Source organism: Solanum dulcamara, chromosome 7 (genome assembly GCF_947179165.1).
Source record: "Solanum dulcamara chromosome 7, daSolDulc1.2, whole genome shotgun sequence".
NCBI lineage: Eukaryota > Viridiplantae > Streptophyta > Magnoliopsida > Solanales > Solanaceae > Solanum > Solanum dulcamara.
Genome location: NC_077243.1, coordinates 72,981,307 through 73,053,395, shown reverse-complemented (window position 1 = coordinate 73,053,395; position 72,089 = coordinate 72,981,307). Strand labels below are relative to the sequence as shown.

The 72,089-nt window shown below is 33.9% G+C and overlaps 2 protein-coding genes across 2 annotated transcripts; both read left to right on the top strand.

Annotated features, from left to right (window-relative positions):
• The first annotated feature begins 35,705 nt into the window (after nt 1–35,705).
• LOC129894860 (uncharacterized) lies at nt 35,706–36,815 on the top strand. Its single transcript, XM_055970474.1, has 2 exons — nt 35,706–36,097; nt 36,206–36,815. Exons 1-2 carry the CDS (start codon nt 35,706–35,708, stop codon nt 36,813–36,815), a joined length of 1,002 nt encoding a protein of 333 aa, XP_055826449.1.
• Nucleotides 36,816–40,417: 3,602 nt separating this feature from the next.
• LOC129894231 (alternative NAD(P)H-ubiquinone oxidoreductase C1, chloroplastic/mitochondrial) lies at nt 40,418–60,245 on the top strand. Its single transcript, XM_055969815.1, has 11 exons — nt 40,418–40,547; nt 40,620–40,810; nt 43,267–43,362; nt 45,138–45,204; nt 45,308–45,479; nt 49,722–49,815; nt 49,928–50,140; nt 51,798–52,190; nt 52,298–52,374; nt 59,763–59,866; nt 59,969–60,245. The coding sequence occupies exons 1-11, from the start codon at nt 40,448–40,450 to the stop codon at nt 60,106–60,108; spliced, it is 1,647 nt and encodes a 548-aa protein (XP_055825790.1). The 5' UTR covers nt 40,418–40,447; the 3' UTR covers nt 60,109–60,245.
• The last annotated feature ends 11,844 nt before the right edge of the window (nt 60,246–72,089 follow it).

The window sequence follows — 72,089 nt, the reverse complement described above, 5'->3', positions numbered from 1 at the left end:
ATCAAGTTGACTGATCCAAGACTGGTGGAACAAGAATTCATTGATGTGTTCTCCTCTTTAATGAGGGATTGTGCCACAGAGCTCCCTTATGCCAATACTGAGATTATTAGGCAAGGGCCATGACTTTTAATCCAACAACAAAGGAAACTTATCTAGATAGTAAGAATGACTGGGATAATTGCAGTAATCAAAGACATGATAAATGACAAGGTTCCTGGAGTAAATGAATTTCTTATTGATTTTTTCATAAAATACTGGGATGTTCAATTGATTGATATTATTGTAGCTGTTACAACATTTTTCAGCACTGGGGAGATATCTCCCATGATCAATATAACTACCATAATATTGATTTCCAAAGTTCCTGCTCCTACAAAGGTGGATGATTATAGGTCCATAGCTTGCTGCACAACTATATATAAGGTGATTTCTAAAGTTTTTTATAGAAGAATTAAATTGGTAATAGATGGTCTCATTGGAAAAGTCCAGTTAACTTTTATTGATGGGGGAAGCATAGTAGATAATATCATTTTTATCCATGAGTTATTCAAAGGCTATGCTAGAAAGGGAGTTTCTCTGAGATGTATACTTAAAGTAGACCTCAGAAAAGCTTAAGATACACTTGAATGGATTTTCCTTAGACAGATGCTTTTAGATTTGGGATTTCCTGTGAAATTTCTTGAATGGGTGATGGATGGTGTTTCCACTATTTTCTATTCATTAAACATAAATGGGGGTTACACTATTCCTTTTAAAGGGAAGAGAGGGATCAGACAGGGGAATCCAAAGTCCCCATATCTTTTTTTATTATTGTGGAGTACTTGGGGAGAGAACTAATGTAGCTACAAAGTAATGGAGATTTTAATTTTTACCTCAGGTACTGGAAATTAGGCAGTACTCACATATGTTTTGCAGATGACTTGCTCATGTTCTGTAAAGCATATGTGAGATCTGTCACCTTAATAAATAAAGCCTTCCTTAGATTCTCTAAATCTTCTAGGCTTTAAGCAAATATGGATAAAAGTGTCATTTATATGGCAGGCATCTTCAGCCATGCTAGACAGGATATTATTGATAATTTGGGGTTCAATATAGGCACACTCCTATTCAACTATTTGGGTGTACCATTAGATTCAAAGAAGTTGTCCATTCACCATTACTTGCCTCCTATAGAGAAAATCACAGCAAGAATTACTTGTTGGAGTGCAAAGATTCTTTTCTTTGCATGGAGGGAACAGTCGATCAAGTCAGTACTCTTTGGTATTTAGTTTATTGGGCCCAAATTTTTTTCCCAAAGAAAGTCATAAAACTTGTGGAGACTATCTTGAGAACCTTTCTATGGAGTGGCAATGCAATGGTCTTTAGAAAAGCTTTGGTGTCATGGGAAAAGGTCTGTAGACCCAAGGTAGCAGGGGAGCTGAATATTTTAAATCTAAACTTATGGAACAAGGTAGCAATCCTGAAACTATTGTGGGATGTAGCTAGGAAAAAGGACTACCTGTGAATCCTATGGGTACATAGCTTTTATATAAAAAGACATAATCTATAACTATTTCCTACACCCAAGAATGCTTCCTGGGTGGTGAGGAAACTACTAGATATTAAAGGTCTCAACATGCAGCAGTAGAGTCCAAATGGAGATCTTACCAATAGGTTGCAAGCCATGAAAGGGCCAAAGGAATTTTCTATTAAAAGGATGTATATAACTATAATCCCTCAGCATCCTAGAGTTGAATGAAAGTTCATTAATCTGCAAAGAATCATACATCCAAGGCATAGATTTCATTTCTGATTAGTTGTGCAACAAAGACTCGCTATTGTGGAAAGGTTGCTGAAATTTGGCTTTCAAGTACCAACTAATTGTGTGTTTTATGGACAAGCAGTAGAGACTTTTAAGTATTTATTTTGTGATTGTAGTGTCACTAAACAACTATGGATTAGAATATGCCATGCCACTGTCTAAGGTATAAAAGGTTAATTGACAACTGGGAATGTGAGCTACAATAGGCCTGTCAGAGATCTAAAAGGAATCATGACATTAATGACATTGTTTGTAGTGTGTTTGCTATGGTTATAGCATTGATATGAAGGGAGAAGAATGCAATTAGATTCCAACAAGCACAATTTGAGGCTGATCGTATATATAGGGAAATTGTACTACACATTCACCTTCAAGGGAACAAGATAGACAAATGGAAGAAAGCATTACAACAATTCAACTCCTTCTTCTAGTGCTTAAATGTTTGACTTTTGAATATGTATTTTGCTACTTATTCTGTTAAATTAGTAGTACTATTGAAGATGTAGTAAGGAGAAGATCTAATAGAATAGGATATATTTAGTCCTTTTTTCAGGTAGATAGTGGATAGTCCATGCCTACTTTGACCTCATTGTAAATACTCTTGATATTAATGAAAGTTAAACTATTCACCAAAAAAAAGACTATTTTTATATAATGTAGTGGTATCATTAAGATTTTATTGTTCACAAATTCCTCATTAGCTACTGATACTCTGACAATATATATACTCTCTTGATATCACTAAGATTTCTCTCATGCATATATATATACACTCTCTTGGTATTGTCAAGGTTAATAATACTAAGAGAGTATATTCTTATATTGTAGTGGTATCATTAAGATTTCATTGTTCACAAACTACTCATTAGTCACTAATACTATGATAGTATATATATATATATATATATATACATTCTCTTAAATCAGGCATAAAATCCTTAATAGTACCAAAAGAGTATATGCATCCTGTAGTGGTAAGGTTTCATTGTTCACAAACTACTCATTAGCTAGTGATAATATGACAATATATATATATATATATATATACTGTTGTAATATTATCAAGTTTTCATTATTCATAAATTACTCATTAGTCAGTGATTCTATGACAGTATATATACTCTCTCGATTTCATTAAGGTTTTACACATGGTTCATGTGTAGGTATACTATTATTTTTCTACAAGATACATGTCGTTAGACTCTTAAAGCAAGAAGTATACAAAAATCAAGATTCTTTTGAGTGAAAAATTTCGATGATGTCCACACCTGCCAGAACATGAAAGATCTTATGTAGAGAAAAATGTCATCACAATATTTGTTATCAGTATGCTATAAGACAAGCTGAATAATAAAAGAATAATCTACATACTAACAAATATACAAATATATTTCAAAGAAACAAATGGTATCAGCTTGACCTACATGCAAGCATGACGAGCAAAGGAATAAACAATTGAACTGTTGAGAGGCAATCCAAAAGATTCATATGCACAATTACTAACATCCCAATATATGTTAGAAAACTCAAATGCAGGGACAGTTACAAGGCTAGACACTAATGATGATTATTTTTTTGTATCATTTCATAGCATTAAATATAGTAAGTCAAGAGTGGATCGATTGCAAACCTACATTAGTGGTGGATGAAACCTTTCTAAAAGTAATATACAGAGGTACTGTAATATCCCTGAAGTCCCTAGACTAAGCTAACTCTAATACGATCTAAAAGTCTCACTAGGTGGGGACCACGAGATGAACCATCGCTCGTTTTGCGCTTCACGGTCTGTGGAGAGGTCCAGTGAAAGGGATAGGAGTTAGGGAAAATTCCACGAAGGGGACCATAACTCGTGGTGACCACCACAAATCGTAGTCCCTTCCTTGGAGCTGACCCCCTAAAACTCCTAAGTCTGGACATGACTACGGGTTATTTTCATGACCCATAGTGGTCTTTACGGACCGTCAATTGGTTCTTGAAAGCCCAATCCTCATAGCCTTGACATAGGTCAACTTCACGTGGAATTTCACGGCCCGTAGTAACCACCATGGATAGTGGTGTCCTCCGTAAAATTTAACCCCTACCAACATGAGGTACCCTCATGACCAAGGCCATGCACCACGGATCGTGGTGAGCTTCACGGGCCGTGGTGTCCATCTATGAAGGGTGCTCGACTTAGTTTAATGAAGTGTATTTTGGTATTTTCTCACCTTTTTCCAACTGAACCCTACACGTTTAGAGACCCAAAATCAGTCCCTTAACTTACCTAATAGGTTTTGTCCTCTTATCCACACTTAGAACTTTTGAGAGAGCTATTGGAGAAAAGAAAAAAAGCTAGGGTTCAAGGGTTTTCACACTTAGAACTTTTGAGAGATCGAAGAGAATAAAGAAAGGTAGGGTTCAAGGTTTTCAAGAAATTCATTAAAGCCTCGATTGTTCCTTCAATTTTCAGGTAAGTAAGGCTAATCACAATGCTGGATTGAGTTCGTTCTCGTACCCAACATATTTATTTCAATAGAACTGAGATTGAGTTTGAGTTCTAATCATATTTGATTGAGTTTTTGAATTATGTTTGGTAAACTTCATTTGGGAGAATGCAGAAAGGATGCCAATGGGTGCTAAAAATATAGCAAGATAGGCCATTTTCAAAGAGAGTATCTGATGTCGTGAGATAGAGCCCAATCTTTTACTGTGGCACCCCCAGTTTGAGGTATTCAAAGTGGTACCACTTTGGGTACAGGTGGAGGTTCAAATCATTTGTATGCTATGGCTAGTCGCCAGGATTAAGAGAACTTGCTAGATATTATTACTGGTATGTTTTGATTCTTTACTTTCGACATTTATACTTGGTTGATCTGGGTGCCACGTTGTCTTTTATGATCCCTTATGTGGCTAATAAGTTTGAGATCTTTCCTGAGCATCTTCTTGAGCCTATCAATGGTTCTAGTCCTGTTAGTGAGTCTATACTAGCTGAGAGAGTCTATAGAGATTGTCTTGTGTCCATCTATCATATAGAAACCATGGCAGATTTAGTACAGTTAGACATGGTTGATTTTGATGTTATTCTTGGCATGGACTAGCTATATGCTTGTTATTCCTCGGTTGATTATAGAACTCGAGTTGTCGAGTTTCAGTTTTCGAATGAACCTATCATAGAATGAAAAGGTAGTCTAGCAGTGCCTAGGGTTAAATTTATTTCATACCTTAGAGTAAGAAAGTTAATATCCAAGGGTTGTATTTACCATATTGTTCGAGTTAAAGATGATAGTGTGGAGACTCTATCCCTTGAGTCTGTTCTTGTTGTTAATGAGTTTCTCGAGGTGTTTCCTAATGATCTGTCTGGAGTTCCTCTTGAAAAGAAGATCGACTTTGAGATTGATGTTCTTCCTAATACGTAGCCTATATCTATTCCTCCATATAGAAAGGCTCCCACTGATTTGAAAGAGTTGAAGGAGTACTTGAAAGATCTCTTAGATTGAGAATTCATTAGGATGAGTATCTCATCTTGGGTGCTCCTGTCCTTTTCATGTGAAAGAAAGATGGTTCCCTTCGAATATGTATTAACTATCGTCAGTTTAATAAGGTCACCATTAAGAACAAGTACCCTTTCCCCAAGATAGATGATCTGTTTGACTAGCTTTAAGGTGCTACTTGTTTCTCAAAGATATATCTCAGATCAGGTTATCATCATTTGAAGGTGAGAGAGTGTGGCATTCCAAAGATAACTTTTTGAACCCGATATATACGGTCACTTTGAGTTTTTTATCATGTCCTTTGGTTTGACTAATGCTCCTGCAGTATTCATGGACTTGATGAATCAGGTGTTGAAGCAGTATTTGGACATATTTGTGATCATGTTTATCGACGACATATTGATATACACCAAAAGTGAGGAGAAGTATGTCAATCATCTCAGTTTGTCCTTCAGACTCTGAAGAATAGAGAGTTGTATGCTAAGTTTTTGAAATGTGAATTCTGGCTTACTTTTATGGCATTTTTAGGTCATGTTGTATACGGCGAAGATATTCGAGTCGATTCACAGAAGATTAAGGCTGTGAAGAACTGGCCAAGCCCCACCTCTCTAACTGACATAAGGAGTTTCTTGGGTTTAGCTGGCTACTACCGCAGGTTTATTGAGGGGTTTTCATCTATATCATCTCTATTGACTAAGTTTAATCATAAGAAGGTGAAGTTACAATGGTCAGATGCTATTGAGAAAGGTTTTTAAGAGCTGAAAATGAGATTGACTACTAGTCCAGTTTTGTCCTTACCTGAGGGAACAAATGGTTTTGTTATCTATTATGATATGTCCAGAGATGGATTCAGTTGTGTAATGATGTAGAAAGTTAAGGTTATTGCTTATACTAACTTAAGATTCATGAGAGTAACTACCCGACTCACGACCTTGAGTTGGCAGCCATCGTATTATCTCTCAAGATATGGCATTACTACCTTTATGGTATGTGTGTAGATGTGTTTACTGATCATAAGAGTTTACAGTATGTGTTTAGTCAATAAGAGTTGAACCTGAGGCAGAGGAGATGGCTCGAGTTGCTCAAGAATTATGAAAAGAGTATTCTCAACCACCTAGGTAAAGCTAATGTGGTTGCTGATATTCTTAGCAGGTTATCTATGAGGAGTACAACCCATGTGGAGGAAGGAAAGAAGGAGTTGGCTAAAGAGGTGCATAGACTTGCACGGTTGGGAGTCTAGCTTATTGACTCAAGTGAGGGTGGTGCTATTATTCAGAATGGAGATGAATGATCTCTAGTTGCTGAGGTGAGGGAAAAGCTAGACCAAGATCCTATCCTATTCCAGTTGAAAGGTGATGTTCATAAGAAGAAGGTTATGGCTTTCACCAAATGGGGAGATAGAGTGTTGAGATATCAAGGCAGATTATATGTCCCATGTGTTGATGGCATTCGAGAGAGGATCATGATAGAGGCCCACAGCTCTAGGTATTCCATCCATCCAGGTTCTACAAAGATGTAACACGACTTGAGAGAAGTGTATTGGTGGAATGGAATGAAGAGATAGATATCAGAGTTTGTATCCAAGTGCCTGAATTGCCAACAAGTAAAAGTTGAGCATCAAAGGCCTTGTGGTGTATCTCAGAACAATGAGATTCCAGAATAAAAGTGGGATATGATCAACATGGACTTCATTACAAGTTTACCACTATCTCGCAGACAACATAATTCGATTTGGGTGATTATGGACAAGATGACCAAATCAACCCACTTCTTGCCCGTTAAGACTACGGACTCAATAGAAGACTATGCAAGAATGTCTATTTGAGAGATAGTCAGATTGAACGGAGTTCCCTTATCCATCATCTCAGGAAGAGGAACCTAATTCATGGAACAATTCTAGAAGTCATTTCAGAAAGGTTTGGGTTCGAAGGTGAATCGTAGCACTGCTTTTCATCCGTAGACAGATGGTCAGGCAGAGCACACTATTTATACCCTTGAGGATATGTTGAGAGACTATGTTATCAATTTCAAATGTAGTTGGGATGACCATTTTCCGCTCATTGAGTTTTCTTACAATAATAATTTCCATTCGAGTATCCAGATGGCACCGTATGAGGCTCTTTATGGAAGGAGGTGTAGATCACCGATTGTTTGGTGAAGCTGAGTTGATAGGCTAGAATTGGTTCATCAAGCCATGGAGAAGGTAAAGATCATCCACCAAAGGCTAGATACTACCCAAAGTCGAAAAAATCTTATACTAATGTTAGGAGAAGAGACTTGGAGTTCGAGGTGAATGATTGAGTGTATCTAAAAGTTTCACCCACGAAGGGAGTTATGAGGTTTTATAAGAAAGGGAAGTGGAGTCTTCATTACCAGATTATGAAAAGAGTGGGTAATGTAGCCTATGAGTTAGAGCTTCCGCCAGAGTTAGATATGGTCCATCTTATATTCCATATCTCCATGCTTAAGAAGTACTTGGGAGATCCTTCACTCACTGTGCCTACTAAAAGCATTAGGGTTAAAGTGAGTTTGACTTATGAGGAGAGTCTAGTTCAGATTCTTGATTGTTAGGTTCGCAAATTGAGGACCAAGGAGGTCTTTTTAGTCAAGGTTCTATGGAGAAATCAGTTTGTTGAGGAGGCTACATGGGAAGCTGAAGAGCATATGAAGGCTAAATTCCCTCATCTATTCGTGCCTTCTAATGATGACATAGATGGTAATGTTCCTTTTCCCTATCTTTGAGTTGATGTTCATTCTGAGTTGAGTATATGATGTGTATCTTTGAGTCCGAGTAGTGATTGCTTGATTGTTTAAGTATTTGAATATCTGAGTTCTTAATTTGCATTTATGCCTAGAGTGGATTCCTAGCTTGGTCATCATTCAGGGATGAATGATTTCAAGGGGGATATATTGTAACACCCCTGAAGTCCCTAGCCTAAGCTAACTCTAAAACGATTTGAAAATCTCACCAGGCGTGGACCACGAGATGAACCATAACCCGTTTTAAACTTTAATGTCTGTGGAGAGGTCCCGTGAAAGGGGCAGGAGTTAGGGGAATAGTCAACAAAGGGAACCATGGCTCATGGTGACCACTACGGACCGTAGTCCCTTCTGTGGAACTGAACCCCAAAAACTCCCAAGTTTGGAGATGACCACGAGTGATGTTCACGACTCATATGGTCTTCACGGATCGTTAATTGGTCCGTAAAAGCCCAATCTTTAGAGCCTTAGGATGGGTCAACTTCACAAGGGCTTTCACAGCCCATAGAGACCACTACGGACCGTGGTGGCCTCTGTGAAGCCTCCGCCCAACATGAGTTACCCTCAGGACCATGTCCACGCACCACAGACTGTGGTGAGCTTCACGGGCCGTGGTGGTCAGCCATGAAGGGTGCCCGACTCAGTTTAATAAAGGGCATTTTGGTCTTTTTCTACCTTTTTTCAATTAAACCCTGCACGTTTAAGTACCCAAAATCAGTCCCTTAACTTACCCAATTGGGTTATTCCTCTCATTTACACCTAGAACTTTTGAGAAAGTGATTCGAGAGAAGAAAGAAAGTTGGGGTTTTCAAGCAATTCCTTCAAGCCTCAATTTTTTCTTCTATTTTCTGGTATGTAAGGCTAATCACAGTGGTGGACTGAGTTTGTCCTCGTTCCCAACATATTTTTTTCATCATAATTGAGATTAAGTTTGAGTTCTAATCATGTTTGACTGAGTTCTTGAATTATTTATGCAATTTCTTATCGAGTTTATATATATATATATATATATGTATATATATATTGTTCAGTCTTATGGTTTGAGTTCTTAATTGATTGTTCATGATTTTCTTCCCACGAACCCCAGCTGATTTGATGATTGTTGCATTATATGCATTTATTTTGAGATGAGGAGAATTATTTTTCATGCATTTAATGAATTATAATTTTAAAACGAGTTTATGCATATTTGATTGAGGTTTGAAAGAGCATGAGTATTGAGTCTAAATGAGTTGAGTATTGAATTAAATGATTGATTTAAGATAGAGTCTTAAGGAGTTATGAATGAGTCGAAAGCATGTTTTAAATGAAAGAGTTTGATGATTGAGATGATTTAAATTTGATGAGTCCAATGAGACTAAATGAGTTAATTTTATCATAATGATTGATTGAGTATATGATCACATTGAGTCTTTTGGGAATAGTATTGAGCATCGATTTAAGTAAGAGTAAATAATAACACGAACTCCATAAACTATGTAGCCAGCGTAGGATAGAGGTCATGCCTCTCAAGTCCCAAAATGATGGAATTTGATTGATTGTGGATCCATTAAGGTTGATCGCCCCTTACCCTAGAAAGTATTGGAAGGCTGCGACAATAGAAGTGTAAAGCATTATATGATCACTATCTCATAGGTGATGGTTATCGGTTAGAGAAACTCCCTTAAAATGAATGATTTGAATTGGTTGAGTTTCACATCATGGAGTCTTCTTTCAAAGCTTGTTCATTCATAAATTTGCATATTATTTTGAGTATGACTTGAGTTACCTTTGAGTTGAGTTTCTTGAGTTGAGTTTTCTTGATGTTAAGTTGTTGAATTGTGTTTCCTTTAGCTATTTTACATATTCGTACATTCCATGTACTAATGTCATTTTGACTGTATCATTTTATGATGCAGCTACAGGTGTTAAAGATCATCAACAGACGCTCCATTGAAAATCTATTTCCCTTTCTGATGGTGGTGAGACATCTTTGCTTTCGGAGGAATCACATTTATTTTAATTATTACTTATGAGTAGTTTTCTTTGAGGTAGATGTGACCTTATTTCGACACCTTCTTAATAGTTGATAGAGGCTTAATAGACAGAGTCAGAGTTGAGTCAAATTGGTACTTTCAGAGTTTGTTTTAAATCTTACTTTTAAGTATTGAGTTATGAGATTGAGCTACTTTATACTTTGAGTATCTTGAGACTTTTATTTATCAGATTGTCTTGGCTTTTAAATTACCCCTTAATGAGTTGTAGAGATGTTAGCCTACTCGAGTGTCATTATTTGATTTTCTTAAGTCTTCCGCAAAGCGTTTGAGCGAATGATTGGACCAAGTGGTTCACTTGGGCCAACAATGGTCTCCGAATGCCTTCCACCCTAGGGTACCTTCTCGGGGCATGACAGGTACAATGCTTACAACTGTAACACAAGATGGGCAAGATGATAAATATTGACACCTTCTGTTTACTGTTTTTCCACTCTAAGATACCTGTCGACTATATATACGCTAACACAGTATTATGATATACAAACTTAATTTTTTCTTCCTGTAAATATTTTTTTCATTTATTATAGTCGTTTTGCTAAAATTAACACAATTGCTTCACATAGGATAAATTATACCCATTGCCTATGATATTGTTGACTCGAAAAACAATGCATTTTAGGAATGATTCTTTGAACGTTTAAAAAAGATATATCCACAAAGGGATGGGATATGCATTGTCTCAGATAGACATGACAGTATAGCTAAAACAGTTGCAACTGTGTATCCAGCAGTTCCTCATTGTTTTTGTATGTGTTCATATGTGGAACAACATGAATGGAAAATTCAAAAAGAATGCACAAGATATCATGGACATCTACTACGCATTGTCAAGAGCATACAATATTAAGAAATTCAACAGTCTTATGAAAGAATTAGATATTGTTGATCCTAGGTAAAATCTTACTTGAAAAATGTTGGATACCTTAAATGTGCACAATCACAAAATACAACAAATCGAACAACAGCAATGATATCAAATATAGTTGAATCAGCAAATGCATCAAACAAGTACGCAAGAGAGCTCCCAGATATAGATTTGCTAGACTTTATGACAAACATGGTCCAGAAGTGGAATAACATAAACAGTAATGCTGTCAAATTTGAAAACAAAATATTAACAAACAAGTATAAAGTCTTGTTGAAAGATGCAAAAATTGAATCACATACAATAACGGTAAGATATTGTAAACGATCTACATATACTGTAAATCTTGGTTATTGTTACAATTTCAGTCAACTAGAAAATTCTATTTTTTTCTGTCATAAATATAGGTCACCCTTTCTACTCAATTTGTTCATTTAGTAAGAGATGGTCAGATGAAACACATTGTCTCCCTTCGTGAAAAGATTTGCACATGTCAAAAGTTTCAAGTAGATAAATTTTCATGTGCTCATGCAATAGAAGTGGTGAGAAAATTTCATCTTGACAAATAGACATATTCTCCCCCTTACCACACTACAAATTTCTTTAAAAAAGCATATGAGGCACCAATGCATTATTTACCTGATAAAATCATGTGTAAAATTCCTGATAATGTATCATCACAGAAAGTGCTGCCACTGAATATCAAAATTCCACTAGGAAGGCCAAGAAAATAAAGAGGGAAAAAAATATTTGAACCATACTTTGCTGAAATAAAAATAACATGTAGTCGATGTAGAAGTCAAAGACACATCCAAAGGACCTTTAAAAGGAATCTAGAGAAAAATTGAACTAATGCTCATTTTCTTTTAGCCAAACATTACAAATTCCTTGTTATATACTTCTATGTAACAGAGTTAAAAGCTGAAAGTCAATGACTACAATTAATAATAAAACTAGAAGCCGAAAGTTATAAGTTGGGGGCTTTTGACTTTTTATTTTTTATTTATTCAACCTAAAAAGTGTTTAAAAGAACTTTTTGTGATGCCCAAACACTTTCAAAATTAAAAAAATAAAAATCAAAAGCCACTTAAAATAAGTCAATTCAAACACCCACTAATACTTGACACTTACATCTTGTCCCGTTGCCACAAATGCTTTTTAGTCTATAGTTAGAGAAATAAGTGTGAGATTTAGCACATCTTTAGTTATATCACTCTTTGAATATAATAAATTCAATGTTTTAAGAAATAATTATAGTTAATAATAAAGATAAATTAGATGTCTTTAGCTAACATAATTTGTGATGCAGATTCTTGATGCAATAATTAAAAATCTCAGCCCCACAGTACATGTTCAGAGAACAGAATAGGATAGCAGATGCGCTAGCTAAGAAAAGAACCAGACTAGAAAATTTAGATGCTCCAATTGTTTTAAAAGTTCCCCCGTCCCCTACCCCTAAATGCCTCAGAAGTTTTACAAGCAAATGGAATATTTTATTTAGGAGCATATTTTGTTGTAATGATGATACTATTGGTCATACCATAGCCCATCTTTCTATTTTAAGGAATGCCCCAACAAGTATTGTAATGAATACTTAAAAAGGCTATAAAATCCCTATTAACCAAAAAAAAAAAAAAAGGCAAATTAGAAACAAAATGATAAAAACATTTCTTGGTTTTTCAAACTGGACAACCAACATTGAAATAGTGGACAGAGAGAGTAATTAATCATTCCCTCCATTTTCTTTTAATTTACTTGTCAAAACTTCTTTTTTGAGAGTGGTAATAACCCTTATCACGCTCGAAAAGTTTGAAAGATATTTATTATCTAAACCATCTAAAAGAAGGGAAATTTTAGAACTCAAATATAACATAACTAGAAATTCTAATCTAATAAAACACATACAAATTGTCTAAAGTTTACCCCGCTAATAAATTATCAAAGAAATAGAAAGCTAACCAAATATAAAATAGCATAATATATATTAGAAATTACCAATTATATAGCTAGACCAAATTAATCGAAGAGAGATTATAAAAAGCAAACGTAATGTCTGGAGAAAAAGAACAAAGGACTCATGGTGAAGAATGGAAGCTACAAATCCCATCGGATTTCAGGTTTCGTCCAACTGATTTAGAGATGTTGTAACATTATCTTCTTCGCCATGTGACTGGACAATTTATCCTTTCCCGAAATAATATGTTACCTTGACATCGTCAACCTAGATATGAATTAAGCATTGAAACCCCAGACCAAAACTTGTATACAATGAAAAGGCACATACACTTGTACAACTAAGTAATACATTCATTGCATGCAAGTTGATCACAAGTTATTACTTCAATTCATGTTCTTTTGTTGTCCCTAATCATATATCATGCATGCAATACTAACGAAATAGTTAACATGTACATAAACACAAATGGAAAAACACAATCATCAACTACCTCAAAATAAGCATTGAAAATTTTGAAGAACTAGAGTTTTCCCTTTTTCCAATGTATTGGCTCGTTCTTGATCTAAAACAAACAAATAATATAGATAATCAATGAACAGTATCCTACATTATTCGAATTATATCAAAATCCCAACCCTTGATAAATTACATGATTATCTCACCCAAGCCACCATTAATTATAAGTCATAACCTTCCCCAAAGAGAATTCACATTGATTCTAAGGTCTAAAAATTGAATTATAAGTTAGATGAATGTAATGACCCGTTAGGTAATTTTGGGAACGAGTCCTCCTCCTTTCATAGAAGACTCTTTCTGTAAATTTAAGTTGAAAATTTTAGACCGTTCGGTAACTTTGGTTAATTAGTTGAGGGATAATTTTAGAGAATTAATTTAATTGATAGGCTAAAGTGTTAATTTATTTAATACCCTATACCACTTTTCTTGTATTTATTAAAATAGGTTAATAGGGTTTGTAAATTTTAATACATAATTAGTTTGTAAAATGAAAAAAAATAAACGAAAAGACAAATAAATAAATTTATATATGTATAATCTGATGGATTAATGCCATCAGATTTAATGAGAAAGAAAGAACAGCGACGACGAAAGAAAGAAAAGAAAGGGGAAAAGAAAAAAATAGAGATTTTCATTCAAAAGCGTCAAGGTAATTATTCTTATCCTTTCCATTAAATTTTCATGTGATTATGAACACATTTTTAGGGTATATTAGTGGAGAAACAACGCTGAAATAAAAAAAATATGACCCGACGGTTCTTCACATAAAATCTTGATTTGGGGTCGAATAACGATTTGTTTTAGCTAAAATTTGACATGTGAGTTTATTTTATCATGAGTGAACATGATCGGAAAGAAATTTTCATATTTGACTTTAATGACTCGGGATGACTTTTTGACCCAATTTTTGATTCAAAAATAAATATAGCAATATGGGTGTCATTGGATTCGTATTCTTATGAATATTATGTATTTGAACAAATTTTAATCGTTAGGAAGCGTTATGAAAGGCTCAAGTTTTAAAGTAATTATTCAATTTAATTGAGGTTTAACCCTAGTTTTGAAATTCAAAAAATATGAGAGTTGACATATTAAGTGGCATCAAGATTAGGAACGTGTTTATAGATTTGCTTAAATTTTTGAGTCTAGGCTAGATATATGATAATAAGGGTGTTGTTAGTTTCGAAAATCTTATTGTGATTATTTATTTGACTAGATTACATTGATTTGTAGGCCCAACAAAAAGGGAAGACTCAAGTCCCGGAGTGATGCTTGATTAATTGAGGCAAGTGAATTTCTAAACCTCAATTTAAGCTTGTAGATGCTTGTATTTCCATGTTATGTGTACTGGAGAGTAATGAGAATTGGACTGGGTTATTGACTGTCTGATTGGCCTTTTAAAAATAGAGATGAGGGGGTATAAAATGGTGATCTAATGACATGTATTGGTGAAATTGATATGTTGTGATTATCGATTTATTTTGGACATGTGAAATGACTATGTTGATGTGAGATAGAAAAAATTATTGTTGTTGTCATGTTATTATCCTGAATTATAAGAACATGAATTGATTGCATTGGTTCTGACATATTATGTTGAGACTGAAAATGATATGAAATAAAGGGGCCGGGCCACACGCTCTGTGGAAGGTATTATGAAACAAAGGGGTCGGACCACACGCTCCGTGGCAGGATATATATATTAAAGGGATGGGTCATATGCTCCGTGGCAGGTTACATGGATAGAAATGTCTCTCATGGGTTCTGGACTGTAATTCAGCGGATGTGTACCAATAGGACAGACATGCATCATCTCATTGCATTACATCATATTTTGTTGATATTTGTGAATTCGTGTTTACCCCTTTATTGCTCTGTATATGCTGAACTTGACTTGATATAATTCATTGATGAGACTATTGACGAGTATTCATGGACTGTATTATTGTTATTATTGTACAAATATAGAGTTGGGCTGGTTTTGTGCAGGTTGTAGTTAAGGAGGTTCGGTTGAGAGGACATGAATACTTATATCTATTGAGCTTTGCTTAGTTTTAGTTATCCACTTGATGAGTACCGTGTTGTTTGGTACTCACTCCTTGCTTTTACACTTGTGTAGGTTGTGATCCCGGACCTGTTTGATCTCCTACTATTTTCTACCACATCCAAGGCTATCATTATGAGTGTTGAGTTAGCTGTTACATCCATCTAGCGGACACATCTTACTCTTTTATTATGTTTTAGTCCTATTCAAGAGACAAAGACATTGTGATTGTATTTTTTTTGTACTTCGATAATGTATTAGTGGCTTGTATACGAGACAACCAATCTTGGGGAATTTGAGATTATTTGTTTTTATTTGAATTAGTTAAACCTCGCTTTATCTCAATTACTTTTGCATTCACTTTCTGTTGAGTTTTAGGCTGACTTATCTCGGTGGGTTGAGATGAGTGTCATCACACCCGTATATGAGTCATGATAATGAATGATTAACTTATATTTACCGAAGAGTTTGGCGGAAAACTAAAAACGAAATAACCCTAAATCACCTGAATGGTATTGAATGGTGACGACATAATCTTTGAGTAGCTACATTCATCTTTGCTACCTCAGATTCAATTTTTTTGAGTAAACACATGTTGTAGATTGCGATGCTCAGTGAACACTTCACACTTGACACCGTAGAGATAGTGTCGCCAGATATTGAGAGTAAACATTACTGTTGCCAACTCCAAGTCATGTGTTGGGTAGTTGCACTCATGAATTTTCAACTGCCATGAGGCATAGGCTATGACACTCTTGTCCTGCATCAACATAACACGCAATCCCAAATGTAAAGTATCATAATAAACAATAAAGTCCTTACCTTAAATCGGCAACGTCAGAATAGGTATTGTAGTCAAAAGGGTCATAAGTTTTTGGAAGCTCTTTTCACACTTATCAGACCACTCAAAAGGTACCTTGTTCTATGTAAACCTTGTCAGGTGCATAGCAATAGAAACAAAATTATTTACAAACCATCGATAATAGTTGGCAACCCCACAAAACTACTAACTTCAATCACAGAACAAGGTTGAACCCAATTCTTAACTGCCTCAATTTTTTGATAATATACCATAACCCCTTCTTTTGAAGCCACATGCCTTAGAAAGGCAACCGACGACAACCAGAATTCTCACTTAAAAATTTAGCATACGATTTCTGTTTCTATAGGATGCCTAGAACAACACAAAGATTATCTGCATGTTCTTCCCTACTCTTTGAATAGACCAGGATGTCACAATAAATACAATCATGAAAGAATTCAATAATGGTTTGAAAACCTCATTCACCAAACTCATAAATGTTGCAGGCACATTAGTCAGCGCAAACGACATTATTAAGAACTCATAATGCCATATCGAATTCTGACTGTTGTTTTAGGTACATCCTCATGCCTAACCTTTAGCTGGTGATAGTTTGACTTTAGATCATTTTTTTAGAAGACTCAAGCACACAATATCTGGTCAAATAGGTCATCTATATGGGGCAAAAGATACTTATTCTTGATGGTGACCCTATTCATATATCAGTAATCTATACATATTATCATGCTACGATCCTTTTTGTTCACAAATAAAATGGTATCACCCTAAGGACAAACACTATGACAGATAACAACCTTATCAGGAAGCTCTTGGATATGAATTTTAAGTTTCCTTAGCTCTATCGGAACTATGTGATGGGGAGGAATAGATATTGGGAGAATGTAGGACTCCAAATCAATACAAGAGTCTATATTCTTATCCGGAGGCATACCGAGTAAATTAGCAGGAAACACTTCCTTACACTCTAAAACTACAGGAATAGACTCAATGGAGGGAAACTTTGTATCAATATCTCAAATATGAGCCAAATAGGCCAAACAATCTTAGCCTACTAGCTTCATAGCTCGGATGAAGGATATGATATTGGTTGGCTTAGGCTTGTACACTCTTTCACACTCTAACATTTCCCTTTTTGAAATCTCTAGAGCCACAATGTTAGAATTATAGTTAAGCATATCATAATAGGGGAACAACCAAGTCGTACCTAAGATCATATCAAAATCGACCATGTCTAAAATAACCAGATTTATGCAAGTCTAAAATTTCATAAACATGACAGAATAAGCACGGTAAATATGGGTGACTATAACAGACTCTCTAACAAGGGTAGAAACACGGATGAAGGCATCAAGTATATAACATATCAATTCAAAACCCAAAGCAAATTGAATAGAGACATAAGAGTAAGTAGAGCTTGGGTCAAACATGACCTTAGCCATCCGCTCACAGACAAGAATAGTATATGTGATCACCACTTTAGAAAGGCATAGCACTGCGCTCTGTCATCATTACGGGCAACCTCTCTATCGGGCAGATCCGCTCCTCTACCTATATTATCATTTACCCAGCCTCCATGACCTCTCTGATTTTCTCCTCGTTCACCCTATAAATGTCATCTATCATTATTACCTTCGTCCATCGGTACTACTGCCCTGGTCTTCTATTGTACTAGATATATCATGTGAGGGTGGGGTAAATTCCTCCTTAAAATTTCCAGTTCTCCATAATTATAGCAACTGCAGTCAAGGGACGGCTTGTTGGCTAATGAGTAAGAGGTTTTTTAACCGTCCTGAGTCGGATTCTGCTGAGGAGTCCTCGATTAACCACCCGTAGATGCAGGCATGGCTGACTGAATTGGTCGGACTATAAAATGTTTGTTGCCTTAAACCCTTGGGCATTCTTGGGCTTCTTATCCAAAGCCTTAGACTTCTCTTCTCATCGAACTCCTTCCACTTTGTAAAATTAGTCACCTAATTGAAGCTCCCACCTACCGAGGTCATATGAAAAGATAAAATTTGCAATTTGATATTTAAACCCTTAATGAACAAACGAATCCTCTCTTTCTTAGTACCCACAAACTGCGTAGCATAATAGGATAAATAATGGAACTTAGCCTCATAAGTGGCTACAGTCATGCTATATTTCTCAAGAACCATGAACTCATCCTATCTATGATTCCTTAAAGTTCGGGGCACATATTTTTCAATAAATAGGGCATGGAACTGGGTCCAAGTAAGTGGATGCAAGGTTAATGATCAACATTTCCCAAAGGCCCTCCACCACTACTTTGCTTTGCCTTGAAGCTGAAAGGTCACATACTCAACCTTATATTAGTGCATAATACCCAACTTGTAAAGTCTCTCACAGCAGTCTAAGATAAATTTGTAGGCATTCTCATTCTCAGAACCATGGAATATTAGAGGGTTTAGGTACAAAAACTTGGTCAACATCTTGTGCTCATGTCAGCCATCACAGGGACCAAAATTAGATGGAAAAAGGCATCAATATCCAATGCTCCATCTATCTTAGGAATCGTAGAAGCAACAAAATGAGTAACTAGAGCTTGAGCAACTATACTGGAAAAGTGGCTCTATAGCTAGCGAACCCCCTTAGAACTGACAATACCTACTGAACCATCCCTGAATCCAAAGGGGGAAGACCTTTAATCCCAACATGTATTTCCGCCTGTGGTTTTACATCCTCCTTAATTTCAATCTTAATATTCTTTTCCACATCATCATGGGGTGGGAAGGGGTCACTCCTCTTGGTATATCCTCAACCTGAGCTTTACCCCTGGCGGCTGTCGCTCTTTCTCTACCTCTGCCCCCACCTCTGTCGTGTCCTCTTAGTATTGGCTCTATTGGTAGCTAATTTGCCAAAGCTTCTGTCCTTGCACCATAGCAACGAGTGTTAATCATCTCCGAATAGAAAGGTGAAGAATATTAGATTACATTTTGAATTGTCAGATATCAATTAGAATCAAGTTATAACACGAAGGAAGAAAGAAGATTGAAAGATTTCCTAAAGTCCTGTAGCCTTTGGAAGAAAAGTACTAACATCTCTATATCGTTTCGTAAGACTCTACTAACTCATTTTGGCACTATGAGATCAACGCACCTAGGAATCTGATACCAAATTTATCACAACCCTAACCCATCATGAGTGGAACCCACACTAATCCTCTGGTGGGGTAACCATTACTAACCCAACTACAACATGATATTAACAGACACAAGCATCTAATAAGTGGAAAATAGTTTAAATATAGTTTAAAACTCGATTCCCGTAACTCCAAGTAAGTTTTCAAAAACATGAGAAATTACCCCCTAAATTGAAAGTCATTGCATCAAAACTCTATCTAAAAATCTAGAATAAGGGGTTGCAACCCTGAAAGAAATAATTAAAATAATATCTAAGAGTCCGAGTTTGAAGTGAAAGGACTAAGAATAGAGAGGAATTCACGACAGCCTCCTTGAATTCGAACGATCATGAATCTCCTAACTGAGATCTCTCAACAACCGTCTGAATATGCTCTGTACTCAATAAAGAAAGAGCAAGTACAATATCAGTACACAACCAAAGTATACTGGTAGGATCACACGACCATTTTCAGTAAATGAAATATAACAAGAAACTACACTATAGTAAGACAAATAATATACAATCACATCACAGTTATTCCCCATCGGAATCACAATGCAACAGTCAAACACTGGTCCTCTAATGAAATCATTACCCAAACTATTAATGTACTGGCGTAGTACCTATTCCAATAGTCACTGTACCGATGTGGTACCTATTCTAAATATACTGATGTGGTACTCGATTGAATTATATCGGAGTGGTACCCAATTCAAATGTTCTGATGTGGTACCTGATCAAAGATGAAGTCACATATCAGAATCACATCCACAATGAATAAGCGCACACACTTGTACAACCAAGCAATAAATTCATTGCATATAATTTGCTCACAAAATATCATTTAAATTTATGTTCTTTACTTTTCCCTAATTATATATCATGCATATAATACTAACTAAATAGTTAACAAGCAAATATAACACAAATGAGAAAACGCAGCCATCACATACCTCGAAACAAGCCTCGAAAACTCTAAAAAATTGGAGATTTCCCTTTTTCCTATGCTTTGTCTCGTTCTTGGTCTAAAACAAACAAATAATATAGATCATCAATGAACAATGGCCTACATTACTCGAATTATATGAAAATCCTAATCCTTGGCCAATTTCATGAACATCTCACCCAACTATGGCTTTTTCCACTATTAATTTCATGCCAAAACATTTCCCTTAGAGAATTCCATTGATTCTGAGGTCTAAGGATCGAATTAAAAGTTAAAGGAAGAATTAACTTACCTTTACTGAAGAGTTTGGTGGAAAACTCAAAAGAAACAACACTAAGTCACTCCTAGCTCTTCAAAAATGCAGTTGCAAGAAATAACAAAAATTTTAGGACTTTTTTCCTGATATGTTCGCGATTGGCTCACTATGGCTCCTTCTATCCCGCTATAACAGCCCCGTCATTGTGGAATCAGCCTGGTATAGTGGCTTGTACGGAGATAGAACCTCAAAATTTATGTCCCAAGTCCTCATTTTGCAAGACAACTTCAAATCTTGACGTTCTAAGATAACCCCTTCATGCCAAATTCAATTTAGGGAGTTCTACTCGCCCGAATTCGATTTCGTAAAGCCATAAAGGCTCCTTAATGTCTTAGATACTAGTCAAATAATCAGATATTAGAAATAGACCCCAATTTATTACCGAATTGCCCTAAACCTCACCTGACTCAGATTCCGTCCAAGTCTGGTCTAGTCTCAAAATTTATAAGTTACTACTCAAAAGTTTTATGACCCAAATTTCTTCCCCATTTGCTTATCCATAATGACAAGATCATATCATTACAATTAACTATAAATGTTGCATCATGAGAATATAACCTTTTGTATCCTTTTTTTTTGTAGACTTTTCAGTCATAGGTAACTTTTATTTGGTCTGGAATATTAATTTTTTATATAACGTACGAATAAGCTAGTTCTGTCTCTCAATTACTTATTATGTGTTCATGCTCGAGAAAGTCCCATAGTGGCTCGACAACACCTTGAGGTGAATTTAGTTATCTTACATGAGAGTAGAACTGCATGACACTTTTACCGTTATCCATTTTGCCCGACCAAACATGACATCCTTTCTTTCCTCCTGAGTATTCACAAATGAAGATCATCGAATCTATGCGACTTTTCTTAAAATGAAAAATAAAAAAATATGCTCAATTTGTATACAAAGTCCTTCTCTTCTTCACTCAAAGAGGCAATACACCTTTTATTTGAAGGGTACTTTATTCATAAAAAATACACACTTTCTATCTCAAGAAAATGTCATATGAAACATGTCATGAAATATTTTCTCTCAGACTCCATAATAAATCATTTTAGCTACACTTTGTGTTAATAACATACCTAAAGATAATTGGAATTATATACACCATAGTAAGTTATAGACCCTGTTAAAATAAGCATTAACTAAGCTAGACTAATTCGATAAATTTGACACCATATGATAATTTGGCCTATTAAATTGCATAAAAATGCTAGCTCACGTTAATAGTATCGAGGATCAAATGTTTATAGTCATCTTTCAAGCTAATTTTCTTTTAAAATTTTATAATGGAAAATATCATCAGTTAAAATAACTTCTAAATTACAAATTCCCTCTCTTCTATTAGTTTTATCTAATTACTCTCCTTAAATCTTTTAATATTTCTCCGTGAATATCTATATTATTATACCCCTCTATAACCACTCTTTAGGTGAAAATTGATATGCATTTTGGGAGGGGGAAAAAGATATGCATTTTGGGCTTGTTTTAGAATTTTTGGTCGTTACATTTAGTATATTTTTAGTAAACTTTACCTAAATTCCATAATGAAAAAGCTCAATTACAATATATCCCTCATTTTTTTAAATTACCTGATTTCTCTTCTTTTTCCATATTTCTGATACATTACTTATTTTGTTGATACATCATTTTTGTTGTTTAATAATTAATGTTGTTAAGTTATTTATTGATAGTAACGTAAATTAAGTTAGGATTGGTTCTTTCAATCAATTAACGTTCTAATTAATAGAATTAATCGTTAAAAAAAGTAACAGTTATGTAAAGGAAGAAAAACTCAAAAAATAAAGCATCACTATAAACAAAAAGTTCAAACCAAAATTCATTTTTATCAAGCAAAACGTGATGAATATCACGATATTACTGAGATATTCTGGAGTTTGGCAATTCGAGTTGAGTTATGAACGATACCAAAGTGATAAAATCGTAGTGGGTGACAATGTATCTTACTCAAATATAAAAGCAACAATCGTTGCTGAATTGACCATAGATGAATTAGTGAAAAATATTGAAATTCGATGCATCATTCAAGGTAACTCATCGTCAATGATTATTTGTAATGATATGGTGTTAATCTTTACATAGAGTTGAAGAATAACGATTCTGGATTCGTAAAATATCCCCTATGCATAACAACTTCTGATTAGAAGATATGTAAGTTATAATCATTCGACGCTACATCTGGATCAATTATTTGTGCCGAATCAAACATGAATGAGTCACAAATTTCGGGTTTAGAGGAATCTGGTAATGTTGCAGCTTGTTATATATCGGAATTGGATGTGAAAAACTATATAACTGATACAATCGGTGCAGAAGTGAAGGAGAATCAATTGTACAAGGACAAAGCAACACTAGTTGATGTAATGGCCAAATACAAAGTTGATAATGGATTCAATTTCAAAGTTAAAAGATCTGACAGTAAAAGATATATGCATTTTTTTATTTTAGAAATTTAATTTCGAAAAGTTAATTTTGTTGTTTTATATTCATGATACATTCTACTTAGTATGTATCAGGTACAATAGTTAAAATACTTGTTGTCAAAATGTATTAGATACATATGAATCTTTGTGTATCTAATACATGTTAATATTTTTTCATTTTTCTTGTCGTAATACATCTTAACATTATGTATCTAACTTACTTCAAAAATGTTTCAGATGTACTGTTGATTTTGAAAAGTTAATTTTGTTGTTTTATATTCATGATACATACTAAGTAGTATGTATCAGGTACAATAGTTAAAATACTTGTTGTCAAAATATATCAGATACATATGAATCTCTGTGTATCTGATACATGTTAATATTTTTTTATTTTTCTTATTGTGATACATCATAACATTATTTAGATGTATTATGAGCTGTAAAGCTTGATACATGAGATTATAATACATAAATGTAGATGTATCAAAATCATTAAATTTTGGTACATTAAAATCTGATACATAAACAAGATGTATCAAAAGCTGTAAAGCTTGTTATATGAAAATCTGATACATAAATATAGATGTATCAGAATCATTAAATCTTAATACATTATAATTTGATACATAAATATAGATGTACCAGGAGCTGTAAAGCTTGATGCATGAGAATCTGATACATAAATGTAGATGTATCAGAATTATTAAATCTTGGTACATTAGAAGCTGATACATAAACAAGATGTATCAGGAGTTGTAAAGCTTGATATATGAGATTCTGATACATAAATATAGATATATCAAAAGCATTAAATTTTAATACATTATAATTTGATACATAAAATACATGTATCAGGAGCTGTAAAGCTTGATATATGAGATTCTGATACACAAATATAGATGTATCAGAATCATTAAATCTTGGTACATTAAAATATGATACATAAACAAGATGTCTCAGAAGCATTCAAGTTTGATACATCAGAATATGATACATAAATATGAGAAAAGCTTAAAAGTCTGCTAAGTTGTTGAATAGAGAAAAAAAATATTTACTATTGGTGCAAAAATATAATTGTACATTCTACTACTATAAAATACAAAAAGAAATTAGTCGACATCAATCGATTCTCCATGACTAGGAGAGATAAAATCTCTCTTAGGTTTTTTTGGATCATCATTTTTGCTAACATAATCATTCTTGGCCTTCCGACAACCATAATTCCACAGTAGTACGCCATATCTTGAACGAAAGAATTCGGCGTGTAGTCCAGTAGTTGGAATAGAAATTTCATCACTAAGATATTAAGCAAAAATAGCCAAAAAAACACCACAATCCCTGCAAAGAAATGAATACACAACTTTAAAAAAAATTGACCTATTAATGATTTAAATATGAATATTTGTTAATACTCACAAGCTATCTCTTCCTTATTGAGCAATATCTTCAACGTATTCAACTGTAAAAGGGTGATGTGATTCAAGCATATTTCCAGTTGATTTTTCCTTGTATGAATCAAGCAATGACTAATTAGTACGTTCATTCTTCTAAAAAAACCACTATCCTGAAGGTATGTAGGTAGCATTACTGCTATCTTTTGAATCTCTAAGGAAGGGTTGCTAGTTCTTCTTCCAGGTGATGAATCATACATGCATATCAACCTCTGTTTCAACACAACCACCGTAAGAACCCAATGAAAATCCCTATCACAATTTATCGGGATGTATACCTCATCTATCAAATGTCAAGGCAACCCGACAGGTATTGAAAAACCTTTTATTATGTTCTTCACAGATCACTCATGATGAGCTATAATAGAGGCCCTTGCCATATCTTCTTGGGTAGAAATGTCAGGTGGAATTTGATAGTATCGTGTGTGTGCAAATTTGATGAAAATTTTGAAAACACAGTTTGATGTTGTGTATTGATACCGATGGCCCAATTGCATCTTGGATTTCTTCCGAAGATAGTAAAATATAACATTGATGTGCTGCACATTTTAAGAAAGTATTAGTTATACAAACTGATACATAGTTTTCAAATAGAGTAGAAACTGTTGTACTGGATGTATCTGATACATAATATCTATGTATCAGAAATTGTGACTAACATCTAATAGATGCTCTATGAAGAAATGATTACCTCATCATTCCAGCATCTGTTCAGCGGTGACATAAGGTAGAACCAGTTCTTATCTTGAGGAAATGTCACTACAAAGTCCATTTTATCAATCCCGAATGAAGAGAACTTGGATCTATAATGTTCCTCCTTTGATTTCCTGAATGGAAACTTATATTAAAATGACAGAACATATATAGTAAACAACTTGTGTTGATATAAGTTGTAAATATAATACTTACTTGTTGGCATGCGATTTTAATAGTCCTTTATCTATCCATTGGGAGTATTCCCAAATAAGCTTGGTTAGGGGATGATAGCATATGCCAAAATCTTTAAAAGGGTGTGTTTGATGCCTAACTGATGTCATTTTTTCCTTACCCTTTTCACTCGACCCAAATTTTGTTAGATACGGCAATTGTAAGATCTTAGAAGGCAACCTACTTCTTGGAAGAGGTATTTTTGCATCATTTGGTAATACATTGGATTTTGATGGAAGAGTGGTGGGTAGCTGGCTATCAGTAGTAGACATTCATCCTGAACTACCCATTCATGACTAACAGTATTTAATGGCATGGCCAGTAATAGAAGTCCGTATATTAGAGCATTTATCATATCCATAGTTTCGGGCGATATCGATATTGAAGTATTGGATTTCTAATTTTGAAGAATTATAAAAACATAATGACTTTAATATACTAAAATCTATTTAATTTAATGAATCAGATACAATTGATTCATACTACTAATGCACTTGGTTTGATTTGTTCTTTATCAATCTGCTCGACATGCTCTTCAACTTTATCAGTATTACTAACGGACTCTCTTGCATCTTTCGTGGCATTATTCTAAATGAAATATATAACGTCAGTACTAAACTTATTAATGTTGAATCTATCACAATCATTTATCTGATATATTACCTTTAATATATCAGAATCAACAAACATAGGAAAAGGATCTGCTCTATCTTGTTCCATTTGGTGTGATACTACATTCTTTAATTGTGCTGGAATAATGGATGTTTCTGGTTCCTACAAATGTAATAATAACTATTATTTAAGAAAATGATTGTTGAAATGATACATTACTTTAATAACTTTGGTTTTAGTACATTATCTTTAATATATCAGTTGACAGATGTTGTTGAAAAGATTCTGCAGCATCTGATACAATGTTGTGTTTTGATACATCATCCACTTGATGTATCGTATTGGATGGTTCAGCTTCCTGCAAACATAATAATATTTACTTATGATATATGAGCATGGAATGTATCAATAACTATATATCATTATAGTTTTAACAAATACAATATATATGTAGCATCAGATTAGTCAGAACTTTGGTTCTGATACATTACCTTTAATGTATCAGTAGAAATATATTATTCAAATGGTTCTGGTTCATCTGATATAATGTTTTGTTCTGATACATCATCCACTTGTTGTATCGTATTGGATGGTTCAGCTTCCTGCAAATATAATAACATTTACTTATGATATATGAGTATGGAATGTATCAATAACTATATATCATCACAGTTTTAGCAAATACAAGATATATGTAGCATTAGATTGGTCAGAACTTTAGTTCTGATACATTACCTTTAATTTATCAATAGAAACATGTTGTTCAAATGGTTCTGGTTCATCTGATATAATGTTTTGTTCTGATACGTCATCCACCTGTTGTATTATGTTGGATGGTTCATCTTCCTGCAAACATAATAACATTTACTTATGATATATGAAAATTAAAAATAAAATTAAACATCTGATATATGAAAATGAAATGTATCCAGTAGTTTAAAAGTATATCAAAATATAAATATCAATAATTACGTGATGTATCTACCTTAACATCGTCCTCGACATGAGATTGGTCATTTTGAAGGGGGGTCAGATTTATTTGGATCATTGTGCTCCTCCAATACAATAGGTACTTCTTGTTGTTCCACCACATGAAATGGTTAAACAAAATCATCTTTTTTAATTTGAGATGATGTGCCAGTCATGTGGTGCACTATATTGTCGATGGCTTTCAAAAGATCAAAATATGATTTGAATCAATTTTATTCTCTAATCGCTTGAACTTCCGGTCAACCTTAATACAATAATATAAAGAATCAGAATGTATCAACTTATTAAATGTATATTGTGTGAGATACATCTTATAGTAATAACTTACGTATTTCTTTAGAGACTTATTTATGGACTTCTTTAATGCTTTAAATTGCATATGAACAATTTGTTCTGAATGACCGAAAGATTTATCGCCTTCCACTGACTTTGACGCTGGTTCTATATCAGTAGAAATAGGCTTTTCTGATAGACTTGGTGGTATTACATCCTTATGCATGTTATCTGTTTCTACTTGAATTGGTTCTTTAGCATGGGTAGTCTTCATTCTTTTGGGAGGAGGTGGAGAAGATGTATCAACAACATGACTGGATCTTCTTAATAATTCTGTGGGTGGTTTTGTTGAAAAGTCCTCAAATCTGGGGACTTCTTGAGGTTCTGTAAAATTAACCTTGGCAGCTGATGTAACAGCTTCATATTGATGTTCAGTGCTAGGAATAACAATAGATTCCATTTCATATTGAGATGGCATAATGTTGGAGCATGGATACTGCAAAACGATTTGTTGATAATCTGAAAACAAATCAATAAATACTATTATATCAAGGTTAGGAATATAGAATGTATCTTAGAAGTTATGAATAATGAGTCAGTGCATAAACGAATAATCTTCAGTGTATATACCTCACTGAATATGGTAGACATGAAAGTCTCAAATTTTGGCTTGACGGCAACAACACGCCAATTAAGAATTTTGGGAATTTTATTATCCACTCTTACAGCAATTTCAGAAGGTACCTGAGATGCACATTCGTAGATCCATGCATTCAGAGCGTATGGCATGCCGCCCAAACGATACATTTATTTGGCATTTGAAAACTCCTTTCTCATTTCTTTTATCAATTTGGAAAATGCTATTGTCCCTCATGGGTATTGTTCATACCTACCATCCTCTACCATCTTAAAATCATCAATAGAAATAGGTGAATCACCTAGTTGAGAAAAAATAAAAGTGTAGATAAAGTAGAGAATGGTCATTTAAACAGCGTCTTCATTTATTTCTCATCCTCCAACCAGAAAACGCTGAACGAAACGTGCTTTGTTGACCCTATATTTTACAGCAGGGAAATATCTAAACAACAATCTACTTGTTGGTGCATCTGGGTACCGAAAATTGTTGATATTACCGGTACATTACAAACCAGTAATAATAGAAAATTTGTTTATTGTGAATCGGAGTATATTACCCTGCATGTGACGAATGTGCAATTTCTCTTTGTTTTTTTGCTCTACCTCAAGAAGTAAGAGACATTTGATGATTTGCCCTTGAAAATTGAACTGTGGCATATCTAGGTAGTGACCAAATATGGTTTGCCTAAATAACTATATAGCTTTTTCACCTATTGATTATTTGAAATCATCAATAAACTTAGTTGTATATGTAGTGCCGAATCTCAAGGAGTGGGAAGGGATCTTCTTGATGATTACTTTATTTCCTGCATTGACATGGAAAATGATTAAATACAACTTGAACTTGATATATAAACACGATGTATTAGAAGCATTAAATCTTGATACATGAGAATCTAATACATATAGAAGATGTATCAGAAGCAATAAAGCTTGATACATGAGAATTTGATCCATAAATGTAGCTGTATCAGAATCATTTAAACTTGATACATTAAAATCTGATATATAAACAAGATGTATTAGAAGCAGTAAATCTTCAAAAAAAAATATTTTTTAAAGAAACGCTATGTATCAAAATCATTAGATCTTGGTACATGAGAATCTGATACATACACAAGATGTATTAGAAGCAGTAAAGCTTGATACATGAGAATCTAATACAAAAATATGATGTATCAAAATTATTTAAACTTTGATATATTAGAATCTGATACATAAACAAGATGTATCAGGAGCAGTAAGTCTTCAAAAAAAATGACATTTAAAAAAATACTATGTATCAGAATCATTAAATCTTGATACATGAGAATCTGATATATACACAAGATGTATCAAAACCAGTAAAGCTTGATATATGAGAATTCGATACAAAAACACGATGTATCAGAAGCATTAAAGCTTGATACATAAGAATCTGATACATAAACTAGATGGATCAGAAGCAATGAATCTTCAGAAAAAAACTACATTTAAAAAAAATCATCTTATATGGACTTATACCTTTGGGAGATTAAGGCGTGTTGTAACCTCTTCAATCTTCTTGTCTACTTTTTTGGGTGCATGTTGAACTGGAGATTTCGACTTCAATTTCTACATAGCTTATCCATCACTGCTGGATCATTACAATGTTTGGATCTAACCTCGTCATAACCTTCCCAAGATGAATCAGAACCCGGTGAAATAAGAATTCCTTGGTTTTTATTCAACTGTGTGAGACCAACACTAAAAGATGGAGCGGATTCCATATGTATCAGTGAAGAATATGAGTAAAAAGACAAAAAAAATTACAGAAGAAAGCAAAGGAAATCAATTTTAGAAGAAAGCAACGGAAATCAGTTTTAGTGAGAATGAAGTGAGATTCCAGATAAGGAAAAACTTAAACATACATTAGTTAGAATCTTGAAATTGAGTAACAAATGTACAGAAATTCAAAATTCAAAAAACTGACGAGGTGGAGCTTGAAATTAGGCGTGAATTTAGGGTAGTTGAGTGAAGTAAAATGTGATGTATCAGTGAGATAGAGAGAGTGTTAAAAAAAGAGGTTTTTGGATATTTTTTCATATGGTAGAGAATATTAGTAATTATGGTATTATAATATGTGTAAATAGTTAATTTTTTCTTATTTTTATTTGAATTTCGCAACAATTTTGTTTTTAAAAAATCCAAATTAACAATGGGAAAGAGGTATGCCAAGAAGGTTTTTAAATCTTCATTTATTATACAATAAGGACCTAAAAATACCATTAAAGATCATTGGAGTTTGATTCGAATTTTTTAATCTGCATTTCTTTTTTTGATTGGACGGTATTGAATTTTATTAAAAACATACTAAGGAACTTGAATTATCAATTTTGAAGGTGTTTGAAGACATTTGGGGAATAGTTGCACTGAATTTCATATTGAAACTCAGTGTTATTTTATGTATCCCCATTCAATTTTGTGTATATCTTTAATTATATTAGTGTATATCACACTGTATATTATATATCTCTGGTATATCATGTATATGTGTGTATTCATGAAAATTCGTGCGTAATATATATACATACGTTGTAGTTGACTTAATGAAAAATTGTATATAATATACACATATACAATATATGATATATACATATCACAAAAGCATTTTCTAGGTTTTTTTATTACTTTAAATATGTTCAATCTTTCCCAAATTTTTTAGTAACCTCATCCAAATATTTCCTACTAATTTAAACCACACCAACTCATAACTATTTAATTTTAAAAAATAAGTAGAGATGGATTTTCGACTTTTTCAATCATAATTTCGCACTGATCTCAACTAAGAACCCACCTAAACCCTACTTCTTTACTAATTATTAATGAGGTTATATTGAAGTGCATCTATTTTCTTGGATATGCACGATAATAGTAGATTGAAGTGTATTCATCTAGGCTTAATATTTAAGCTGTCCCCTAAACTTGCACGTTTTTTCCACTTAAACACCTCAATAAAGACATCTTCTTATTGAACACCTAATGTAAACTCAAAGTGTGTCTATCAGACACTTCATGGACAATCCCCCCAAAAAATATAAATTGCGTGACTTTCAAACACTATGGTATGAAAAAAGAGCGAAGCATGATGTGACATGTGGCAAACTAAGAAAAGTATCTTTTGCATTATTTTAATCAGACCCACCCAACACCTTCCGCATCGTCTTCTTTGAGATCCCTCCTCACTGCCAACCCAAATTCCACCATTAATGCTACCATGAATTTTTCTCCCTCTATTTGTTCTTTTTATTTTTATTTCATAAATATTTCATAATTTCTCCTCCCCTTCCTCCGAAACAATACTCACTGACTTAAATAACTCAATCCTTCTTTGCCCCTTCAAACTACCAACTTTTCTCATAGTTCTACCATTATCAACCAGAGGCGGACCCACGTGGTGTTCAGGGGTTCATTCGAACCCCTTTTGTTAAAAAATTACACTGTGTATATAAGATAAATTTTTTAATTTATGTGTATATATTTAACATTGAACCCCCTGAGCATAAGCCAAAGGACTAGCTCAGTGGCAAAGGAGGTTCAATATTTCTCCTTAGATATCACAAATCGCGTGTTCGAATCCAGACAAACACATTTTTTTTTCCGATTTTAGTTACGTTTTAGTCTTAGCTTTTATCCTTTTTAAAATTAAAAAATGACTTCTTAACATATTATTTTTTAAAAAAAAATTCACTCTTTAATTGAAAAGTCAAGACATTAAAAACCCCTCTTTTTTATTTTCTAGGGATTTCATTTCTTCACTTTCTCTCCCAACTCTTCTCTTCTTTTTCAAATTGAGTGCCTGCTACTGTTGTGTGCTGCTGTGTGCTGCTGTTGTGTGTTGTGTGCTGCTGTGTGCTGCCGGCTGCCCTACTGTCCATTCTCCGCCAGTCCGCCGTCCACTGTCGGTAAGAGTAAGTTCTTAATTCTTCTTCATTTTATTTGTTCTTAAAATTTTTAGAATTTTTTTTCAGAAATCTATATGGCTTTGGCTTTGGTATAATGATATTTATTGTCTTATTTATGTGCTCTTAGTCTTTACGATTCAGTTTCAAGATTCAATGAAGAAGTATTTCACCAAAATTTCAAAATCAAGTTTAGCCTCTCAAAGTCATAGTCAATCTAACCAAGAAGAAAATGTTAATCATTCGGAAGTATCATTACATTCTTCTCAAGAATTTGATTTGGGTTCTTTAAAGTTTGATCCCGGTGAAAGAATCTCAATATTGAACAATTCATCCAAATCATCGTGATATTATTAGAAGAGCATACCTTTTAAATGGTCCTTGCCAACCTCGTTTAGCGGTGCATGAGTATCCTCAAACAAATATTTCTGGATCAATACGTCGTTTTAATCATGAATGGTTTGATGATGTATATCATAATTGGTTGGAGTATACTGTTAGTAAAGATGCAGTCTATTGTTTGTATTGTTCTCTATTTAAAGACCATAACATTCATCAAGGAGGAGGTGAAGTATTTTCAAGTGTTGGGTTTAAGAGTTGGAATAAAAAGAGTAGTCTTGACAAACATATTGGTCAACCAAATAGCATACATAATCAATCAAAAAAGAAATGTCAAGATTTATTACGACAACGGCAATCTATTTAATTTTCATTTGAGAGGCAATCTAATCAACTCAAGTATGGATATTGGATTCGCTTAAGTGCTTCGGTTGATGTAGTAAGACTTCTCATAACTCAGGGATTTGCATTTCGAGGTCATGATGAATCTAAACCATCACTTAGTAAGGGTAACTTTCTTGAAATTCTCTCATGGTATGCAAACAAATGTGATAAAATTTGTGATTATGTACTAGAACATGCTCCTCAAAATGAGCAAATGACTTCTCCAAAGATTCAAAAAGAAATTGTAAGTGCATGTAAAATAGAGACCGTTAAAGTTATTCTTGATGAATTAAATGGTGATTACTTTGCCCTGCTCGTTGATGAATCCTTTGATGTGTCACGCAAGAAGCAAATGGCTATTGTATTTCGATATATTGATAGAAAGGGATTTGTGAATGTAACATCCCCTAAAAACGTTGTATACGATGTTTCAATTTTTGCCTAAACATGATATAACCTCTGTATTTTGGTCATAACTTTTTATAGGAATATCCAAATGGAGTGATTCAAATTTCTGAGTAATCACAATATCATTACCTACAACTTTTATGAAGATTATATTTTAATATTCGGAGTTTAAGTAGGTCAAATAAATTAATTTTTGTAAGGTAGGATGTTGTGACGGAAATGAGTGTTTATAGAAGAAAAATCATATCTCACTGTAGGTTTATCCAAATTGGTTGATTCTTGAACGATATGAAACTAGACTTCCATATCTACAATTCTTATGAAGACACCAAATCCTAATAAGGAATTTATCTTATTCAAACGCAGCTCCTAAAAAGAGTATTCTGTCAAAGATAACTCATTTCACCTACCATAGCAATATCTAGATACATTTGACATCACTCATGACATAAATTGTCCTCCATTTAACATCATCCATGACATCAATATATTCCATTAAATTTTCAGATTTTTATTTATAATTATTTTATTTATTGTTAGGTCCCTATTTTCCACCTATAAATACCCACCTTATTTCCTCATTTTATTCATCAAGCTTTCTCAAGCAAATCTTATCTCTATACACTTCTTTACACATTCTTAAATATAGTTTTAGTTCTTAGTAGTGAAGAAATATTATTCCGGTGATTCATATACTCCGGGTAGTACATAAAACGTTCCGGCGAGGAGAGAAGTTAGGACTCAAGAGTGTTCATTAAGTCTTTCGGTACCAACTAAAGCTTCGGTTTCCAGGTATGTAAGGCTTAAATGAGAGTATTCCTTCCACTCTCATGTCTAAATTATTTTGATTATATGATAAATTATGTTTATTTTCTTTAAGCTTTACTCTAAGTTATGTGGATGTTTATCCATAAGTTCTTCCACCCATGTAGTCCAAAAACTCTTTCAATTAAGCCTCTTAATTACAAGTAATATTTTCTTATGTTAATTCTTAATTTTACTTAATAGTATGAATCATGATTAAACTAATAATTATTGCTCTATTTTGATGCAACATAATTTCATATGTATGAATTGATGGTTTACAAGTAATTCTTTTATTTATCTATTTAAAGGTTCTTGAAATTCATGGTGGATTGTTTAAAGCATGATTTTTAATTAATGGATTTCAAAGTATTTATGTATATTTATTTACATACATATTTACAAGTTGAAGTGATTTGAACCCACCTAGTTTTACTATGTTTTTAATAAAGTTTGACTTGAAAGCTTTGACTCCAAATAAATATTTATGAAAGTAATATCTATGATCAAAAAGGGAGTCTTATGAAATGAAAGAATGATGAAATGATATGAATCATAGATTCTTTATGCAATAAGGACAATTCTTGCATATTTGAATTATCAAATGTTTTAATGAGCTATTCTATCGAATATGATGTTTGAATTCTCAAGTTATATGCTATGAATATTTTGAAGTATTAAACTATTCCGTGGGATTGACTTAGCACCGAATGAGGCATTGAGGTGAGATTCGGTAAGGGAATCCTAGTAGCAACCCCTTGTCTCATTAACTATGTGCCAACATAGGAGCCCTTGTAGGCTTAGGCTAATGGATCCATAAATAGCCCTTAAAGTTAAAGTTAAAGAAATGAATGAAGTTGACGGAGTTCTACCTGGCAAGTAGTCTCCCCGGCTAATGTAGGGAGTTATGTTGGATTCCATGTAATAGCTCGCATGGTCTTAAATGTCGGTTATGGTTAATTTCCCATAAAATGAATGTTTTAAAGGATATATATATATATGATTTATTATGCATACATTAAATTATGTTTCATATTACATAAATGTTTTAATGTCTCCTCAATGTTCATGCATCCTTACATACTTAGTACATTCAAAGTACTAACGCATACTCTTTTGCCTACATGATATCACCATGTAGGAATCAGTGCTCCTCCTCGTTCTCCTCCACGTGGCTAGTTGAGACTTCGTTTGAAGACTACTTTTGGTGAGTTCCCATGTTCCGGGAACAATATTCCTTTATATTTCTAACTTATGATATGTTAAGACGTTTTACTATGAAATTTCTTCTATTATGATTGAGGGTGAGCTAGGGATTTGTCTTAGCCCCGTTAAATCAAATAGTTAGAGGTATTGTTGGACATATGTAAGTTGAAGATTTATTATGATTTCCGCTTGTTTATTTATCATCATTACCTATGAAAGGCTAAAAGAATGCTAAGAGGCTTGTTTGAGGTACTTTCGGGTTCCTCATTCGCCATGTCACGTCTAGGCCCTAGGCTTGGATCGTGACAGTGATGGAGCGACTTATTAACATTGTTCATGTTCAAGATACTAGTGCTCCATCTCTAAAGGAGGCAATTGTTAATTTACTCGCTTAACATTCTTTGAGTCCATCAAGTGTGCGTGGATAATGTTATGATGGGGCAAGCAATATGCAAAGTGAGATCAATGGCCTCAAAATATTGATTAGGCAAGAAAGTAGATCGGCTCATTCCATCCATTGTTTTGCTCATCAACTTCAACTAACTCTTGTTGGGGTCTCTAAAAAGTGTGTTGAAGTGGGAAAACTTGTAGTATTGGTCTCAAATATTTTAAATGTATTGGGATCATTTTTTAAACGTATGGATGAATTACGTGATTCTCAAAAAGAAATAATTAAAGAGGCATTAGATATGGGTGAACTTACAACCGGTAGGGGCTTGAATCAACAACTTGGTCTTTCAAGAGCTTGTGACACTCGTTGGGGATCTCATTATAAATCCTTTAATAATTTTATTATTATGTTTGGCTCTATTCTTGATGTTCTTGAATCGCTTGCTCTTGATGCACGAAATTTGGATGAAAGAGCTAAGACAATGGGACATCTCGAAGCTTGTCGAACATATGAGGTTGCTTTCATGTTGCATTTGATGAGAGATGTTTTAGGAATTACAAATGAGCTTAATAAATGCTTACAAAAAAAGGAGCAAGATATTGCAAATGCCATGCTACTTGTTGAAGTAGCAAAGAGAAGGTTGCAAGTTTTAAGGGATGATGAATGAGACTCTCTTATTGCTAAGGTATCTACATTTTGTATCCAACATGATGTTTTGATACCTAACTTTAATGAGCCATATATTAGCTCTTTAAGATCACGACGAAAGCTTGCTAACTATACAATCTCACATTATTATCGTGTTGAAGTGTTTTGCAATATTATTGATTGGCAACTTCAAGAACTTAATAATCGTTTTGATGAGGTGACTACCGATTTGCTCCATGGAATTGCTTGCTTGAATCCAATTAACTCATTTTCAAGTTTTGACATCAAAAAAGTAATGAGAATGGCGGAATTATATCCAGATGACTTTGATGAATCTAATATGAATGCTCTTAGGAATCAACTTGCAAGTTATATTGTTGATGTTCGTGATGTTGATGAAAGGTTCTCCGATATAAATGGGCTTTGTGATCTTTCCAAAAGATTAGTTCAGACAAAGAAACATTTTACTTATCCTTTGGTATTCCGTTTAGTGAAATTTGTTCTACTTCTACCAGTTGTCACTGCCTCCGTTGAAAGAGCTTTTTCGGCAATGAAGTTTATTAAGAATGACTTGCGGAGCCAAATGAATGATGATTTTTTTAGTGGTTGTTTGGTGTCTTATTTAGAAAAAGATGTATTTGATAGTATTTCTAATGATGCTATTATTAAGACATTTCAAGATATGAAACCTCGTAGAATACAATTGTAATAGTGTATGTGGTTGAATTTTAATTGCAAAACAATATTTTGATAGGCTTATTCGTATGTTTGGTTTCTTAATCCCCCTTCAAGGTGGTGTAATTATCACTATGTTTTGTAATACATATCAAGATATAATAATTTATATTATTCAGGGTGTTTTTGTATTATTTTGAAGCCATTTTATGTCATTTTGTTTGTGGAGGAAGAGTGCTTTTATTTTGAGATGGTGTTTATTTTAAGTCTTTTTAAATGTAAAAGTTTATGTTTCCTCTCCATTTGCACTTTCAGGAACTAAAGATAATTCAAAAGAAACTGAAAAAAATAGAGAAAGACCCCGCTTCTTGCAAAACAGGTATATTTGACCCGACCCATTTATTTATGAATATGATTAGGCGATTAGCGTATTTAATTTTTTTTGAACCCCCTTCGTAAAATTTCTGATTCCGCCACTGGCTGGTTGGTTTCTTAATTGGCTTCAAAATACCATTATGTGATATTCTAGTCCGAATTTTGTTTAAGTATTTCAGATTCATAGCATGTCTTTACTTTCGGCTATTTCAAATTTTATGTTCATCTAAATTTAGATTCATCTACTCTCTGCTCATCTTGATTTATGTCATCTCATTTTAAGCTCAATTGGTGTCAACTTGGTCAAAGTTTGTTTCGAGTTCTTGTCATTCGGATATTGCATCTCTATTTCTTCGTTGCTTTGTCAAAGGATGCTTTTTTTAGCTTCTAGAATTTCGGAATGCTAGTTAAGGTCAAATGTGAAAAAAAATGTTTAGCTTGCCTTGTTGGAATAGGTCATTGTTCTCCTCTAGCTTCATAATTTCGGTTGAAAAAAATGGTTGAATTTCGGAATTCAACCATTAGTATTAATGTTGCTTTATTATACCACTTGTGATTCTATTTTTTTAAAAAAATTTCTATTGTTGGGTATAGCAGAGAAAACGAAGGAAGATAACCTCTTCAAGAGAGGTGAATCAGAGGTGGTTGTGATGATGTTGAGCGAAATGATGGAGAAGTGCCGGGAGGAGAAAAATTAAGCAAAGAGGGAGAAAGATTTAAGGGGTCATTTGGCGGGGTGCATTATCAAATATAATGCATGCATTAATTTTGTGTATTAGTAGTAACTTGTTTGGTACACTTTCTCATGCTATGTATAACTAATGTATACATTCTATTGTTTATTAAGGTGTGTATTACTAATACCATGGATTTCTAGATATTAGTAATGCAGTGGGAGTTAATGCATGCATTAGTATGTTTAAAGACTCAATTGCCCCTCAAAAGCTTTTTTTTTTACATTTTTTCCACCACATTTGTGGAGGGTATCTTTGTAAATAAATAATTTTTAAAAAAATTGTGCAATGCATGTTATTTTTAATACACTAAACCAAACAATATTTAAGAAATAATTAATGCAAGCATTACTAATACACTCTATTTAGCATTATTTTTATACATTCTATCAAATGACCAAAAAGAGAAAATACCTTTCACGCGCTTTGAATAAGTGCACTACATTCATTGTGCCAGATTAGCTATGTATGTTTTGATAGACACACTTTGAGTATATATTAGGTGTTCAATAGGAAGAAGACCTTATTGAGGTGTCTAAACAGAAGAAAAAAGCATGCATGTTAGGGTGGCCGCTTATGTATTAAGCCAGTCATTTATTTAATCTTTATATAGTAGTATTAAAAGTGATGTGATTTATCGTTATCCTGCCATTTTCTTTGAAGTAGCACACAAGTAAGCATATAACTATATATAAGTTATATATAGCTAGTTAGCCATCAATAATGGTTATGGTAGAGTGGTAAGTAGTTCTTCATCTTTAAACACATGTCTTGAGTTTGAATTCCCCTGAATATGGAGTCGCTTTTATTAAGAAGCGTTGAATTTAATCGAAATTCAATATATATACTGAATACAGAATGGAAAACCAAAGTATGTATAGAAACGGGTATTAGAAGACATGTTCTCCTTGCTAGATGTTCCATGGTCATGAAAAGATAATGTAATAAATATAATATCAATTAAACGAACAAGACAAACTCAAATTTAATGTCAATTTTTACAGTTGAATATTGTAAATCAATCTTACCAATTATTAATCGGTCTAATATATATTTTAGATAATCAAATTGATGTATAGGTTGGTCAGATTGATTTACTATTAATCATAATTTTATAAACTGTGGATCAATTAATGATCGATCACTTAAGTATTAATAAATTTTTACTTGGTCGGATCAATTTGTTTATTATTTGTTATTTAATTTATTTTACCAAAAAACTATGTTTTCTTAATCTTACTGATCAAATATAAAAGTTTTAAGTTAAAAAAACTAAAAAAAATAAGAGGTACCCGATTCTTCTCGAGCTCGTAGCAAACATCTTTAGAATTCACTTGTCCTATGAATTAATACAAAGAACAAGTAAAATTTATCACTAAATAGTGATCAAGGAATCTTACTCAGAGAAAAAAAGAGAGGAACTACTACATACTTATATTATATAGGGATTGTATTACCTGCTCAATGATTTAAAATTAAAATTATTATCTTCCTAAATATTTACATGGCAAAGAAAATATATTTCAGTTTCTTAAAAAGTAGGTATTAAAATTAATAATAATTTTTATTTTAAATATCTGTTTCTTTCTCCGTTTTGACTGCAGCCAAAAAAAATCTCGCCATTTTGAGACTGTCGCCACCATGACTACTACAATTGAAATTGCAAACATAAATGGATGTCAAAGGCGAATTTAGAATTAATTTTTTTGAATTTTATAATTATAATTTTAATTGATAAAAAGTGAATTTTAAAATATAATATTTAAATATATTTAATAAATTTATCAATATAAATACATTATTTGAAAAAATTTACGAAATTCGACTTAACTAGAGAAGGGTTATTATTACTCTCTTCATTATTTTTAGGAGTTCATTTTAATAAATAAAATTATTAATTATATTTTTAAAATTTAAATTAATTAATATAAAGATATGCCCTTAGTTCATAACTTCATATTAAGTGAATTTTTAAAATATGATACAAGCTTAAGGTTATTTTTCAATATCCCTTTTTGATTATTTTAAAATTATTCTCACTAAAAAGAATAGTAAACATGGAAAAAAGTTTCAATAATTGTTCTGAATTTTGAACAATTAAATAATTCATTTAATATGAACTAAAGAGAGTAGCATATTTAAGAAAATTATGATAATTTTTTTTCTGTTTTCATCTGTACCCACATTGAAGTTCGATTCATATGAATTCGTGTTGCGTAAGAGGGAATCACTTTCTATCAAAAAAAATTCATATTTAGAGCTTAAACCCAGGACTAAGGACGGCAATTGCGTGGGTTGAATCAAATTTGAATCGATTATAATGAGTCAAGACAATGAATTGGATCAAAACGGAACGGATAATAAAGTGGGTCAAGACTCAACCCAATTCAATTTATTAAGTTTTAATCCTTTAATGTACTCTTTTACAATATTTCAATAGCTAATAAAATTATTTTATCTTTATTACGATTATATATAAGATATCAAATAATAAAAAATAATTTTTAATTATTTTTTTGAGAGTAACGTGGAGCCGAGCGAATCACTCAAAACGCATATGAATCATCTTCCCCTCCTTTTGCACAAGAAAAATCCAATTACTTCAATGGAGTTCGCTTTAGCATCTTCTTCTTCAGCAAAAAATGCACTATTCAGCTGTAAGTTCCTTCAATTTCATCTCTCATTTACCTTAATTTTGGAAAATTGAGCAATATTTGGTGATATGTTAGGCCGCCAAATGCGATTGGGTTCGCCTAAATTACCCAATGTTTGGAGAAGCAGTTCGTGGCGTTCTCGTAGCTCAAGGAGGAATACATCACTGCGCACTGTTGCCTCGAGCACTACAGCAGGGTTGGGAAACACTATGGAAGCTCCTACAGCCAATGCTCAAAATGTTAATTATATGTGGCCTGATAAAAAGGTCAGACTCTTTTGTTAAGCTGTTAGTGTTCAAGTTTGAAAAATAGGTGTTTTTCTATCTTTCTTGTAGTCAAATTACCCAATCTTTGACTAAAATAGCTGAATATATTCTTCTGTTGTTTTAATTCGAGGAGAAAACAATCAAAAAATTCATATTTCTCCATATATTGTGTGATTAATTTCAAAGAAGTGTGCTTTCCGCTAAGTGCCCTATGGACCTTGTCGTTTTCTTTTTGTGCATTTTTGTTTCAAAACATATTATTTTAACTAAATATTTCCTAGAGGACAAAGTCTTTGTATTTATCAATTTATTGAAAGAAATGGTAGGAGGAAGAGAAAGCCAGGGGATGCTCATATCACATTTTAAAAGCATTTTGGTGGACAAGATGTCTCTAAGATTGTAATGTTCATCTCAAGTAGAAAGTACTATAAAGTTACAATAGTTAACCATTCAAAATATTTAAATAGTATTTGCATATATCTTTTTTTGATTTTGCACTCGGTGTCCGGTGCCCATATTAGAGTTTCGACTAAAATCGGATGGCGCACGGCAGGACCTATTTTGGGTGACGCTCCCAACATGATTTTCTCCATACTCAAGGTTCGAACTGCAGACCTTCAATTAAGTGTAGAGCATTCCCATCATTGCACCACAAATCATGTTGGTAGTATTTGCTTATATCGTGGTTATAGAGACAATTTTTGACTCCAAATAAGCATAGGGTCATGTAAAGTGGAACAGAGGGAGTATTAATTTTGTAGGGTGATATGACTTTCATGATTTTGTTGTAAGAGTTAAATCATTTGTGGATTTTACAATATTCAAGAATAACATATCTAGTGAAATGTCACTAAGTGGAGTCTGGGGAGGGTAGAGTGTACGCAGACCTTACCATTCCTCATGGAGGTAGAAAGTCTGTTTCCAAAAAAACTTCGGCTCAAGTGCATCAAACCTAAGTAAAAGAAGAAGAAGACAATGCAGAAAGTATAGCCGTTAATAAGAAAAACAGTGTAAAGTCTACGAGAAAGAAACCATAACAACAACAAAATATGGAACCACAATAAACAATATATGAAAAGAACTACAAGGGTACGACTTTAGTACGACAGGCACTAACAAGCCTAAACCTTCGCAAGGCAAGACAACACTCCACTTCTACTAAACTTCTACCATAATACGCGACCTCCACTCCTTCCTATCTAGAGTCATGTACTCGATTATATGAAGCTGTGCCATGTCCTGTCAAATCACCTCTTCCCGATACTTTTTCGGCCTATCTCTACCCCTCTACATACCCCTTACAACTAGCCTCTCACACCTCTTACTGGGGTGTCAGGGCATCTCCTCTGCACATGCCCAAACCATCTTAGTCTCGCTTCCCTCATCTTGTTCGCCACAGAGGTCACTCCACTTTTTCCAGGATAACCTCATTCCTAATCTTATTGCTTCTAGTATGCCCGCACATCCATCTCAACATCCTCATCGAAACATGCATTTTCTGAACATGTGATTTCTTAAATGGCGAGGCACCAACACTCCACCCTATACAACAAATACAGTCTAACCACCACTCTCTAGAACTTACCTTTAAGTTTAGGTGGTACCTTCTTATCACACAAGGCTTTAGAGGCAAGTTTTCATTTAATCCATGTTGCCCAACGCGATGCTGACATCATTGTCGATGCCCCTACTACCCTAGATTACGGACCCAAGATACTTAAAATTTTCTCTCTTGGAGTAGTCTTTGTGGCAAGCCTTACTTCCACATCCGTGTCATGCAACACTGCACTGAATTTGCACTCCAAATATTCCATTTAGGACTTGATGCTTGTATAAATGCATGGTAAGTCTTGTCTGGAAACATTCTTCAGTTTTTGTCTGTATGCATATATCTTTATGGTGGGATTACACTATGTATGTTGTTGTTTTGTATATATTTACCAGGGATGAAAAGTCTTGATTGAAATGTGGATATTGCACAACTTTTATCTATGAAGTACTTCCTCCTGGACCATTCGGTGTGGTTGTATGTAGACTTTTTCCTGTCCATGTTAACTATTTACTCTGATAAATCTGAAAGCAGTAGAAAGAGTAATTCGATAGTCTATCAATTTATTCGACGGTATATCCTCAGTTACAGTGATATGTTTTGCACCATATCTTTCATGAGCAGTGATTTTAACCTCAGTAGGTCTAATAGGCTTGTCCAAGTTGAAACCGAGGGCCATAACATATTTGGAGTCAAATACTATTGCACATTTTGTTGAATTATGCTCTAAACCTATATCTACTCTCCCACTTCCAGTGCCATCAAAAGGAAATCAGATAAATTGTTTACTTTACTCTGTTCTCTTCTGCTTGGGCTGACGACCATGTTGCTTAGTTTATTAGACAAATTTTCAGCCAAGGAATTTACAGATTCTAGCAGTTTGGTAATACAGAATTCATTTATGCAGAGGCCAAGGATCTGCATAGTAGGTGGTGGGTTTGGAGGTCTTTATACAGCACTGAGGTTAGAATCACTTGTTTGGCCTGATGACAAGAAACCACAGGTAAGTTTTGGCTTAAGGCTCCAATTCTGTTAGAGCTTCAGATGGGACTTGGCTTCCCTGATGCTTAATGCTTTAATATATATTACTCACTGAATTTCACTTTGATCCCCAATATTTCAAAGATATAATTTCTTGTTATGTCCTATATCGTCAAATTGTTTTCCAATTTGGTCCTTTTTCATCAGCTAATCAACAAAATTAGATACATACAATAGTGTCAGATAATATTTTTTTTGATAAGTCAGTGTCACATAATTGACATGCAAGCAATTGTTACGGAAAGTTTATAACTTTAAAAAGAGGAAAAAAGAGAGTATATATTAAATTTTTATTTCTGGAATTGATGTAATATTTCATGAGATATGGAACTTCTTTCGCTCTAAAAGTTTTCATGGCTCATCCCCTAATATGACATCGACCAAGATTACACTCGATCTACCTTTAGATCAAAACAACCATATTCCTACCTTTGTTTTTTTAACCCCATATTACACTATTGACAAATTTATTTCCTTCATCTCTGCCTCAGCATAGTCCTATTTCCAAGCTCTTATCATATGAAAAAGTCTGTTTCCCTGGAAAATCCATTTTTATTTTGATCCAAATGTAGTTTATACTTGTGAGTTTGCTCAACTCTTTCTTATTATCATGGATCCTTCTCATGATTCTGGAATATAATATTTGGAGAATTTGATGGTGGTTGTCAGTCCTTTCTTTGTTGTCTAGTTTCCATATGTCACGATGTTTCCTTGGTCTCTTCCATTTCACCATTTGTGATGATCGCTTTGAATTTGATGTTATTGCTTACCTATGAATCAATAATTTGTATAGTTAGATGTTGCTGCCCCAGGTAAGATAAGTGTCTACACTCATTTTTACAAATAGACAAGTTATTGGACAATGAAAAAGATAATGAATACAGGGTTTCAATCACTTGTGTCTCTTTCTATTTTCCTGTATTGAAATACTTTGGATTTCTCCTTTAGATGGAAAACCTTTTTTTCCTTAAATGATTCAAAATAATGTGAACTGATACTAGTATATACTTACGATCAATGGATCATTTTTTTATTGTTCAACTATTTCACATTTCAAACTATTATCATGATCACTTCTTCGTTGACTACGTAAAAAATCATTCAAACTTTCTTCTCGTAATCTCAACACTGGTCGGATTATTCTGAAAAAAATGGTTGATACCTTTAGTGTGGACATATATTTAGTGTCTACCATTCATTAGGTGGTAGAAGCACTAACTTTTGGAAATTATGCTGATGAAGGGATGAGTGAAGTATCCTTCCATTTCTTTTAATTTCTCTTCCTTCTTTTTCTTTTGCCTACTTTACTCATGATTGATGTCGCATCTACTTTTGTTGGTCTTTCAATGATTTAATATAGGCTCCCTTCATTCATCTAGTAAAAGAAAGAATTCAATAAACTATGTTGCTGTAAGAAAAGAACATAGAAGAAACAAAATTTGAAGCATTGTCCGTCTGGTGTTGGTGTTCTCCTCCTCTAGGCTCACAGTGCAAAAGGAGTTATTATCTCTCTCCTAAAGCTTAGCTCAGCAGCTTATGTTCCCAGTTTTCTTTTTCTTTTTTTTTTTCCTATTAATTATGCAACTCTTATTTGGATAGATATTAGAAGAAAAAAATGAAGATATGAACATTACCTTCACTTGTTAAATCGCTGAGAATGTGAATCACTTGTTAAATCGCTGAGAATGTGAATCACTTGTTAAATCGCTGAGAATGTGTCTTATTGAAATAATTCAGGTAGTCCTCATCGATCAATCTGAACGTTTCGTTTTTAAGCCATTGTTGTATGAACTTCTCTCTGGAGGTATGCTACTTACTTCCTGTTCGATGTAGCCATTCATGACCTTATTGCTTATGTCTGGTTCTTGTCAATGTTATAGCTTCTAAATAAAACATTTCAAACGCAGAAGTTGAGACATGGGAAATTGCTCCACAGTTCTCAGACTTGCTTGCCAATACTGATGTGCGGTTCTTCAAGGACAGGGTAAAATGCTTATATCCATGTGACCACTTAGGAACTAGTGCACCTACAGCAGGGACTGTTCATCTCGAAAGTGGTCTCCTCATAGAATATGACTGGTAAGCTCGTCAGGACTCTAGCCTCACTTACTGGATTATCGAAGAAACCTTAACAACAACAACATACCCAGTAAAATCCCACAAGTGGAAGTGGGGTCTAGGGAGGGTAGGATGTACGCAAACCTTACCTCTACCTCATTGAGATAGAGAGGCTGTTTCCGAAAGACCCTCGGCTCAAAAATATCAACCCCAAATAAGAGAGAAAAACAATATATATAGCATGATGGCTAAAGCGAAATGCGATGCAAATTTTATAAATCAAGAACAATACGATATCAAAATAATGTGATAATCAAAAGGCAATAGCATCACAACTAAAAAGACATGCCTAGACCTAAGACCGACCCTAAACCGTCACAAGGCAAGACAACATTCTACCCCTACTAGTCTTCTACCCTAATCCGCGACCTCCACTCCTTTCTATCTAAGGTCATGTGTTCAGTGATATGGAGTTGCGCCATATCTTGTCTAATTACCTCTCCCTAATACTTTTTCGGTCTACCCCTACCCCTCCGTATAACCCCCAAATCCAACTTCTCGCACCTCCTAACTGGGGCGTTGACCACCCTCCTCTGAACATGCCCAAATCATTTCAATCTCGCTTTTCTCATCTTGTCTGCCATAAAGGCCATCCCCACCTTCTTCCGAATAACATCATTCCTAATCTTATCATTCCTAGTATGGCCACACATCCATCTCAGCATCTTAATCTCCGCAACGTGCATCTTCTGAGCATGAGAGTTCTTGACTGACTAGTACTCTACTCCATATAACAACAATGGTCTAACCACCATTATGTAAAACTTACCTTTAAGTTTAGCTGGTATCTTCTTATCACATAGAACTCCAGAGGTAAGTTTTCATTTCATCCATGCTGCCCCAATGCGATGCATGACATCCTCGTCGATGTCCCACTACTCTGGATGACAGATCCAAGGTATTTAAAGCTTCCTTTTTTGGGGATAGATTGAGTGGCAAGCCTCACTTATGTTCCCTCTTTATCCCTCGCAACACTGAATTTGCACTCCAATTATTCTGTTTTGGTTCTGCTCAATTTGAACCCTTTGGACTCCATAGTTTGTCTCCAAGCCTCCAACCTATCATTAACTCTGTCCCGAGTCTCATCAATCAAAACTATGTCATCTGCAAATAGCATACACTATGGAACCTCCTCCTACATAGACCGTGTCAGCTCATCCATCACCAAGGCAAAAAGAAAAGGACTCAACACCGATTCTTGATGTAGACCCATCTCAACAGGAAAATGCTTTGAGTCACCTCCCACCGTCCTAACCCGAGTCTTGGCTCCAGCATACATGTCCTTTATCGCCCTAATATACACCATCGGGACACTTTTAGCATCCAGACACTTCTAGAGAACATCCCTCGGAATTTTGTCATAAGCCTTTTCAAGATCAATGAACACCGTATGAAGATTCCTCTTTCTTTCTCTAAATTTCTCCACGAGACTCCGCATAAGATGGATTGCTTCAGTAGTTGACCGCTCCGGCAGGAATCCAAACTGATTCTCTAAAATTAACACTCCTCTCCTCACCCTCATCTCCACCACTCTCTCCCGTATCTTCATAGTGTGGCTTAGCATTTTGATACCCCTGTAATTATTACAGTTTTGGATATCACCCTTGTTCTTGTACAATGGAACCATAGTACTCCACCTCCATTCATTGGGCATCTTAGCTGTCTTCAAAATAACATTAAACAACCTAGTCAACTACTCCAAATCTGTCTTGTCAGTGCTTTTCCAAAAGTTCACCGGAATCTCATCAGGCCCGGTCGCTCTCCCCCTCCTCATCCTGTTAATAGCACGTCTAACCTCCTCAACTCTAAAACACCTACAGTACCCAAAGTCTTAAAAGACTTTGAGAGTGTGCCAAATCACCCAGTACAATGTCTCTATCACCTTTTTCATTTAAGAGTTTATGAAAGTAAGCTTGCCTCCTTTGCTTGATAGAGGTTTCATCCACTAACACTTCACCTTCCTCGTCCTTGATGCACTTTACTAGATCCAAGTCGCGAGTTTTTCTCTCTCTCGTTTTGGCGAGCCTATACAATCTCTTATCCCCACCTTTTCCCCTAACTCGACATATAAGTGTTCAAAAGTTGCCGTCTCGCTTCCGTTTTCGTCGTCTTATAGATATCTTTAAGCCTACACTTCTCATCCTCTTCCACGCATTCCAACCACTCTGTATAGGCAACCTTCTTAGCTTTCACTTTGCCTTGGACTTCTCCATTCCACCACCAATCTCCTTGACGACCACCAAAGCTTCCTCTCGATACTCCTAGAACCTTGGTAGCTGTTTTTCTAATGCAGTGAACAGTCGTGCCCCACATGTTGTTCACATCCCCGCTACTACTCTAGGCCCCAAATCAATCAACTTCTCCCCCATATCTCGAGAAATGGCGGGAGTCAGCCCCCCCATCTAATCCTCGGTCTATCATAAAGGGTCTTCTGTCTCCTATCCCCTCTTAATCTCCAAGTCCATCACCAAAAGTCTATGTTGGGTAGTAATATTTTCACTCGGAATAACCTTGCAATCCTTACAAAGGCCTTTATCACCCTTCCGGAGGAGTAAGTAGTCAATTTGAGTCCTAACTACCGTGCTACTAAATGTAACCAATTGGTTTTCCCTCTTTAGAAAACACGAGTTAGCAATAACCAATTCAAAAGCTTTAGCAAACTCGAGGAGAGATGTCCCGCCACCATTCCTTTCCCCAAAATCAAAACCTCCATGGACATCATTATAACCACTAGGAGTTGTACCAATATGACCATTGAAATCTCCACCAATGAAAATCTTTTCGGTGCTCCGTATACCTCTGACTATCAAAGAAACCTTAAATTGCATTTAGGATTGAAGCTCTTTTTCTTGATGTACTATATCCAGCCTTTTCATGTGTCTGAGGCATAATTACCCCAGCACTGCCTTTACAAAGTCCAAAAGCTAGAAATTTGAGTGTCTTTAATTTACTAACTCTGTCATAAGGTGAAATTAAGTCATAGTGGATATTTTCACTAGCTTATAATCATGTAACCTGTTGGATTTCACAACATGTTATACATAATCTCTTCTTACTCCACTCGAAAGGTTGTCAGGTTCGTGATTTTGCATTAAACTTTTTGTATCTTCCAAATTCTTACAGGTCATGTGGTTAGTTAGATAAGGAGATTTAATCCACATAAAATCCACATTATTGAAGGTCTCTACTGCTCTTTTACTAAAAGAAATAATACATGTACCAGTTATGACGGAATCTATGTACTATATGCAGGATTTCTGGTATTAAAGCAACTAAAACTTACTAATAAGCATAAATCTATTTTGTTTAAAACGTAACAACATTTATATTTACATTGTATATTGTAAGATATTTTTTAATGCTTCAAACCAGACATCTAAAGAAAAAATAATTTCTCCATTATAATTCCCGTTCTTCTAGTTCATGTATAACTTATATTTAAACCAAATGTCCCCCTAGTTTCCTTATGAACAAGACATGACTGGAGTGTCCTAATTTCCCCGTCAACTGCCAGAGTTGTTTTTCTTGAAGACTTCCCCTTGGCTTGAAAGTCATAACGATTGTTTATGTTACCAAATCAGGCATCTTTATAAAAACTTATACTAAATCATGCATAATACCTAGTAAGATACTGAAACATGCTATACCAATTTCCTTTCTCAGTTGGATTTTTCAAATGATTTGTTTTTTTATATATTGTGCCACGTCGTGCTCAATTTGTTGCCAATATCAGACAACTCTAAAGTTAGATAGACTGAATTCAACACTTCAATTTGAGCAAGTTTCCACGTCAAATAGATTTTATTAAGTTTGTAATAAGGAAGTAATATTTTTCTTCTTAATGAAGTCTACATTTTACTACTCCCTATTTTTTTATGTGATCTAGTTGTTATTTGGAGAGTCAATGATGCTTTCTTTGACCACGATTTTATCAAATGAGTTTAAATATTTTGAATTGTTAACTATTGTTGCTTATAGTATTTTTATGTAGTTTCTAAATAAGTAAATTTTATTTCAAAAAATGAAAATTCTATGTCGAATTCACAACAAAATTAGTCAGTTTGACCCTCATACTCCAAACGTGTTCACATAAAGTGGATTTGAGGGAGTATCATTCATCTGTAGATTGGGTGATTAACTATCCCTTAAACATGGCATGCTGATGTGAAAGACTTTTTCTTTCTTTAATCTTTGAACTGCCAGGTTGGTCCTTGCTATAGGAGCTGAGGCCAAACTTGATATTGTTCCAGGCGCTACAGATTATGCCTTGCCATTTTATACCCTAGAGGATGCTCATGTCAGTACTTGATCAAATAAGGTTACATTTTATCATTTTAAAGTTGACTCACATTGTGATTTTTGGCACTTATGCAATTTGAATTATTTCTAGCTCTGTATTTTTTGTGCAGAGGGTTGATAAAAAGCTAAGAGAATTAGAGCGCAAGAACTTCGGTAAGGACTCTGCAATACGAGTAGCAGTGGTTGGATGTGGTTATGGCGGAGTTGAGTTAGCTGCCACGATATCGGAAAGGTTGCAAGAAAAGGGTATTGTACAAGCAATTAATGTTGAAAAAACAATCTTGTCAAATGCTCCAGCAGGAAATAGGGAAGCAGCACTAAAAGTAAGCAATTTACATCATTGAGTTGCCATCATTTTAAAAAAGGTGCTTTATTGTCATAGGTTTTTCCACTCTTTATTCTTCCTTTATCTTCCAACAAAAAATGGATCACCGTTCACAACATTTAATATGTCAAGCATATTGTGTATATTAGTTGGAATCAATTAGGAATACACAGCCTTGATTTCTTTCCTTGTTTCGAAAGGTGTAAATATTATTTAAACACCTAATAGTTTAGGAAAATAATCAAGTAAATACATTCTTCAATTCTTTCTTTCGTGTTATATTTTGGAAGTTACAGAGACAATTGAGCTATTTCCTTGTATATACTGCAAGAGGTACAAGATTTAAATACATGTACATCGAGTCTAAATAAGGAAAGAATCAAAAGAAAAATCCTACAAATATTCTATCTAGGGGTGTTCATGGTTCGGTTTGGGTCGGTTATTGATTAAAACCATAACCAAACCAATTTAATCGGTTATTAAATGTCTAAAACCATAACCAAATCAAGTAAAATAATAACCACGGGTTTGGTTATTGTCGGTTTGGTTCGGTTTGATTCGGTTATTCGGTTTATGACTAGCCGAGATAATTCAAATATTCTCTCTCTACATTCTTCAAATTCTTCTGAAGCTCTTTTTTCCTCACGACCCACAGATGTTCAAAACAGAAAAGAAAACAACTTAAACATTCGGAAAAAAAAGAAAACAACTTAAAATCAATTTAAAATTTGAAAAACTCCTTACAAACCTTCTCAAAATTTGACAATCTTATACTTGGGTTTGAGGAGTTGAGGTTGCTCTTGAGCCTTCACTGTTAGTCTATGACTGTGAGTCTGTGACTTTGTGAGAAACCAACGTGAGAGGAACAAAAATGTAAAAGGAAAACAGATACTAGGGTTTTAAAGTTTTAACTTTTACTTTATGTTGTTGTCTGCTGCTCAAGTGCTTAGTGCTTATTAGAAATTTAGGATTTAGAATTGGGCTTGAGAGTTGGGCTAATGGGCTTGGATTGTTGGACTTGGACCGCTGTTTAGTGTTTATTAGAATTTATAATTGGGTTTGAGAGTTGGATTTGGATTGTTGGGTCTTAAAAATAAGTATATTAATATTAAATTAATAATTAAAAGGTATAAAATATCTTTAATTATTTGTGAAAAACTAATATTATACATATAAATAATTATAAATTTTAAGTATATAATTATCGGTTTGGTTCGGTTATTTATTCGGTTATTTTTTTTATAACCATAACCAAACCAAATATTATCGGTTATTCAAATTTAAAACCAAACCAAACCAAACCAAACTGAATGTCGGTTTTTTTATTCGGTTTGGTTAAATTTTCGGTTTGGTTTTGGTTTTAACCAAAACTGTGAACAGCCCTAATTCTATCTATATATGGCCCGTGTACACTGCTAAGGAGTAGGTCTCGGTTCATTCTTGTAATACTCCCTCTCAAGCTAGAGTATAGATGTTGATCATGCCCAGCTTGTTAAAAGGTAATCAACTCGAGTTCCATTTAATGCATTTGTGGTTTTTTGTAAGTTAAGCCCTTTTGATTTCTCCTCATTTTACAATGTGATAAACTTCTTGTTTCATCATGATCCACTGTCCGTTGTGTCCCTTATATTTGAACATAAGCAGTCTTTTTTCAGGTGCTTTCGTCCAGGAAAGTTCAACTCATACTTGGTTATTTTGTCCGATGCATAACAAAAGGAGTCGAGCCTCAGACTTCCGATGCTGAACCTAAAAGTATAGACTCAGCTGCTGATCATTCTGAAAGTGTAATACTTGAATTGCAGCCTGCTGAAAGGGGCTTGCAGGGTCAGATTATACGGGCAGATATAGTTTTATGGACTATTGGATCTAAACCACTACTTCCTCAGTTGGAACCTAGTGATAAACCTTACTACATTCCTCTGAATGCTAGGGGGCAAGCAGAAACTGATGAAACTCTCCGTGTGAAGGGTCATCCTCGTATATTTGCTGTTGGTGATTCTTCTACATTAAGGGACAAAAATGGGAAGTTGCTTCCGGCTACTGCACAGGTAGTTGATTGAATTTATCTGAGTAAGCTTGTGAAAGAAAAACATGTGAACCTATGATTGAGAGGCATGCTCTTTCTGTACTGATTTTTCTGTGGTTTTTGTTACAGGTTGCTTTCCAGCAGGCAGATTTTACTGGTTGGAATTTGTGGGCCGCTATTAATGACCGTCCATTGTTGCCTTTTAGGTTTGTTCCATATCTGCTACATCGATTGGCTATCTGGTTGTGTTTATTGTTTGTTGAATGAGCATCTGTTACATGGTTTAGTTCCCTTTTGGAGAAGAAATGTTTGGTTTCCTAGTTTTATTTTTTGTTTAAAAGTGCACACATTTACAATGCCGGACCCCTTATACTTAGTGATGTTCTAGTTGAACACCTATGCTTGTTAAAATGTTGGATAATCGACGCCTCTACCACTAACTATAGTGTGTGCTTCTTAATTCCATACATGACATAATACATAGTATAAAATGTTTTGGTCAGTTGATGAAACCAAAGGTAAACTTCTTTTAGGTTTTACACTTCCTCCCACCATAATCTGTGAAGCCTTCAAACCCTGAATCTGTCTCCTCCATAAAAACACCTCAAAGACCAGTGAAGAAAGAGCTTCTTTTGCTCAGAAACTGACTGGTGTTCGTAGCAGTATCTTCACGGTGACTCTCTGATTCCATAAAAAGAAAAACATTCACTCTTAATCCTTCTCCCCATCTCTGAAATTCTGAGACGAAAATAGCTTCTTCAAATTTGAAATTTATGACTTCTATCTTATATTCTTTTGTGTACTTATACTCTCTTTTAGTAAGAACAGCTTTATGGATACTTCCATTTGTGAGATGCTATCCTTGGCTGTAGGCATTACTTGCTCTGAGTCATCCTTACATGCGCTTCACATTTCTCTTTCTTAGAAACTTCGAATATTTTTTGACAAAGAGAAGGGGGAGCTAAGAAGGTTTGTGGTTAACTTAAATTATTGCTACAATTTCTAGGTAATTTTTAGGGATGGCAATGGGGCGGGGCGGGTTGAGCTCAACCCACAAATTTTTTAAACCGTCTTGCCCGCCCCGCATAACAATTCTTTTCATTTTCAACCCGCCCGCCCCACATAAATTTTTATGTTTTTTTTCTTTTTTAATTGGGTTTAATATGAAAAATAAAATTCATAATTTTTTTTCATTTTTCGCTAATTAACAGCTCAATAACTAATTAATTGTTTCTAGTTAACATTTCAACAAGGCCAAACCCATCGGTGACCCCTAAAGTTCACATCAACTTTCACTTAGACACCTCAACTGGGCTTTGTTCATTTTAGACACCCTATGTGGAGGTTCACTGTCTCATTTTGACACCATTTTTATATTCTCAGAACTAGCTTGTACGCGTGTATTAAATGTCTCTTACGTGGATAAATAAACGAACTGACATGTGACACGTGAATTTTTTAATTTTTTTTAAAAGCTCACTTTTAACTTTTTTTCTCTCTCCAGAATATCCCACCCCACCCCCATTTTCTTCTTCTTCTTCGTGCCTTGTTTTTCTTTCTCTTTCTTTGTGGTTTTCTTTTTCAAATCCACCAAAATCTATGTGTTTTTCTTGTGCCAAACAAAATTTTCATTTCTTGTGTTACATTCCTTGATTCCTCCTTTCTTGAAAATTGATTTTACATTTACAAGTAGCAATATTATTTAACTTGCTTCCTCCTTTCTTGAAAGTTGATTTTACATTTTGGGTGAAAGTAGCAATATTATTTAACTTGCTTCCTCCTTTCTTGAAAATTGATTTTACATTTTGGGTGAAAAGTAGCAGTATTATTTACCTAGTGCTGTGAAGAATACTATGGAGAGGATGTTATTTGAAAAGGGCGCAGATATAATGAGGAAGAAGAAATAAATAAGGCTCACAAAGCAATTCGGTGTTTTTTGAATTGTTATTTTCTAAAAATCATCTCTATTTGTGTGAATTATTTTCTTAAAAGATGTCATTTTGCTTAATTTTATCAGTTGTAGTAGTAGACACCATTGATGTAGCAGAACTTAAAATTTATTTTTTGATTTGATTTTTTTTTAAAAAAATACCACACATTCTTAGAGAATGTTGGTGGTCTTATTTTTCTATGAGCTCTGTTGTTAAAGAAATTAAATTCTAATGTAACCCAACAAAATTTTGTAGGATTTTTTCAAAAAATTGTGTGGTGATGGAGGGTGGTGGAAGGTGAAGAAGTTGCAGGGAAAAAAGAGTGAGGAAAAAGAAGAAAGAGAAAAAAAATCCAAAAAAAAACTATTCACACACTGAAAAATCGTGTAATACACCTACTATGCTGAGTTAGCAAAAAGTGTTAAAATGATACAACAGACCTCCACATAAGGTGTCTAAAATGAACAAAACCTAGTTAAGGTGTCTAAGCGAAAGTTGGTGCCAACTTTAGGGGGCCACCGATGGGTTTGGCCTTTCAACAATTGTTTCTTAATTGCTAATTAACTCTAATTAACATTTGTCTAGTTTAAATTTTAAAAAAAGAAAGAAGAAGTTAAAATTAAAGTCAAAGTTTAATATAAAAAGTTTATATCTTTGATTTTTACTAATTACAAAGATTTAATTTTCTTCGGGTTCCTATTTGATACCTTAAACCCGCAACCCACCCCGCCCCCATATTAATTTTGATAATAATTACTTCAACCCGCTCCGCCTCCGCCCCGTCCCGCATAGCTCTAAACACTCCCAACCCCGCCTAGCTCTAAACTCGCCTCGCCCCGCCCCACCCCATTGCCATCCCTAGGTAATTTCAAAGAGAAATAAGCCTCAAGTTGGGAGTTGTGATGAGTACAGAAATTATGGTCCTTCATGAGAAAAAAAGGAGTGACTGCAATTTCTTGGTGGCTTTTGGGTCATGTGGACGAGCTATAATTTTGAGTCTCTATGTGTGTGTACAGACATAGAGCTACTATTTTAGTATCTTTGTTAAGTTAAAATGGGTCTGGTTTTTTTTAATTTAATTCGACTGTGAATTAACTGCTCTTTTGATCATTTGAACTGCTGGAGTTTGTGGTATGTGATTTGGAGATTGGACTTTTATTTCTGGATTCTTTTACTTTGTATTAAATTACATCCATTGCAAGCTCTCTGATTTAGGGTCCCTATCCAAAAATGAGATATATTCTTTTTCCTTTTTATTGAAGAAAACATGAATAGACAATAAGAGTGAAGAAAAGGAGAAAATTCCATCCAAAGTTAACGTCTTTTGAGATGTTCCTGAGAGAAATCTTGTTCATGAACTTAATCAATCAAGCCTCACTTCCAGAGTGTTTGGACTTATCAATACTTCCAACATGCTCAAGATTACCCATCTCGTAACTGGAATTATTGGTGGTAGTGGCTGGTAATTATGGTGGTGGTGGTAGGCAATTGTGATAGTTGTGATGGTAGATGATTGTTGGTGGTTTGGTAGTCGTGTGGCAGTGGCATTGGTGGTATAGTAGTAGAAGACTCAGCATTTTGGATGGCGAGAGGCGATAAAAAGTGATGAGGCCGAGAGTATTAATCAATAACGTGATATAAAAAACACTGAATTTCTTATCTCATATCAGCCCGACACAAATAATATGATCAATGTTCATGATATTGACTAGGTTGTTTAAATGTTATTTTGAAGACAGCTAAGATGCCCGATGAATGGAGGTGGAGTACTATGGTCCCATTGTACAAGAACAAGGGTGATATTCAAAACTGTAATAATTACACGGGTATCAAATTATTAAGCCACACTATGAAGATATGAGAGAGGGTGGTAAAGATGAGGGTGAGGAGAGGAGTGTCAATTTTAGAGAATCAGTTCGGATTCATGCCGGGACAGTCGACTACTGAAACAATCCATCTTATGCGGAGACTAGTGGAGAAATTTAGGGAAAGAAAGAGGGATCTTCATATGGTATTCATCGATCTTGAAAAGGCTTATGACAAAATCTCGAGGAATGTTCTTTGGAGGTGTCTGGAGGCCAAAGGTGTTCCAATGGTGTATATTAGGACGATAAAAGATATGTATGTTGGAGCCAAGACTCGGGTTATGACGGAGAGGGGTGACTCAGAGCACTTTCCTGTTGAGATGGGACTACATCAGGGATCTGTGCTAAGTCCTTTTCTTTTTGCCTTGGTGATGGATGAGCTGACACAGTCTATTCAGGAGAAAGTTCCATGGTGTATGCTATTTGCGGATGACATAGTTTTGATTGATAAGACTCGGAACAGAGCTAATGATAGGTTGGAGGTTTGGAGACAAACTCTGGAGTCCAAAGGGTTCAAATTAAGCAGGATCAAGATAGAGTACTTGGAGTGCAAATTCAGTATTGCGATGGATGAAGAGGGGGTGGAAGTGAGGCTTGCCACTCAACCTATCCCCAAGAGAGAAAGTTTAAGTATCTTGGATCCGTCATCCAGAGTAGTGGGGACATCGACGGTGATGTCACACATGGGGTAGCATGGACGAAATGAAGGCTTGCCTCTGGAGTCCTGTGTGATAAGAAGGTACTACCTAAACTTAAAGGTAGGTTCTACAAAATGGTGGTTAGGCCATCGTTACTATATAGTGTGGAGTGCTGCCAGTCAAGAACTCTCATGTTTAGAAGATGCATGTTGCGGAGATGAGGATGTTGAGATGGATGTGTGGACATACTAGGAGAGTGATAAAATTAGGAATGAGTTTATTTGGGAGAAGGCGAGAGTGACCTCTGTGGAAGACAAGATGAGAGAAGCGAGACTGAGATGGTTTGGATATGTGCAGAGGAGGTGTGTCGACGCCCAATTAAGAGGTGCGAGCGGTTGGATTTGGGGGCTATGCGAAGGGGTAGGGGTAGATCGAAAAGTATTGGGATAAGGTGATTAGTCAGAATATGGCGCAACTTCATATCACCGAGGACATGACCTTAGACAGGAAGGAGTGGAGGTCGCGTATTAGGGTAGAAGGCTAGTAGGGGTAGAATGTTTGTCTTGCCCTGTGATGGTTTAGGGTTGGTCTTAGGTCTAGGCGTGCAATTATAGTTGTGTTGTTATTGCCCTTGATTATTCCATTATCTTGATATTGGTATTGTGCTTCTCTTATAGAATTTGCATCGCTTTTCGTTTCAACTGCTATGATATATATATATTATACTGCGATTCTCCCTTTCTTGGGACTGTTACTTTGAGACGAGGGTCTTTCGAAAACAACCTCTCTATCTCCATGAGATAGTGATAAGGTTTGCGTACACTCTACCCTCCCCAAACCCCACTTGCGGGATTTCACTGGGTATGTTGTTGTTGTTGTTCCTTTTTTTTTCCACTTGTGCGGTGGGGGGTGGGGTTGTTGAAAGTGAGAAGCAAAGCGTTCACCTTTTTGAAGTGAAGCGTCAATTATGCCAAAATAAAATAAAATATTAAATTTGCATATATAAATAACTAAAACCCCAATAGCAATAACATATTATTATTAGCAAATATTTTAACTCAAAGACTAAAAGTAGATGGTAGATGCTAATAAAAATCTAGAACTAGATAGTCAATAATTCATAAGACAAGCAAATTCAAAATCAAATTATAAATGGAACAACATCTATTCTTCTTCAAGATTGTCAATTTCTAAATGTATTAATTATTATGCAACAAAACTGAACTGAAAAGTACAATAAAAAGAAAAAAACTGAGCAGAAGAAAGAAGAAACAGATAACGAAAACAAAGGGAGGAAGCAGCTGCACAAGAAGAAGACAGAAAAAGAAAGCTGCCGGAAAGCAGAGGAGTAAGAAGAAAGAAAGGAGAAGCAGAAAATAGAAGTTGTCGTACTGAAAGAGGAACAAAGAATAAGAGCCACAGGTCTGTTGGACTGGAAGAGGTAGACCCAAAAAATAAACCTTAACTGTTGGGTTTTAACTTTTAAGTCTTTCTTTTTTTTCTTCTAAAAAAGGCGACACTTCTTCTCTTCTCACCTTGTTGCCTTTCTGTCGGAACCTCAGAGGAAAAGTGATACAGTTACACTTTGCTCGCCTCACGCTTAAAGTGCTAACGCGAGCACTTTCCAAAACACCGGTAGAAGTGGTATTGGTTGTGATGGTGGAGGTTATGGTGGCATGGTGGTTCTGCAGTGGTGATGAATATTGGACAGAGTGATGGTGAAAGGTCATCTTCCCAAAAATCTTCTTTTAATAATATTAAGACATTATTCTAATGGTTTCTACAAGGGCGATAGTTTGGAATGGAGGGGATACACTAATGTTAGTTGTGGAGGAGATATGAAAAAGAGAAGATCCACATCTGAATATGTTTTTTCTAATCAATAATGGTGGCACCTATATCATATAGCAGAAAAAAGCAATGATGTGTAACTTTATCCACGATAGGATTTTGTGTCTCTCTCCTTGGTAGTGCAAGAGGTTGTTTGGTTAAAAAAGGTTTGTGGACTATCTATTGGTACTATAGTTAGTACTGATGTAGTGACAGCTTGTTTCGTCTGTCAAGCTGCTAATTTGAGTATCAAAAATTGTAAATATCATTGTAAAACCAAACACATTGACATTTTGTTAAAGATATGGTTGCACATAAAGAAGTGAACGTTAAGTGTATCTACTCAAATACTTGTAGATCCAATGACTTAAATATCTGTCTCACAAGTAGCGATAGAAGGTCAAAACTGTGTTTTGCTCGTGAGAGGAAGATCATTGATAAAATCTCTACATGTGTTGTTGGTACCGACTATGAGTTATGGGTCATGATTGTGATAAGAAAATAGGATGCACAAGATCAAATGTATTCAAATGATATGGCGTACTAAGCATATTTATGATATGTTTGACAATGACAAGAGGCTATATATTCCTAACATATGTATAGCAAATTGCTCTCATGGTATACTGGTTGCACACCCTCTATATCCGGTATGAATTGATACAAGAGAAATAAAAAGTCTAATATGTTTTTTCTTAATTAGTTGGTGGAGCTTGAGCACTCCCTTATGTGTCAATGGGAGTTAGAAAAATACTATTAAGCCTAGTCTATCTATTAAGGGGTGCTAATTCGGTATTGGTCCATTAGTGAATTTTCCACCGAAACCTTATTTAATTCCCTATAAATACACTGTTACGAGTATGGGAAAACATGTGTTTTTTTTTTTCATTAAGAGATAGATGGCTGGGGTTTTGAACAGAATAAAACTCTTTGCATCTATAGGTTATTTAGGTTGTGAAAACAGGGAGTTCATCCGCTTTATGAAGATTCTCAACGACCGTAGTTCAAGTCGTGGAAAGATCAAAAATTTTATACGTCCCGGAAATAATTTTTACTTTTTACTTGAATTACTTCAGTTAGGGAACAATGTACCATATGCTATTGCTTTTTCTTAAATTTCTTTGTGGAATTTTAACTAGTGAGGAGAGTTATTGACAATTCCAAATCTATTTGCAACTATTTGAGTTACCAGTGGTGGTTATAAAGTTGTATCTAACGATTCCAAATCTATTTGCAACTATTTGAGTTACCAGTGGTAGTTATAAAGTTGTATCGGTGATTATGAAGAGAAGTTAATTTTCTTGATAAAACCTATGCCATTATGCCGCAGGTATCAAAATTTAGGTGAGATGATGACACTTGGGAGGTATGATGCTGCTGTTTCACCAAGTTTCACTGATGGACTGACCTTGGAGGGTTTTGTTGGTCATACTGGTAATCTTCACCCTTCACATTTCTAGCAGGCATCAGTCTATTCCCCCCCCCCCCCCCCCCTTGTTCTGCATTTTCTCATATTTCAGTTGGTTCTTGTTGCAGCAAGGAAAATAGCCTATTTGATCAGATTACCAACTGATAAGCACCGCGTGCAAGTAGGAATCAGTTGGCTACTGAAATCCACAGTCGATTCAGTTGCAACAATACAGACAATGCTCACTAAAGCCCAATCAGGGTCCTAGATCAATTGCTTTTTAATCAGCACAATCTTCTCTTGATCCCATCCTTCTTCGTGCTGATAAGGGACCGACATCCTCATTTCGAAATCCTCATCCTTTGTTCAGTATTGTTGAGAAAATTGTTTTGAGTTGCAACACTACACACGATGCTTGCTAAACCTCAAAGGACATTAGGGAGGGGGTGGAGGGCTAGTTACATGTATATCCATAATCCTTATAAAGGACATTCAGTGAACAACTACAGGTCCAATTAAAACCAGATTTAAACCATAATACTGCATGATGAATATTATAGAAATCTATTCTGAGCAGTAAATTGACCAAAATTTCCAAATGCCACATAACAAAGAGAAGTGGGGTAAGCAATTGGAACCCCTAAGGTGGTGTTTCTTATGCGGAGGGAAAAAACTATATTATATGGAAGAGTATTATTGATTTTTCTACCTTAATGAATAAAAGCTTACCCTAAGAAGCTACTACATTAAAGAATGTCTCATACTATCGTCCAAAGAAGGAGAAAAATCCATGTTGCGTTGGTCTAGTTAAAATTTCATGGGATGCCTAGTGATCGTCCTATTTAACTAGTACCCGCTTTATGTTTTACTTGCATGAATATGCAGTGTTAAGCAACTTTTAGGTTGAAGAGTGTGTTTCTTTTTTGCTTCTTTTGCTTCAGCATGTTGACGTACATGTCTAAAATTTTAGCCAATTTTAACATTTATTTGTCATCTAGGACTGCACGCGTACATATATAAAGAAAGAAGAAGGTGTTGAATGAGGTTTTTTACATTTGTTGTTATTTAACAATTGATGATTGGAGTCTGTTCTTTATGATATATGGAACATATGTTTTAACTTTGAGCTTATTTGGAGTAGATTTGGGTGTTGAATTGTTGAAACTCAGAAAGAAAATGCAAAATACATTTAGACATGCTTAATTAAAACTTAAGACAGCTTTTACATGATGTGAATTATTGAAATCGACATTTTGAATTATCCGGTTTGAGTTTGACATTCCCAATAAATTCGAAGAATTATTTATGACTAGATCGGATGTTATGCACTGAATCAGTGAACTCGATCAAGTCCACAAGAGAAAGGTATTAATTAGGAATCATTTTAAAATTTTATAGTCTTAATTTTCTTATGTAAAAATTAGAAGCCAGGTACTTCTATTTTTTGTCATTATTTGTAAGCGTTAAAGTTGGCATTTTTTTATATTTATCTAATTCTATGTAATAAGAAACATGAAATTTTGTTTATATTTTCGTATACATTGATTAGGAGATAACTCATCATGACATCATATTAATTTGATTTATTACACAATTTTTTTCGTTTTTACTTCTATTTTAATAAGTGTGGTCATGGATCATTGTCACAAAATATTGAGTGTTCTTTAAAAAGTTTAGTCAAAACATTTTATTTAATTATTTATTATTTTACTTTTCAAAACTACTTAAACTGCTACACTAATTTTTTTTTAAACGAAATCATTACAATATTTTGGCCTAAAATAAAAATAAAATCATTTTAAGGGACACACACAACATGTTATTCCATTGCCAAATTACAATTGATAAGAATTATATATTCTGGTTGAACATGATTTTTTAATTCTCTTATTTCTCAGATTTGATTTGGAATGTTTGGTTATTAGATCAAATCATACAAGCAAAGCATCAATAAGTTGATAATGTTATATCAAAAGTCATAACAAATATTTTTTTTTTACCAAATTCACATATAAAAGGACTTATGATTTTGAATCAAACAAAATATACATGTGTTTGCAATTATGATTTATATATCTATCAATCAAATTTTCTAATTCTCATAACGATTAAGTATCTCTATGATGAATAATTGCAATATTTTTGCAATGTATATCATGAAATTGACATGAATTTACCTGTCATCATGAAGAAGACACGTGATTATCAATTTTTTATACTTCTACAAAATATTACTTTAATGAAAAAAACTACGTACATCCCTTATTACTAAATATAAAATTTTTAGACATATTTAATAAAATATAAAACTAAAAAATAGAAATTGAAGTACACAAATAGTGCAGGTTTTCAAGAATAATGAATATTGATCCTAGTTATTTCTAATACATAAATAAAAATTAATTGGATATAAAGCTCATTGTTTGTTAAAAATTTAAGCATATAGGGTGTTCGAAATTGCATTTTATGTAAACAAATTCAATTATCATGCATATATAATAAGAATGAAGAAACATAAATAAAATTACTACTATAATTATGCCAAATAGGCGAAATAATGATAATATCATTTCTTCAATTGGTTGAAATGGTAGATTTTATGAGCCTAATTCCAGTACAATTAAGTAGTCATAAATTCTTGGTTTGAAGTACTATAATGACAGGTAATGAAAGGATTTAGAGCCTATTTGGATAAACTTATTTTAAGTAACTTATAAATTGAAAATTGCTTATAAGTTAAAAAAAAAAAGATGCAGTCCAATTTATGTTTTTGACTTATAAGTTGTTTTCAACTTATAAGCTGCTTAAAATAAGTCCATCCAAACAGACTCAATTATTTATTGGAGTTTATTTTAAGCACAAAATGACTTTAAGTTGGTCAGTCAAACACTCAAAAAAATTGAAAACAGCTTATAAGTAACTTATAAGCCAATCCAAACAGGCTCTCAATTACTTTTTTTTTGTTGGTATAATACATAAACAGGGCCGACTCAACATGATTGGGGGCCTAAAGCCAAACTTTAGAGAGGGGCCCTAATATTTATTTATTTATTATTTTTTTAAAAAAGAAAGATCGTCACATTTATTTTTAGGGATGCAACTATTTAAATTATTTAGGGGTTCTTGATTATCGGGACTATGTCACATGTTTCACCAACTTCTTCTAGATACTCTTCTTGGATGTTATGTTACTATCACCTAACTCAACTTTATTGCTGACTTGTTCATTTGAAGATTATCCTTCCATATTTTTCGATTCAAGATTTTTATTGTTTGTTAAAAATCTCTCAAGGGTTCCTCTTGGGATTTATTTAATTCTTCAAGTTTTTTCTCTTTTTGTAAAATCAGATCATATTTTTTAATTGATATATTTAAATTAAATAAATTTTAATAATAACTAAAGGAAGAATATATATATACTTATCAACTAAGAATATCAACAATAACAATTTTTCAAGAAAAACTATAAAATAAAGTTAGAATAATTACCTGACTCAAAAATTTGATAAGTTGAAATAGTATTGCACTTCTTCAATATAATGATTACTTGTTAGCTTGTTGCACTTCTTGAAATTTTTAAAAGATACCAAAAAGTAAATTTTGTTCTTTTGTAACTTGTAAACAACAGTAACACAATAAGTTTTGTAGGAGAGAGTTCAATATTAAAAATAAAAATAATAAAATAGAGAAGAAAAAAGATGAATATAAAGTGAATAATAACATAGGCTCAAATTATTAGGAGATAAATAAGGAAGTACGATTTCCACTTAAGGAAACTGTTCCGAAAAATTATTATATTTTCCTAGAAAAGCGGAAATTAATAGGCAATTTAAATGTTAGATTTTTTTTAATTCATACCTTTTTTAAAAAAAAAAAAGTTAGAAGTACATATGGTTTTTTTAAAAAATATATGTATAAGTACTTTATTTTTTAAAAGGGAAACTTACATAAATATACTATATTAAGAAAATATTTACCATTTATAACAATAATATTTTTTTTCACTGGACACTTATAGTTATAATACAGTTTTAATACACATTAACGAGAATAATTTATAAAACTCATATAATATAAGTTTTATTCATGGATAATATATTTATCACACACTTTAATACACTTATAATACATTGTGTCAATTTCTTACTAAACAAGTAGAATATATTTTAAAACACTTATAATACATTTATATTGCATGCATAATTCACTTTTAATTCATGACAGATATATCATAATATTGCTATGTATTGCTATAGATGGTAATAAATAAAAACGATCGCTAAAATCAGTAATTATTTATTAAAAAATATTCTCCTTGGTAATTTTTCCTTTTTAAAATGGGGCCCCCAAAAAATATGGGCCCCAAGCAATGACTTTAGTGGCCTAGGGGTTAAGACGATCATGTACGGACTCTTAACTTGGCTTCAAGTTATAAGTTTGACCTTTAATTTTAACATTGCACAAGTATGCATTTTAACTATCCAATACTTACACACAAAAAAAAAACTCAAATCTTACGTGGCAAAATATTTAAAATACACCCAAGTTACGCGCGTTAGAGTAAAATTCGAGGAGCCCAATAGAAAAATGTTGAAAAGACAATTATATCCTTAAATTTCCATTTTATTCTCTTTCTAATTTCTATAAAGATTTCTTGATCGGTAAATAACCTAGTTCGTAATGTAATTTATTTATTTTTGCATATATCTATTGTAAGCAAGGTGGGGTGAGTATACACTTGTCAAAAACGAATGTGATTCAAGTCCAAAGACTCTCAAACAGCGATCCAACACTTAAGGGACTGCTTACATTTTCATTAGGTATCGAATTGCTATTCAGACTTGACAAAATGTTTTGAAAAAATCATTCAAATAATTTATCACTCTATGTTAATTGTTTGGCCTCCCAAAATTCATAATTCACTAAGACAATTACAACCCACAAAGCACCCTATTTGTTCCCTTATGTCTTTCACAACCTAAAGCACAAATACACTCCAAACTAAAGAAGAGAAGGAAAAGTTCATTGATCTTCCATATCTACGGGCTGCTTTGAACAATTTAAGCACATATCTTGAACAATTTTCCCTTTCATTCGAAGATAATGAGCATGAATTTTAGGAACTTAGATTAGGGTTCCTTGAGAAGAAAAAGGAGAAGAGCCTAATAAAAAAAGATAATCTAAAAATGAATTTGTTTTCACTCACCCTTTATATTATAATCTATTTTTATTATTTTTAAAATTCACGTGTATTTATATTAATTAGTTGGCAGCCATTGAGTGACTCACTAATCCATGTCGAAGCATTTGCATTTCACGCGTTTGGGATGCAATATTCAAGTGTTTTTTATTTAAGTATTGAATAGTTAAAGTGCCTATTTGTGCACTATCAAAAGTAAGATCAAAATTATAATTTAAATCCAAATTAAGAATCTTATTTATGTATTATATCTTTTTTATGATATTTATTTCTCGTGAACCAGTTCGGATTTATGCTGGGACGCTCAACTACAGAAGCCATCCACCTTATGAGGAGACTAATGGAGCAATATAGGGAGAGGAAGAGAGACTTGCATATGGTGTTCATCGACTTGGAAAAGGCTTACGATAAAGTCCCACGAGAGATACTATGGAGATGTTTGGAGGCTAAAGGTGTACCTGTAGCGTACATAAGGGTGATCAAGGACATGTACGAGGGTGCCAAAACTAGGGTAAGGACAGTAGGAGGGGACTCAGAACACTTCCCAGTTATGATGGGGTTGCATCAAGGATCGGCTCTTAGCCCGTTCCTATTTGCCTTGGTGATGGATTGATTGACGCGACAAATTCAAGGTGAGGTGCCATGGTGTATGCTTTTTACGGATGACATAGTCCTCATCGATGAGACTCGTAGCGGAGTTAACGCTAAGCTGGAAGATTGGAGACGCACCTTGGAGTCTAAGGGGTTTAAGTTGAGCAGGACCAAGACAGAGTACCTAGAGTGCAAGTTCAGTGAGACACCTCAAGAGGTTGGCGCGGAAGTTAGGCTCGGGGACCAAGCCATCCAAAAGAAAAGTAGTTTTAAGTACCTTGGTTCTATCATGCAAGACAGCGGAGAGATCGACGAGGATGTCACACACTGTATTGGGGCGGGATGGTTGAAATGGAGGCTCACCTCCGGTGTGTTATGTGACAAGAAGGTGCCACCACAACTTAAGGGCAAGTTCTACAAAGTGGTCGTTAGACCAGCTATGTTATATGGGGCGGAGTGTTGGCCAGTTAAGGTCTCCCACGTGCAAAAGATGAAGGTTGCCGAGATGAGAATGTTGAGATGGATGTGTGGGCATACCAGGAGTGATAAGATTAGAAATGAGGCTATTCGAAAAAAGGTAGGAGTGGCCTCGGTGGAGGACAAGATGCGGGAAACGCGACTGAGATAGTTTGGACATGTGAAGAGGAGAGTCCCAGATGCACCAGTGCGGAGATGTGAGAGGCTGGCCATGGATGGTTTTAGAAGAGGTAGGGGTAGGCCGAAGAAATATTGGGGAGAGGTGATCAGACAGGACATGGCGCATTTACGACTTACCGAGGACATGACCCTAGATAGGAGGGTGTGGAGGACACACATTAGGGTAGAAGGCTAGTACATAGTAGTTTTATTCTCCCTTATTCGTAGGCCTATTAACGCACTATGATTTCTTGTACTCTGATGTATGTTATTTATGGTATTTATGTTATTATCCAATAATAATATATACTGTTTTTTGTGCTTTGATTATACTATTGTTTGGACCATTTTCGTCATCTATTTATCTACTTATTTACTCTAATATTCTTGTCTGACCTTTTTCTATGCTTTTATTGAGCCGAGGGTCTTTCGGAAACAGCCGTCCTACATTGGTAGGAGTCAGGTCTGCGTACACTCTACCCTCCCCAGACCCCACGATGTGGGATTTCACTGGGTTGTTGTTGTTGTAATATTATGGATATTAGGTTGACATTAAGTGGGGCATAAAATCATATAATGAGATATAATTTTACTCTTATGCCTCTTTTGTTTTTATTAAGATTAAGACGTCTAAATATGAATGTTCATTTAAATATTAAGATGTGCATTAAGATTTAGAAGTCTAAATCTAAATATACATCTGAATATTAAGATATTGCATTAGATCTGAATACTAAATAGTTAGACTGTTTGTTGCCTCAATATTCGAATGTATAAAATTTTTCTTTGTGTAAAATAATAATAAACACAAAATTCAAATAAAATACTAAATTGATCTAATATTATATCAATAAAATTTTATATGACAAATGGTAATGGTGATGACTAATGATGGTGATTGTGTGTACCGATTTGAGATGATGTTGACTGATAATGCTGGTTGTGGGTGGTATCTTATGGTATAGTGGTTGACAGTAATGACTAACCATGGTTATTAGTGGTGGCGGCCGATAATTAGTAGTGGAATGATACTGATAACTAATGGCGGTGAATGATGATGATGTGGTTAGCGGTATATAATGTTGACTAATAATTATAATTATCGATAGTAATTAGTGATATAATAATGATTGATGTTGATGATTGTAAATGATGGCTAATGTGGATGCTTAATTTTGGTGATTGATGATTGTGGTTAGGCTGAGGATAGTGGCCGTGGATGGTAGGTGGTGATAATTGATGGGTGGTTGTGGCTAAATGATGGTTGTGATAATATGAAAGTAGATGGGTAGTGGTGAATTGTCATTTTTGCAAAAAACATTAATAGACATCTTAATGTTACTAAGACCTTTTTTTATAGATCTTAATAATTCAGACCCATTAAGTGATTGTAAATAAGAAAACAAACACACTTAATAATTAAAATCTGAATGATTAAGATTGAGATCTTGAAAACAAGCATACTTAATGAATGAGATCGAAATTATTAAGATTAAGATATAAGTGCAAAAAAATGAGGCCTTAGATAAAGAATAATTTTATGGGTATTTTACTTAAATCCATAGTGAAAAAGCTCAATTATAATTTATCCCGACTTTTTTGGTAATTACCCGAATTCCTTCTTTTTTCAGATTTCTGATATATACGAATGACGCTGATACATCACAATTTGATACATAAGTCATTTTCATGATACATCGTTAGTTGATACAAACCAAACATTGTAATATCAATAGAATTTACGAATCAGCTTATAACACCTAATATATCATGAACACAACAAAAATAGCCGTAAAACTTATATTTTACTGATACATTTTGTGTTTGGTTTGTATCAACTAGCGATTTATCATGAAAATGACTTATGTATCAAATCGCGATGTATCAGCATCATTCTTATGTATCAAAAGAGGGATTTTTGAAATTTTTACAAATGGTAGAGAATAATTGAAAATATAGGAATATAAGTTGTGTAATTTGATAATTTTTCCTAATTTTATCATTTAAGTTTTCTAGAGTGGTGTAACAATCCTCATAGTTGTTTGAGTTATTCTCTGTCTTTCTTTTTATTTTGACTCTTTTCATAATTTTTGTGTATCATATGTGACTTACGGGATGGGTGTCATAATTTTTGAGATGATTGTACATATGTTGAGTGAGTTTTTCAATATTGAAGGTTTAGAAGTTAAAAAATTTGACCAAAATCAATATTCTATGTTAACAAGTTTGAATTTGAATTATGACAGTTCTATAAGTTTTAAATGGTAATTTTTTTACTCTGTTGGATGATTGGTACTAGGGGTGGCAGAATGGGTAATTTATATAGATACCAATTCAAATTAACCCATCTTAAATGGGTTGGAAATATATGAAAAAAGAACTATTAAAATATATGGATATATGGGAAATCTTGATAAAAGTATTAGTTAGTGTCCTTATTGGTTTATGAATTCTCTATTTCTATAAAATAATTTTTTCAAACAATTTTTATTTAATTATCGTCCTAATATTTAATATTTTAAATTCTTTATCATATTTGGAATATTTAAACGCTTGGCAGATTTGAGATTGAATCTCCGGATCATATTGATAAATTCATAAGCTACAAACCAAAATGAATTGAGATGGAATGGTTGGAACACCTCCGTCCTATGTTATTTAATCCTAAAATCTAGGTAAATTTTTTATAGTAATTCTCTTTTTGTTTCTCACGTGTCCTTTTGAATTTTTTAAAAAATCACAATTAATTTAATTTGTAATTTCTTTAGATTTGATGAGTTAATTTCATAATATTTAACCTTTTTAAATCAATTAAAATTTTACATGATATAGGAAATAATTTCTATAGTTTATTTAAGTAATATTTTGGATAAAATTTTTATAAAAAACATACTTTCTTCTACTTCTACTTTTTATTCATATTTGATTGATTGATTTGATTTTGGTTTTGATTTTGATTTAAGTCTTCTTTTTGCATTCATTATTATTATAGGTTTGTCTTTTTTTATTTTTTTTAGGTAATAGTTTTAAAGATTATACATTAATTATACATAATCAATAATTAAAAATAAATTCTCTCATTTTTTGATAATTTCTCATGTTTCTTTTTCGGTTGAAAATTTTTGATTAAAAACTTGGACAAAATTAACAAGTAAGTTGCCACCGAACGAAGTTGCCGAAAAGAAATCAAAGGTTTATCGCTTTCCTTATTTTCTTTCTTTGTTTAATTATGACTTAGTTTTGATTATGTTATTTAACTACATTTTGGTATATTATTCGTCAGTATTATGGTTGATTTTTAATTAAACATATTTGTTGAAAATATAAGGTTATAGTTAAGTATTGAATTTTGATATGAAGAACTTTTATTTGAATGATGAACCTATATTTTCAAAGTTATTGTCAGGATCCAAGTTAAGCCTTAGGTGTGACACGACGATTAAAATCATGAAGGACTCCAACCAAGCCTCTTAACTCCCCATTAACACATATTTGACATACTTTGGTTGTCTTCTCCATTTGTTTTGAGTTATCTTTTAGACTTGTGGATCCCATTTAAAACCTTAAAATAACACTCTCCAAGTTTTAATTTGTCTAATTTTAACCTTTTAAAGTTTGAAGAAATAAATGATAATTTTTAACTTTGTGATCTTTAAGTTAAAGAGAAAATATATATTAATTTTGTAGTTTCAACATCATGTATAAAGTTAGAAGGATTTGTATGACCAACGTAAATATTTTGCTGGTTAGGCATAATATTGTCATTACATGTAATGTTGTCAAAAGATTGGATTTAAACGAGTTAAGTTAATAAATGAGTGGACCGTTAATCCATTTAAAAGTTATCTAGCCTAAGGTATGTTGGATCAAGAAGGGCTCCACAATAAAACATAACACAACATGTCCAACTTTTATCAAATTTTAATTAATTAAAAAAGAGCTTTATTTCTGCAGAAATGATTCCGTACGGAGTGACACAAATAATTTCTTGTCCATTGTTATAACATATTAGTTTATTTAATTGACAACACCCACACGATTTTTTTTCCTAATTGGATTCTTTTTATGTATACTTTTAAATTATTAAATCTAATCTTTGAATATGTAAATTTTATTATAAAACAAAAATTGTATGTCAGACTCTCAAAATTGAATCATTAGTACAAAGTTAGGTAGCACTTTTTTTGCATAAAAAGATAATGTCGATGGAAGAAAATAAAAACAAGAGATTGATTTCTTTATCAGAGTGCAGTTAAAACATTGATAAGGAAATGAAATTTATGAAGATTTCTTTATCAGAGTGTAGATAAAACATTGATAATCATAAGGATGACGCCCTTAACGGATTTCGAATCCCGACATATCAGGGAAGAAATTTTGTGCTGCGACATAGTCGAACAATGGCAGCAGCACCATGTACAAGAATACCATCTATACCAACAATGGTGGAAGCACCTTGTAGAGAATACTATCTATACCAACAATGGCAGCAACACCTTGTAGAGAAATACTATCTATACCAACAATGGTAGCAACACCTTGTAGAGGATTATTATCTATACCAACAATGGTGGAAGCACCTTGTAGAGAAATACTATCTATACCAACAATGACAGCAACAACTTGTAGAGGAATACTATCTATACCAATAATGGCAGCAACACCTTGTAGAGGAAAACCATTTATACCAATAATGGTGGAAGCACCGTGTAGAGGAATACTATCTATACCAACAATGGTAGCAACACTTTGTAGAGGAATACTATCTATACCTACAATGACAACAACACCTTGTAGAGGAATACTATCTATACCAATAATGGCAGCAACACCTTGTAGAGGAATACTATCTATACTAACAATGGCAGTAATACCTTGTAGAGGAATACTATTTATACCAATAATGGCAGCAACACCTTGTAGAGGAATATTATCTATACCAATAATGACAGCAACACCTTGTAGAGGAATACCATCTATACCAACAATGGTGGAAGCATCTTGTAGAGGAATACTATATATACCAACAATGGCAGTAACACCTTGTAGAGGAATACCATCTATACCAACAATGGTGGAAGCAACTTGTAGAGGAATACTATCTATACCAATAATGGGAGCAACATCTTGTAGAGGAATACTATCTATATCAATAATGGCAGCAACACCTTGTAAAGAATTACTATCTATACCAACAATGGCAGCAACACCTTGTATAAAAATACTATCTATACCAACAATGGCAGCAACATCTTGTAGAGGAATACTATCTATACAAACAATGACAGCAACACCTTGTAGAGGAATACTATCTATACAAACAATGGCAGCAACACCTTGTAGAGGATTACTATCTATACCAACAATGACAGCAACACCTTGTAGAGGAATACTATCTATACCAACAATGGCAGCAACACCTTGTAGAGGAATACCATCTATACCAACAATAGTGGAAGCACCTTGTAGAGGAATACTATTTATACAAATAATGGCAGCAACACCTTGTAGAAGAATACTATCTATACAAATAATGGCAGTAACACTTTGTAGAGGAATACCATCTGTACCAACAATGGTGGAAGCACCTTGTAGCGGAATACTATCTATACCAACAATAGCAGCAACACCTTATAGAGGAATACTATCTATAACAACAATGGCAGCAACACCTTGTAGAGGAATACTATCTATACCAACAATGGCAGTAATACCTTATAGAGGAATACTATCTATACCAACAATGGCAGCAACACCTTGTAGAGGAATATTATTTATACCAACAATAGCAGCAACACCTTGTAGAGGAATACCATCTATAC

Excerpts from the sequence above, each read along its gene's own strand:
- LOC129894860 (XM_055970474.1), top strand. The coding sequence starts at position 35,706 with ATGGATGAATTACGTGATTCTCAAAAAGAAATAATTAAAGAGGCATTA. Across the intron at positions 36,098-36,205 it reads GTTGAAGTAGCAAAGAGAAG|CTCTTTAAGATCACGACGAA; the intron begins GTTGCAAGTTTT and ends GCCATATATTAG.
- LOC129894231 (XM_055969815.1), top strand. The coding sequence starts at position 40,448 with ATGAATCATCTTCCCCTCCTTTTGCACAAGAAAAATCCAATTACTTCA. Across the intron at positions 45,205-45,307 it reads GTATGAACTTCTCTCTGGAG|AAGTTGAGACATGGGAAATT; the intron begins GTATGCTACTTA and ends TTTCAAACGCAG. Across the intron at positions 49,816-49,927 it reads ATACCCTAGAGGATGCTCAT|AGGGTTGATAAAAAGCTAAG; the intron begins GTCAGTACTTGA and ends TTTTTTGTGCAG.